Consider the following 72,089-nt stretch of genomic DNA (forward strand, 5'->3'; position numbering starts at 1 on the left):
AGATGAAGATCTTGTGTGGCACTGTGGGTGATTGCGCTATATTATGCTGTGGATTCCATGGAGAGATAGATAATCATTATCCAAAACATTCTTTGCTATCCTTCTTTAAAGAACATCCCATATTCTTTCTAAGGTTACTTCCAGTACTTCTATACAGGGGGCACCAAACATTTTTACAGATGGATCCAAAAATGGCTGTGGAGCTTATATGATTAACCATCAAGAGCCAATTTTGTGTCAATATCATCCCAGCTCTCCACAAATAATTGAACTCAAGATTGTGCAGGAAGTGTATAAAAATTGTTCCTTTGCCTTTAATTTGCTCTCTGATTCATCATATTTGTTAATGCAGTTAAGATTTTAGAAGTGGTTAGCCCTATTAAAATTAGCAGCACGGTATGCCAGCTGCTGAGGGAACTTCAGGAATTGATCTGAAAAGAGGTCAAGATTTTTGTCTAACAATGAAATGATCTTGTGGATAGATGGACCCAAATGGAGTTCATCTTCTTAAGCCATCATTGGATCAAGCTGGACAGTTTCATCAACAATTTCATGTGCCTACTAAGACCTTAGAACAGAAGTTTCATCTGTCTTGAGCAGATGCTCGACAGATAGTTTTAGGATGTCAACAGTGTATCACTTTTCACGATTCCCCAGGTGTAGGGGTTAATCCTAGAGGCCTTTTGCCCCTAAAGATTTGGCAAATGGATGTAACTCACATATATGGATTTGGGACTCTAAAATGCATTCATGTTTCTGTGGATACTTGTTCAGGTGTCATTCATGCTACCCCTATGAGTAGAGAAAAGCCACACAATGTTATTGGACACTTCCTATAAGCCTGGGCTGTTTGGAAAAAGCCTTAACACTTAAAAACTGATAATGACCCAGCTTAAACTGCTATATCTTTCAAATCCTTTTGTAAACAGATGGATATGCAGTTGACCCATGGCCTGCCTTATAATCTCCAATGTTAAGGTATTGTTGAGCAAGCATATCGTACCTTGAAGGAATGCGTGATTAATCAAATAGGGGGAATAGGCCATGGTAGAACCACCAGGGAACAGATATCCTTAGCCCCTTTTACTCTTAATTTTTTAATATTGGATTATGATGGCCTATCTGCCACTGACAGACATCAGTGTCGGGTGGGCATGTTGAAAGGTTACGTGAAATGGAAAGACGTGATCACTGGCTTATGACATTGGCCAGATCCCGTGTTGTCATGGGCAAGAGGGTCTCTTTGTGTGTTTCCTCAGGACCAGCAAGATCCGTTGTGGGTCGCTGAAAGATTGACCAGGAGGTACAACAAGAATGAAGATCCTGCTGCTGCTGACACTTCTTGGTGTGACCCAAATGGTGGTCCAAATGGAACCCCTGTGGGGGATACTATTGGTGTTCCGGAGACTCATGCCGATACGTCATGACTTTTAAATCCACTCATCTAATTTTTCTAAAAAGTTGTCAAGTTATCTTCTAGGAAATTGGACAGGAGAATTCGATTTCTTAATGGTTCAGCTATGTGCAGCCATCGTGACGGTGAACTCCACACGTGCATATGCTAGACTGGCTACGGGATTGTCATTTTGGATTGAGGCTGCTATGAATCATCTGAGGGAGTGGGAGGGTATGGGAACCCTAGTTGGATTCTTGCTGCTGGTCTGCCTAGTGTGCCTGTGTTGTCTCTGTAGAATGAGGTTTGTTCAGAGGCGGCACGCTGTTATGGTGGTACAGGTATTTGCAGCAATTGAAGCAGGACAGTCCCCTCAAGCCTGGCTTAAGGTTATTCAGAAGACCTTGTTGTACCTCAGGCATGAGTATGTGTGAGTGACCCTCCCCAGTTATGGGCAACCTCTCTTCTAGCTAAGGAACTTGGTGGGCAAAGAGGTGTCATAAGACTGGTTTAATGAAGGGATGATCCTAAGACAGTGGGGGTCACCACACTCACTGGTGCCTTTGCCTGCTTGGTTAATTAAACAAAAAGGTGGAACTATAGGCGGCTGTGACGTGACAGGCGTCAAAGATCGTGCTGGTTCCACTTTCCACCCTCCGAACAGTGTGCGCTCCTTGTAGTAAGCAAGTCCTTATTTGGCTATACCTGCCTGGCTTGCTAGCTTCCGCATAGTGATAGCCTGTCTGCATGACCCAGATAGCTTGCTGGGATTAGCCAGCACTAGCTATTTAAGTGTTCTCCGGGGGTTCCCCGGGGTCAGAAGATTGTTTCAAGGTTCCTGAGTAAAACTGCTTGAAGAAGATCTTCATTGGTCATATCTTTTTTGCTGGTCGAGGTTGGGCATGACAAGGGACTTGGTAAATATTCCTCAATGTGTACTCAAAAATTTTGTTTTCCAATTCCATTCTCTGCAATGATTTTGGTCACAAAGTGGGCCCAGGTATAGAGTGAGTATAAAAAGTGTAAAACTGTGTACCTACTTCAAGTGATAAATTCCCAAATTCTTATTTTATTGAAAAATTACCAGACATCAGGAAAGCAAAGGACAACATGGACTATTGATTTCGGTTTCTTGTACAATTTGATATCAGAACTACACTATTGAGCTTCCAGTATTCCAATGGCCAGACTTGAGGTTTTAGGATGTTTTAACGTGATTCTATCTTAAGGCCAAACATAAGATACTGGATGATGGGAAAGGAGAAGAATGGCTTGAGGACCAGTTAAACATCTACTTCATTAGGTTTATAAAAATAGGAAGGAGTATTTTTGAAATGGTCATTTGTGAGTTCTACATTCTTGACATAGTTGGGTAAAATCCATGTTATCATTCCACTTCACCACATAAGTGTAGGAGCCACCAAAAGTATATATGTATACATCAGCCAACAAAACTATATAAGATTGATGAAGGTAAGAAATGCATTTTGCCAGGAACCGGATATCAATATTACCTGAGATACTCAGATACAGCATGTCAAATACAGAAGTGAATGCTAGTAGTAAACCATTGAACTGAAAACGGACCTATTGTTCGTAAATTTTGAAAAAGGATAGAGGAGCTGAGGGTGTTTTCAAACCCATACAAACAACAATGCCAATGAACCAGAACTTTCTCATACTATACCAACATACCAAATAGTACAAGGACAGACCTATGGCTCCAAATGCATATGTGGCAGAGGATGGCCTTTTTTAGGCAACATTGGAAAGAGAGGCCTTGTCCTCCACAGTTTGTCTCTCAGTTCAAGGGAATGTCATGCAGCAGAAAGGCTGGTTAGAGAAGAAGGAAATGAAACTGGTAGGGATCTTATGGGCAGGAAACTGGGAAAGGAAATCATATTTTCAATGTATATATAGAAACATGTAGTTTGAAAAGAAAACAAATTGCTAAAAAATAAAAAAATATGATATAAAAGAGAAGAAAGCTGCCAAGTAATCTAACATATTGACTCAGAAATCTGAAGTGGTAGTCAGGTTAATATTAGTATAAAGACTGAGATGATGAAGTCTCAACTAGAAGCACTTCTCTCTCCTAGATATCAGTGTCAGCCACAAACTGCACTATAGGGATTCAAAGCCTTGAGGAGTTTAACTTGAGTTAGGGACACAATACTTGTTTTTCCCTTCTTCCTTAGGACCTTTTCTTCTTGACAAAAAGAGTAAAGGTCATGAGCTCTCAGGAAATCAACTGTGCCGTTCATAACACTTGGTATTGGAATAAAGAAATAAATGATATAAACCCTCTGACATCCAGGAACCAGAAGAACAGGGAAGTCCAGATGCTCCAGCTCTTGATTCCCATATGTGGAAGGCTCAGATCAAGTCTATTTCTTCATCAATACCACTCAACCCCTACCAAGGGCTCTCTGAGCTTTTCCAAATACCACTTATTTTTTTCTTTTTTTTAATACTAAGACAGAAGGCCAGCTTACTTCTGCCCATTTCTGATCTCTTCATCCTGTTTGTTCTCACTCCCACATGGCTGTTTACTCTGAATTAGTGGCCAATTAGTAAACCAGAGAGGTACTGAAGAAATATCGGAGAGGCAGTTCCTGTCAGGACAATACTTGTTACATCACAGAAGAAGCTAGGGATCTCCAGGATACAAAAGATTTTTCAGTGAGGCCTAATGATGATGTCACTGAGAACTGCCATGTCCTTAGCTGCTGAGCAGCGTTCCTTTCATTGACCAGATTCGAGGGTGTCCTTTCCAGGAGAGTCTCCTATTGCACAGTTGAAACCTTTACATACTCCATCTCTCTAAACCTAGAGACTTCTCTCTGCTTCACTAGTAGTTAAAAGCTCTGAATGGAGAAAGTTAGTCAGGGTCTTGGCATGGGTAGAAAACATTTAGGAACATGGAATATAGGAGATCTTCTAGATAATGCTTATATCCCCAGGTTCATACCTGTGACTCAGTTCAACATTCTAAGTATTCTGTTTCCCAAAGGCCAGTATTTTCCCTACAGACGTTTAATTGAATTAATATTGTATTTCAATTTCTTATTGAAAATTCGTTGATAGGGTACTTTGAAAATATTCCTCAATGTGTACTCAAAAATTCTGTTTTCCAATTCCATTTTCTGCAAAGGTTTTGGCAACAAAGGAGGCCCAACTATAGAGTAAGCATAACACTGTAAATACTGTATACCTAATTCAAATTATAAATTCCCAAATCCTTATTTTAACAAAAAATTACCAGATATCAGAAAAGCAAAGCCCAACATGGACTATTGAATTCGGTTCTCTAGTCCCATTTGATATCAGTTCTGCAATATCTACCTTCCTGAGTTTCATTCCCATACTTGAGGGTTTTGAGTATTTTACCATGATTAGTTATTAAGGCCAAACATAAGATATAGGAGGCTGGGCATCTAGAGGAATGACTTGAGGACCAGTGACGCCTCAATTTCAGAAGTTTCAAAAAACAGGATGGAGTCTATTTGGTGTTGCCATTTGTGGATTCTACAGTCTTGACCTAGATATGCAGAACCCATGTCAAAATTCCAGCTAAACTCAGAGCTGTAGGAGCCACCAAAAGTACATACATATACATCAGCCACCAAAACTAGACAAGATTGATGAAGGTAAGTGCATTCTTCCAGGAATCAGATATAGATATTTCCTGAGAGACACAACTAGATTATGCCAAATACAGAAGTGAATGCTAGTGGCAAACCAGTGAACTGAAAATGGACTTCTTGTTTGTAGATTTTCAGGAAAGATTACAAGAGCTGAAGGGGCTTTAACACCATAAGAACGACAATGCTAATGAACCAGAGCTTTCTGATACTAGACCTATGTTCAAGAATGTACATGGACAGAGTTATGGCTCCAACTGCATATGTGGAAGAGGATGGACTTGGTGAGTACTAATGGAAGGAGAAGTCCTTGGTCCTCCCTAGGTTTAACTCCAAGTTCCAGGGAATGTTAAGGGGTAGTAAGAAGGGTCATAGAAGACGGGCAGGGGGACCAGATAGGGATGTTATGGGCCAGAAAATGGGAAAGGACATAAGAATTTAAATGTAAATAAAGGAACATCCAGTTAAAAAAACCAATAAAATTTGCTAAAAATTGAGAGATATAAAAGAAAAAAAAACCTGCCAACAAATCATAAGTATTTACTTGGAAATCTAAAATGATAGACAGAGTAATACTAGTGGAAAGACTGAGATGATGAAGTCTGAAATAGAGCACTTCTCTCTCCAAGATAGAAGTCTCAGACAGAGAGAAACTGGACAATAGGTATCCAAAGCACTGTAGAGTTTACTCTGAGCTGAGGACACAATACTTGTCCATCCCATCTTCCTTAGTAACTTTCTCTTTTTGACAAAATGTATAAAGTCCATGATCTGTCAGGAATACAACTGTGTCCTTTACAACACATGACTTTTGGAATATAGAAATGAATGATATAAAGTCTCTGACTACCAGGAAGCAAAAGATCAGGGAAGTGCAGATGCATCTGAGAGTCTCCCAGTTCCTGTTTCCCTTATGTGGAAGGCACAGAAAAAGGCTATCTCTTCAGTGATCCCACTCAACCCCTAACAAGGACACACTAAGCTTTCCCAAGCACCTCATATTTCTTCCTTGTTTTTTATACCAAGACATAAGTCCAGCTTCCTTCTCCCCATATCATATCTCTTCATCCTCTTTGTTCTAACTCCCAAATTGTCTCTGAATTAGAGGCCAATTAGTAAACACTAGAGTTATTGAAGGAAAATCTGAGAGGCAGTTGCAGTCATGACAACAGAAGGAGGTAGGGCTCACCAGGTTATAAGAGAGTTTTCATGGAGGTCCTAATGATGCTGTCACTGAGAACTACCTTTGTCTACTTGCTGAACACTTTTCCTTACATTGACCAGATTCGAGAGTGCCCTTACCAGGTATGTCTCATGTGGCACAGGACACCTGTATGTACTACATCACTCTAAAGTAGAGACTTCTCTATGCTTCACCAGTGGTTACATGCTCATAATGCAGAAAGTTATTAAGGGGCATAGCATGGGTAAAAACGGTTTAGGAACATGGAGTGTAGGAGATTCTTGCAGATATTAGTTTTATTGACAGGTAATTCCTGTGACATACAGTTCAATTTTCTGGGTTTTCTCTCTTTCCCAAAGGCCATATTTTCTCTAAAACCTTTAATTGAATGAATATTGTGTTTCAATTTCTTACTGTAATTCCTTGATAGGGGATTTTGTAAATGTTCCTCAATGTGGAATCAAAAATTCCATTTGCCAATTACATTTTCTGAAATGATATTGGTCAGAGAGGGGGCCCAGCTATAGAGTGAGTATAAGAGTGTGAATACTGTGTACCTACTTCAAATGATGAATTCCCAAATCCTTATTTTATCAAAAAATTACCAGTCATCAGGAAAGCAAAGGACAATATGAAGTTTGAATTCAGTCCTCTAGTCCCATTTGATATCAGTACAACCCTTTGTACCTTCCAGTGTTCCCATGGCCAGACTTGATTGTTCAGGACTTTTTACCATAATTCTTTCTTAAGGACAAATGTAATCTACCAGATGATGGGCGGGGAGAAGAATGTCTTGAGGACCAATGAAACATCTTCTTCAATAGGTTCATAAAAACAGGAAGGAGTCTATTTGCATTGGCATTTGTGAATTCTACATTCTTGACACAGTTGGGCAGAATCCATGTTAACTTTCCATTGAACCATTTAGGTGTAGGAGCCACCAAATGTATATATGTATACATCAGCCAACAAAACTCGATAAAATTGATGAAGGTAAGAAATACATCCTGCCAGTAATTGGATATAGATATTTAGTGAGAGACACAGATACAGCATGTCGAATACAGAAGTGAATGCTGGTAGCAAACCATTGAACTGAAAACATACCTCTTTTTGGTAAATTTAGAAAAAGGATTAGAAGATCTGAGGGTGCTTTCAACCCCATAAGAACAACTAAGCCAGTGAACCAGAGCTTTTGCTTACAAGACCAATATACAAAGAAAGTACATGGACTGACCTATGGTTCCAAATGCATACGTTGCTGAGGACGGCCTTTTTGGGCAACAATGGACATGAAGCCCTTGGTCCTCCCTAGTTTGTCTCCCAGTTCAAGGGAATGTCAACAAACAGAAAGACTGGTTAGAGAAGTAGGAAAAGAGAACAAGTGGGATCTGAAGGGCAAGAAACTTGGAAAGAAAATTATATTTTAAATGTAAATATAGAAACATCCAGTTATTAAAAGCAATAAAATTTGCTAAAATGAGAAACATATCAAAGAGAAGAAAGTTGCCAAGTAATCGCACATATTGACTCAGAAATCTGAAGTGGTATTCAGAGTAATATTATTGGAGAGACTGAGATGATGAAGTCTCAACTACAAGTACTTCTCTCTCCGAGATATCAGTGTCAGACACAAACTGCAGTATAGATATGCAAAACATGGAGGAGTTTACTCGGAGCTCAGTACTCAATACTTGTTTTTCACTACTTCCTTAGGACCTTTTCGTCTGACAAAAAGAGTAAAGGTCATAACCTCTCAGGAAAACAAATATGCCCTTCACAACACTTGCCTTTTGGAATAAGAAATGAATGATATAATCCTACTGATTTCCAGAAACCATAAGAACAGGGAAGCACAGATATATCTGACAGGCTCCCAGCTTCTGATTCCCATATCTGAAAGGCTCAGATAAGGCTATCTCTTCAGTGATATCACTCAACACCTACCAAAGACTCACTGAGCTTTCCTAAAAACCACATATTTCTTCCTTGTTTTTTATACCAAGACAGAAGACCAGCTTCCTTCTCTCCATTTCCAATCTCTTCATCCTCTTTGTTTTCACTCCCCTATTTGCTCTAAATTAGAGGCCAATTAGTAAACCCTAGAAATACTGAAGTATTTCTGAGAGGCAGTTGCAGTCAGGACAACAGTTGTGACATCACAGAAGAAGTTATGGCTCTCCAGGTTACAAGAGAGTTTTCAGGGAGGGCCTAATGGTGATGTTAGTGAGAAATGCCATGGCCTACCTGCTAAACAATTTTCCTTACACTGACCAAATTCGAGGGTGCCCTTTCCAGGTCCATCTCCTGTAACACAGTGGGAACCTTTAGGTACTCCATCTCTCTGAAGCTCGAGACTTCTCTCTGCTTGACTATTGGTTACATGCTCTGAATGGAGAAAGTTAGTCAGGGTATTGGCATGGGTGGAAAATATTTATGAGCATGGAGTGTAGGGGATACTTCTAGATAATATTTTTATTGACAGGTCATTCCTGTGACATACAGTTCAATTTTTTAGGTTTTCTATGTTTCCCAAAGACCAGTATTTTCACTACACACATTTAATTGAATGAATACTGTATTTCAATTTCTTATTGTAAATTCCTTGATAGCGGATTTTGTAAATATTCCTCAATGTGTACTCAATAATTCAGTTTTCCAATTCCATTTTCTGCAATGATTTTGGTCACAAACCGTGCCCAGCTGCAGAGTGAGTATAACAGTGTAAATACTGTAATCCTACTTCAAATGATAAACTCCCAAATCCTTATTTAACAAAAAATTATGAGACATCAGGAAAGCAAAAAACAACACGGACTATTGAATTAAGTTCACTAGTCCCATTTGATAACAATACACTCTATCTAACATCCAGTGTTTGCATGCCCAGACTTGAGTATAGGATAATTTACCATGATTATTCTTAAGGCCAAACATAAAATTCCCGATGATCGGTAGGGCAAAAAAGGTCTTGAGGACCAGTTAAACATCTACTTCAATAGGTTCATAAAAACAGGAGAGTCTATTTGAAATAGTCATTTGTGAATTCTACATTATTGACATATTTAGGCAGAATCCATGATAACATTCCACTTAACCACTTAGGTGTAGGAGACACCAAATGTATATATGTATACATCTGTCAAAAAAACTAGATAAAATTGATGAAGGTAAGAGGTGCATTCTGCCAGGAACCAGATATAAATATTTACTGAGAGACACAGATATAGCATGTCTAATACAGAAGTGAGTGCTGGTAACAAACCAGTGAACTTAAAATGGACCTCTTGTTGGTAAATTTTGAAAAAAAGAATTAGAAGAGCTGTAGGTGCTAACAAACCCATAAGAACAACGTTGCCAATGAACCAGAGACTTTTTATACTAGACCAATATAAAACGAAAGTATATGGACTGACCTATGGCTCCAAATGCATATGTTGCTGAGGATAGCCTTTTTGGGCAACATTGGAAAGAGAAGCCCTTGTCTTCCCTAGTTTGTCTCCCAGTTCAAGGGAATGTCATGCAGCAGAAAGGCTGGTTAGAAAAGAAGGAAATGGAACTGGTAGGGAACTTATGGTCAGGAAACTGGGAAAGGAAATAATATTTTAAATGTATATATAAAACATCTAGTAAAATAGAAAAAAATTGCTAAAAAATAAAAAAAAACATGAATGATATAAAAGAGAAGATAGCTGCCAAATATTCTAACATATTGACTCAGAAGTGGAAGTCAGGTTAATACTAGTATAAAGACTGAGATGATGAGGTCTCAACTAGAAGCACTTCTCTCTCCCATATATCAGTGTCAGACACAAGGTGCACTATAAGTTTCCAAAGCATTGAGGAGTTTAACTTGAGTTAGGGACACAATACTTGTTTTTTCTTCTTCCGTAGGTCCTTTTCTTCTTGACAAAAATAGTAAAGGTCATGAGCTCTCAGGAAATCTACTGTGCACTTCATAAAACTTGGTTTTGGAATAAAAAAAATGAATGATATAATCCCTCTGTCATCCAGGAACCATAAAAACAGGGAAGTCCAGATGTTTCTGAGAGTCTCCCAGCTCTTGATTTCCTTATGTGGAAGGCTCAGATCAAGGCTATCTCTTCAGCGATACCACTCAACCACCACCCAGAACTCACTGAGCTTTCCAAACGACCACGTATTTCTTCCTTGTTTTTATACCAAGACAGAAGGCCAGTTTCCTTTCCCCTATTTCCAATCTCATCATCCACTTTGTTATCACTCTCCAATTTTCTCTGAATTAGGGGCCAATTATTAAATCCTAGAGTTACTGAAGGATATCTGAGAAGCAGTTGCAGTTATGAGAACAGTTGTGAAATCACAGAAGAAGGTATGACTCTCCAGGTTACAAGAGTGTTTTCGGGAAGGCCTAATGGTGATGTCACTGAGAACTGCCATGGCCTACATCCTGAACAGCTTTCCTTACATTGACAGGTTCGAGGGTGCCCTTTCCAGGTCCGTCTCCATTGATGCAGAGGAAACCTTTACGTACACCATCTCTCTAAAGCTAGAGATTTCTGTCTACTTCAATAAAGGTTACATGTTCTGTGTGGAGAAAGTTAGTCAGGGTCTTGGCATGGGTAGAAAAGATTTAGGAACATGGAGTTTAGGAGATTCTTCTAGATAATACTTATATTCCCAGGTTCATTCCTGTGACTCACTTCAATATTCTAGGTATTCTCTGTTTCCCAAAGGCCAGTATTTTCCCTACAGACATTTAATTGAATGAATATTGTATTTCAATTTCTTATTGAAAATTCATCGATAGGGGACTTTGTAAATATTCCTCAATATGTACTCAAAAATTCTGTTTTCCAATTCCATTTTCTGCAATGATTTTGGTCACAAAGGGGGCCCAACTAAAGGGTGAATATAAAAGTGTAAATACTGTGTACCTACTACAAATGGTAAACTCCCAAATTTTTATTTTCTTGAAAAATTACCAGACATCAGGAAAGCAAAGGACAATATGGACTATTGAGTTAAGTTTCTTGTCCCATTTGATATCAGTACTACACTCTCTAGCTTCCTGTGTTGTGAAGGCCAAAAGTAAGATACCGGATGATGGGCAGGGAGAAGAATGGTTTGAGTACCTTTTAAAGGTCTACTTCAATAGATTATAAAAACAGGAGGGATTCTTTTAAAAATTGTCATTTGTGAATTCTCCATTCTTGAAATAGTTGTGCAGAATCCATGTTAACATTCCTCTTAACTACATAGGTGTAGGATCCACCAAAAGTATATATGTTTACATCAGCCAACAAAACTAGATAAGATTGATGAAGGTAAGAAGTGCGTTCTTCCATGAACTGGATATAGATATTTCCTGAGAGACAGAGATACAGCAAGTCAAGTACAGAAGTGAATGCTAGTAGCAAACTAGTGAACTGAAAAGGGACCACTTTTTGGTAAATTTTGAAAAAAGATTAGAAGAGCTGAAGGTGCTTTCAACCCTATAGAAACAACAATGCCAATGAACCACCACTTTCTCATACTAGACCAATATACAAAGAACGTACATTGAACCTATGGCTCCAAATGCATATGTGGCAGAAAATGAGTTTTTGAGCCACATTGGAGAGAGAAGCCCTTGTCATCCCTAGTTTGTCTCCCAGTTTAAGGGAATGTCATGCAGCAGACAGGCTGGTTAGAGAAGAAAGAAATGGAACGGTTAGGGATCTTATGGGCCGGAAACTGGGAAAGGAAATAATATTTTAAATGTAAATATAGAGACATCCAATTAAAAAGTCAATAAATTTCGCTGAAAAATAAAAAAAAAATTAATGACATAAAGGAAAAGAAAGCTGCCAAGTAATCACACATATTGACTCAGAAATCTGAAGTGATAGAGTAATACTAGTGGAAAGTCTGAGATGATGAAGTTTCAACTAGAAGCACTTGTTTCTCCCAAATATCAGTGTCAGACACAAACTGCACTATAGATATCCAAAGCATGGAGGAGTTTACTCGGAGCTAGGGACACAATAGTTGTTTTTTACTTCTTCCTTAGGACTTTTTCTTCTTGACAAAAGAGTAAAGGTCATGACCTCTCAGGAAAACAACTGTGTCCTTCACAACACTTGGCTTTTGGAAGTAAGAAATGAATGATATGAATTCTCCAGGAACCGTAAGAACAGGGAAGTCCAGATGCTTCTGAGAGTCTCTCAACTTCTGATTCCCTTACGTGGTAGGTTCAGATCAAGGCTATCTCTTCATCGATAGCACTCAACCCCTACCTATAAATGTCTCACTGAGCTTTCCATAGGACCATATATTTATTCCTTGTTTTTTATACCAAGACAGAGGGCCAGCTTCTTTCTCCCTAATTCTGATCTCTTCATCCTCTTTGTTATCACTACCCAATTTGCTCTGAATTAGAGGCCAATTAGTAAACCCTAGAGTTACTAAAGGAATATCTAAGAGGCAGTTGCAGTCAGGACAACACTTGTGACATCATAGAAGAAGATAATGCTCTCCAGGTTACAAGAGAGTTTTCAGGGAGGCTTAATGTTGATGTCACTGAGAACTGCCATGGCCTACCTGCTGAAGACCTTTCCTTATACTGACCAGATTCGAGTTTGCACTTTCCAGGTATGTTTCCTCTGACACAGTGGAAACCTTTATGTACTTTATCTCTCTAAAGGTAGAGATTTCTCTCTGCTTCACTAGTGGTTACATGCTCTGAATGCAGAAAGTTATTAAGGGGCATGGCATGGGTAAAAAAATTTAGGAACATGGAGTGTAGGTGATTCTTCTAGATAATATTTTTATTCTATATGTCACAGGTTCATTCTTGTGACATACAGTTCAATTTTCTAGGCATAGATCTGATCTCAAAGATCAGTATTTTCCCTACAGACCTTGAATAGAATGAATATTGTATTTCAATTTCTTATTGTAAATTCCTTGATAAGGGATGTTGTAAATATTCCTCAATGTGTACTCATAAATTTTGTTCTCCAATTCCATTTTCTTCAATGATTTTGGTCACAAGTGAGTCTAGCTATAGAGTGAGTATTAACAGTGTAAATACTGTGTACCTACTTCAAATGATAAACTCCCAAATGCTTATTTTATCAAAAAATTACCAGACACCAGGAAAACAAAGGACATCATGGACTATTGAATTTGGTTTCTTGTCCCATTTGATATCAGTACTACACTATGATGCTTCCAGTGTTCCTATGGCCAGACTTGAGGGTTTAGGATGTTTTAACATGATTCTTTTTTCAGGCCAAATCTAAGATACTGGATGATGGGCAGGGAGAACAATGGCTTGAGGAGCAATTAAACATCTACTTCAATAGGTTCATAGAAAAAAAAAAGATGAAGTCTATTTGAAATTGTCATTTGTGAATTCTACATTCTTGACATAGTTGGGCAGAATCCATGTTAATATTGCACTTAACTACATAGGTGTAGGAGTCACTAAAATTATGTGTATACATCGGCGAACAAACCTAGATAAGATTTATGACGGTAAGAAGTGCATTCTGGCAGGAACCGGAAAAAGATATTTCCTGAGAGACACAGATACAGCATATAAAATACAGAAGTGAATGCTAGTAGCAAATCAGTGAACTGAAAACGGACCTGTTTTTGGTAAACTTTGAAAAAGGATTACAAGAGCTTAAGGTACTTTCAACCCCTTAAGAACAACAATGCCAATGAACCAGAGCTTTCTCGTACTATACCAATATACAAAGAAAGTACATGGACTGAGCTATGGATCCAAATGCATGTGTGGCAGAAGAGGGCCTTTGGGAAACATTGGAAAGAGAAACCCTTGTCCTCCCTTGTATATCTTTAGTGTCATCCTGGAGAAAGGCTGGTGAGAGAAGAAGGAAATGGGAATGGTAAGGATCTTATGGGCAGAAAACTGGGAAAGGAAATTATATTTAAAATGTAAATAAAGAAACATCCAGTTAAAAAAAAGCAATAAAATTTGCTAAAAAATGAAAAAAATGAAAGTTATAAAAAAAGAAAAAGCTGCCAAGTAATCACACATATTTACTCGTAAATCTGAAGTGGTAGTCAGAGTAATACTAGTGGAAAGACTGGGATGAAGAAGTCTCAACTAGAAGCTCTTCTCTCCCAGATATCAGTGTCAGACACAAACTGCACTTTAGGTATCCAAAGCATGGAGGCGTTTACACTGAGCTGAGGAGACAATACTTGTTTTCCTTTGTTTCTTTGGACATTTTTCTTCAGGGCAAAAAGAGTAAAAGCCATGAGCTCTGAGGAGAACAACTGTGCCCTTCCCAACAACTAGCTTTTGGAATGAAGAAATTGATTATATAAAAACTCTGATTTACAGGAACCATAAGAAAAGAGAAGTGCAGATGCTTCTGAGAGGATCTCAGCTCCTGATTCCCATGTGTGGAAGGCTCAGGTCAAGGATATCTCTTCAGCGAAATCACTCAACCCCTACACAGTAATCACTGAGCTTTCCATAGACAATTTATTTCATCCTTTTTTTTATACAAACACAGAAGGGAAGTTTCCTTCTCTTTATCTCCCTCCAAAATGGCTGTTTATCCGGAATAAGAGGTCAATGAGTTAACCCTAGAGGTCCTCAAAGAATATCAAAGAGGCAGTTGCTGTCACCATGACACTTGTGACATCACAGAAAAGCTAGGGCTCTCCAGGATACAAAAGAATTTTCAGGGAGGGCCTAAGAAGATTCCACTGAGAATTGCCATCGTCTAACTGTTGAACAACTTTCCTTACATTGAATAGATTTGAGGATGCCCTTTGCAAGAGTGTCTCATGTGACACACTGGAAACCTATACATACTATACATCTCTAAAGCTGGAGACTTGTCTTTGCTTCATTAGTACTTACATGTTCGGAATAGAGAATGTTGGTCAGGGGCTTGGCATGGATAAAAAAGATCTAGGAACATGGTGTGGAGGAGTTTCTTCTGGATAATAATTCTACTCCCAGGTCCATTCCTGTGACATACAGTTCAAGTTCCTAGGTTTTTTCTGTTTCCCAAAGTCCAATATTTTCCCTCCAGACGTTTAGTTGAATGAATATTGTATCACATTTTCTTGTTGTACATTCTTTGAAAGGGAACTTTATATATGTTCCTGAATGTGTACTCAAAAAATCTGTTTTCCAATTTTATTTTTTTCAATGATATTGGCAACAAATTGGGCCCAGATAAAGCGTGAATATAACAGTATAAATATTGTATACTTACTTCTAATGATAATCTCCCAAATCCTTATTTTATACAAAAATTACAAGCCATCAGTATAGCAAAGGACAACATGGACCCTAGAATGCTGTTCTGAATTTCTTTAGGCTTGAAAAATTTTGCCTACAAAGTTTTGTGGATGTACTTGTGTGTTTATCCCTCGGCTGGTGGTCCTTCCAGACTACAGGAGTTGGCGTCTTAATGTTCCATATCACCAGTGTAAGTCACAGCTTAGGTCACCCCATTGATTTGTGGGTACCTCCATTACGCAAGGTCTCCTTCTCTTCCTGGAGGTTTCTCCCACCTCCTCATCTCTAAAAGTTGAAGATTTCCTTTCTTTCTCATGACTATCGGGTCATATCTCCTGTCCCTTCACACACAGGATCCATTCTCCTCTTCCTTCCTTCCTTCTCCCATCTAGTTTGTTTCCTCAATCTGCCTCCTAGACTATTGTATTCCCCATTCTACATGAGAGTCCATCATATGCACTTGGGCCATTCTTCTTGTTTATCTTCTTTGTATCTATGAGCTTTGTGCAGAATGTCCTGTAGTTTATGGATAATATTACTTATAATTTAACAATTTCAACAACCCTGCTGATTCATATTTTTATAGCAGTATGTTAAAATGAAAATTATAGTTTAGTATGAGTGAATGTCAGGAGGACCAAATTTAAGTAAAAAGAAATTTAAAACATAGATCAAATCACAGATTTTAAAAATTGATCTAATAATAAAAATTCTCTACTATCATGAGGAATTATGATATCACAGGCAATTTTTTAAGTGCTACCAAAATTTGGCAGACAAAAGATGTTTTTACCAAATAATTATGGATAATATGACTAAGATCAAATAAGATAAATATATTGTTTTCATTCTGATAAAACTTGCTGGCATTTTCCTCAAACATGATGTATTAAACATTATGGTATTAGTTTTAAATTTTGATATTTATTTTAACCTAACCTATAAAGTAACAGGTTGCATTATGTTATTTTTGTAGACATTCAACCTCATCCTCGCTTCCTCAGTTCTTTTTTCCCACCTGCCCTATGTCCCTCACCACTTATACTAGTCTCTCTTCATTATTTTTACTTCTACATTCATATCTCACATGTTCAATATCTTCCATACCACACCGTTTTAAACCCTACATTCTAATCTCTGCGACCTATACCAGTTAAATGAACTCAAACCACCCACAGCTTCACATAAATACAAGTATATTAAAAGGAGATTCTTTGACCTTTATGAGAAAGAACACATGGTACTTGCCTTTCTGAGTCTTTGTTACCTTACTCGGTATATTTTCTAGTTTAATCTATTTTCCTGAAACCGTCATAGTTTACTTTTCCTAGGGGAGAATGAATTACCATTGTGTATATTGTAACATTCTTATGTATCTACGTATAAATGAACATTCTTACTATTCTCAATAAAACAGCAATAGATTTCTTTGTGAATAACTATGAGAAAGCTCATATAGAGAAGTCAAGATTAATTACTGACAGACTAAGAAAAAATTTTCAAAGATAAAAATAACTAACATATATGTGGTTATATTAACTAGAGCAGTGTATGTTAAAGTTAAAAAGGATGTGGTATTTGTAATATTTTTATACTACTTAAAATGTAGAATATTCAATACTTTAAAGAATTCTTATAAAATTGTCCATCACTAAGTGATATTTCCACTAAAAATGTAATCTTTTTATAAAATACTTTGGATATATATATATATATATATATATATATATATGTATATACATATATATATACATACATATACATATATAATTTATATATACACTTTGGTTATATATATTTTATATTATATATTTATATATATATATATATATATATATATATATATATATATATATATATATTTTAAATTTACCTTCAAAATAAAGGACATTAAGAAGTTACTGTCTCAAATTCAATAACAACACCAAAGACCTGGTATATGAATAAACAATAGACTAGAAGTTATTGAAAATCTCTCCAGTTAAATTAAGAGACTTAGAAAAGAGATAGCATTTTAATACAAATGCACATGTCAAACAAGATACAATAAAATCCTTAAACTACACTAAGATGGTTACTATTCAATCCTATGTGCTAAGGTTTCATCAACAAGCATGGTAGATGAAGAGAAGGTATATGTCAGAAAAACAAATTCATGTTTAACATAGTAACTTTCTTCATAAAACCCAAGCAGACACTTCACTTTTTTGTTGGTTAAAAAGTATGTACAAATCACGGCTTTTGATTATAACACTAATATTTCAAAATTATCATTAAATATGCAAAGTTCTTAACACAAAGCCCAGAGTTTTCAGAGCAACCATACAAACTTAAGAAGAAAAGAAAACATTTTTAAGTACATAGATATGCGTAATGAAGTCCTCACCTTACCAGTAAAAGACGGGTCAAATTTATTGTTCTATATATTTCATAGAATAGTCTCTCCCAGTTCTTTATTCCTTAGCATATGTTATTGCTTATCTCTCTGTTTCTTATCTTCTGAGAACAGGTGGTATTTCTCACAAAATTAGTTCAAATCATCTGATCTTCATTCCGAACAATATAGAAGTTGTTTACATTAGAGGAAAACCAATTAGAGTTTCTCATTCTTTATTGTGCACAATTTTATATTTGATTTTGTATGCTTAATATGCATCTACACCTTAGTTATGACCATTCAACACTAGCCTGAAATCCACCATTCTTAATTCACAATGTAAAAACCCTTTAGCTAATCACAGAAAATCCTTCAAAGTGTTTTTACAAAGGTTTATTTAGTACACATTCAGCTTATAGTTTAAGGGGAATAGTGATGGAAAACATCTTTTGATACATTTTTGGTGCCTTCACATTATTTTATACCTAAGACATTTCATTAGAATCAAGATAAAATTATTAACATCTTACTAAAATGAGAATTTTTTTCTTTGTATAATACACAACTTATTCTTGAACTTTTTGAGACAGTGTTTCTTTTATATACCTGGCAGTACCAGATCTCTCTCTCTCTCTCTCTCTCTCTCTCTCTCTCTCTCTCTTCTCTCTCTCTCTCTGTCTCTCTCTGTCTCTCTCTCTGTCTCTCTCTGTCTCTCTCTGTCTCTCTCTCTGTCTCTCTCTGTCTCTCTCTCTCTGTCTCTCTCTCTCTCTGTCTCTCTCTCTCTCTGTCTTTCTCTCTCTCTGTCTCTCTGTCTCTCTGTCTCTCTGTCTCTCTCTCTCTCTCTCTCTCTCTCTCTCTCTCTCTCTCTCCCTGTAGACAAAGCTGGCCTCGAACATAGAGTTCTGCCTACTTGTGCTCTCCAGTGCTAAGATTAAAGGCCTGTGCCACCACACCCCGTGCTTTTCTCCATCTTTAACAAGCTCTTGTCTGATTATATTCCAAATCTTATGAAGTTAGTTCCCTAGAGTACCTAGAAGAAACCCAATACCAAAAATATATTTTGCATATCTAAGTTCTTCTTCCCGAGGTCCTGATTCATCTAGTCACCTAGCAAGCTCTCTGAAGGAACTGAAAACAACAAATATTTGCTTTCATTCAGGAATAAAGAAAAGGCCTCTTCACTGCACAATCTCATGATATCATGGAACAATTCTTCCAACAATACGAAGTGAAATCTCATAAAGAGACTGGTACCAGAAGCCCCAGATTCTTACCTTATATTTGGTTGTGCAGAATGTGACCACCATTTCATTATAACCAGGTTTAACCCAAACATATTCTCTGCCCCAAAAATCCATTTCTACTATATTGACATATTCAGCCATGTTCAGTTAAATTTAAGCACCAACCACACCAAAGTGAGGATTTATAAAATATCCATCAGAAACATGGGAAGAAATGCTACAAAAATAAATTTATAAAAATAAATAAACAAAAGGTCTTTTACTTGTTGTAACACAACATCTATCCATTTTCATTGTATTGATTGTTTCTGGTATATTCACAAGCCAAGAAAATTGTATTTAAGCCAGGAAACAACTTGTGAGATTTAGTTCTCTCTATTATATAGACTATGAAGACTAAACTTAGATATCAATGCTTAATAGAAAGCCATTTTACATGTTGTGTCATTTCACTTTCTCAGATTTTTTTTGTGTAATTGAAAAATATAGCTAAATCTTGTTATTTAATTTTTTCCCACTCCATTTCAACTTCTACTTTAATCCTGAGTAATAAGTCACAATGGGATCTGATTACATATATTGGCTCCATACGTATTTTTCGAAAAATTACAAGGCAAAGTTTTATATGTTGGAAAGTACACTTTTGGGAGTACATTATACTGGAAATTTAGTTCATCCTTTTTCATTAGTTTTCTCTGAATGACTCTTATTTGCTAATTTGTTTTAAATTTTTAGGTAATGGTGTGTGTTTGTTTCTGTATGTGTGTGAGTGCCTGTGTGTGTACACATACATACATATGTATATTTGATAATTCAAATATAATACCAGAGAAAGTTACATTAGTGATATTGATAATTTATTGACGCAGTGAATTTTTGTATATGCTGTATATAAACTTGAAAATATTTTTTGTGTATTTTTTCAAAAGCAATTTTTAAATATGTATACTAGATCAAACATACTAATTACAGTTTTAGCTTTTTCCACACTAATTTTTTCTCATTAGATGTCTAGAAAGAAATACATGGATGGATGAATCTTATCTTAACTCCAATTTTAGGTAGAATCAATGATATATCTTTCTTTTGCTCACCTTTAGTTCACAAATTATATATTTAATTTGCTCTATTTATATTAGAAACGTGTGCCACATTATATGTATATGTATTCGTTGATAACTTCCTTCTGTCAACAAACATTAATAATGAATGATTTATATACATTATTACGAAATCTAAGAACATTCAGTTTCTTCCATAATCAACTACAATAATGGATGAATATTAGAACCATTTCCTGATTGACGCGATTAACAAAAATTATTTGATGTACCATTCCTATAAACATACTACACTGGGGAAACAAGTCTTCACAGGATTAAGGGCTTTTCCTTCCAATCTTGCTGGACAGTGCATTACTCTGCCACACATGTGGCTGGTATCGTGGGTTCCTCATTCTGTACTCACTAGTGGGTTGTTTAATCCCCTGAATTTCTGGTGGGATCTTGTTGGTTGAAATTGTTGTTCTTCCTGGGGTTTTGAAAATCCCTTCATCTCATTAAGTATTTTTTCTAAAACCTCCATTGAAACCCCCTTGTTTAATCCAACAGTTAGCTGCAACCATCCTCATTTATATCAGTAGGGATCTGTCAGAGCCTCTCAGGAGTCATCAATACCTGACTTCTATCAGCAAGGATTTGTTGGCATCACCAATAAAATCTGTATTGTGTGGCTGCATATTGGATGGATCCCCACTTGGGACAGTCTCTGGTTGACCCTTTCTTCGTCCTGCTTAACTCTTTATCATTGTATTTCCTCTCATGAATATTTTGTTCTCCCTTCTTAGAAAGAATGTAGCATCCACATTTTGGACTTCCTTCTGCTTGGGCTTCATATGACCTGTGGATTCTTTCTTATGCATTCCACACTTTTGGGTTGATACACACTTCCAATTAGTTTATAGTATTTGTGTTCTTGCCTCACACAGAATGATAATTTCTAGTTCCATCCCTAGAATTTTCTGCAAACATTGTTTTTGATAGCTTAGAAGTACAGGTGTGTAAATGCACCAAATCACCTTTATCCATTAATCTGTTGAGGGATATCTGGGTTCTTTTCATCTTCTGGCAAATATGTATAATACATATATATATATATATATATATATATATATATATATATATATACATATATATAATACACATATTGTTGCTACCAACAAACAGCATCATATGTCCTTGTTATTTGTTGGAGCATCTTTTGGGTATATACCCATGAATTGGTATTGCAGGACCCTCATGTACTACGAATTTTGTGAGAAAATTCCAGACTGATTTCCAGAGTGGTTATACCAGCTTGCAATCCCACCAACATTGGAGGAGTCTTCCTCTTTATCCACATCCTTTTAGGAATCATTTGTCAACTAATTTATTTTTATCTTAACCATTCTGGTTGGTGTACTGTGGAATCCCAGGATTTTTTATCTTGTTTGTTTGTTTTTTTGGTTTTTTTTTTTTTTTTTGTTTTTTTGTTTTTGATTTCCACTTTCCTCATGGCTAAGGATGTTGATATTCCTCAGTTAAAAATTCGTTGTTTAGGGGTTGGGGATTTAGGTCAGCGGTAGAGCGCTTGCCCAGGAAGCAATGGCCCTGGGTTCGATCAACAGGTCTGAAAAAAAGAAAAAAAAACGAATTCATTGTTTAGCTCTATACACCATTTTGAAAGGACTATTTGATTCCCTGTAACATAATTCCTTGAGTCTTTGTATAGATTGAATTTAGCCCTCTACCATATGTAGGATTGGAAAAGATCTTTTCTTAATTGGTTGGTTGCTCCTTTTTCCTAATGACAGTGCCCTTTGCCTTACAAAATTTTTACAATTCTCTGAATTTCCATTTGTCAAATCTTGATCTCAGAGCATAAGCCATTGGTATTATATTCAGGAAATTTCCCCAGTACCCAAGTGTTCAAACTCTTTCGCATTTTTATTCTATTAGTGTGAGGTTATATGGTTTTATGTGGAAATCCTTGAACCACTTTGACTTAAGCTTTGTACACAGTGATAAGAATTGATTGATTTCCCTTCTTCTACATGCTAATCTCCAGTCAAAACAGCACTGTTGGGGCTGGAGAGATGGCTCAGTGGTTAAGACACTGACTGCTCTTCCAGAGGTACTGAGTTCAAATCCCAGCAACTACATGGCAGCTTACAACCATCTGTAATGAGATCTGATGCCCTCTTCTGGTGTGTCTGAAGATAGCTAAGGTGTACTCATATAAATAAAATAAATTAAAAAAAAAAACAGCATTGTTTGTTGAAAATGCTATCTATTATCCATGGATGCTTTTGCTTCCTTTGACAAATATCAAGTTACTGGTGTTTGCCTTCATTTCTGGGTCTTCACTTGTATTCCATTGATCTGGGTATCTGTCTCTGTATCATAACCATTAAATTTTTATCATTATTTTTCTGTTATACAGTTTGTGGTAAGGGATAGTGATTCCCAAGGAAGTTCTTTTATTGTTGAGGATAGTTTTCTCTATCATGGTGTTTTTGTCATTCCAAATGAGTTTTCAAATTGCTCTTTCTAAATCTATAAAGAATTGAGTTGGAATTTTGATGGCGATTGCCTTGAACATGTTGATCGCTTTTGGCAAGTTGTCGATATTGGCAATATTAACTCTACCAATCCATGAGCATGGAAAAACTTCCCATCTGAGATTGTCTTCAATTTTTTTCTTCACAGACTTGAAGTCCTTGTCATACAGACCTTTTACTTGCTTGGTTAGAGTCACACTGAAGTATTTTTTTATTATTTTTAAATAATGTTGCCGTCGTCATATCCCAAATTTCTTCTAAACCTGTTTATCCTTAAAGTAGAGGAAGGGTACTGATTTGTTTCAGTTAATTTTATATCCAGCCACTTTCCTGAAGTTGTTTATTGGCAGAAGGAGTTCTCTGGTTGAATTTTTGGGGTCACTAAAATATACTATCGTATCATGTACGAATCGTGATATTTTGACTTCTTGAATTCCCTTTGTTCTCCTTTTGTTGTCTAATTTCTGTGAATAAGATTTCCAATACTATATTAAAGATGTAAGTTGAGATTGGGCAACTTTTTCTATTCCCTGATTTTTGTTGAATTGCTTCAAGGTTCTCTTGATTTAGGTTGATGTTGGTTACTCGTTTTTTTAATATTGCTTTTATTATTTTTATGTATGACCTTGAATTTATGATATGTACCAAATATTTTAACATGAAGACGTATTGATTGTTTTCATTTTTGTCAGCATCTAAGTGACCATAGGTGTTTGCATTCATTTCTGGATTTCAAGGCTAGGATATCCGGTAAAACTTTCAATTACCATGAATGGAGAAACCAAGATGTTCCATGACAAAGCCAGATTTACAAAATATCTTTTGACAAATCCAACCCTACATTGGATAATAGTTGGAAGCTTCCAACACAAGGAAGGAAACTACAACGTAGGAAAAAGTATGAATTAATCTTTCAACAAACCCAAAAGATGATAGCCACCCAAACGTAATTCCTTTTCTAACAATTAAAATAACTGGAAACAGCAATACATTTTATTTAATATCTCTTATCATCCATGGACTTATTTCTCCAATAAAAAGATATAAACTAAGGGATTGGATACATAAAGAGGACCGAACAATTTGCTTCATACAAGAAACACACCTTACTTATATAGACAGTCACTATCTCAAGGTAAAAGGCTGGAGAGAAATTCCAAGCCAATGGTTCCAAGAAACAAAGCGGAATAGCCTTTCTAACATAGAACAAAATTGATTTTCAACCAAAAGATATCAAAAATTATAAGGAAGGACAAAAGAATTGTCAAAGAAAAAATAATACTAAGATAAACTATCAATTCTAAACATCTATGTTTCAAATGGTAGGGCACCTAAATTCACAAAAGAAACATCACTAAAGCTCAAAGCATATATTGCCCCCCAAAAAATAATAGTGGGAGACTTCAATACTCCATGTTCATAAATGGATCATTTGTGGAATCTCAAACTAAACTGATACAGTAAAAATAACAGAAAGTATTATTCAATGGATTTAACAGATATTGAAAGAACATTTCATCCTAAAACAAGAGATTATACCTTTTTCTCTACACCTCAAAGTAACTTCTCCAAACTTAACCATATACTCAGTCACTAAACAGTTCTCAATAGATACCAGAATATTGAAATAATTCCATGGACCCTATCAGATTACCATGGACTAGGTCTGTTGTTCAATACTTTCTTATTTTTATATTTGTTTTTATTATAAATATTTTCTTTATGTGGTATTTTTTGAAACATCATCTTTCTTGATGGTTTGGAACTGTGCAATCCATTTTGGGTTTAACCTAATAGTAATCCTTCCATTTTTTCCTCTATAGTAGCAAGAGTGAGAGCTCCATTCCATTCTTGTTTTATATACTACATTTTGAGTGAACTCTTTGGGCACACAGTGCAATTAATGTTTTTCCTCTTTACTTAAATATATATTATTATTATCTCATCTTACTAATTTGTAGTTTGATAATGACATTTTTAATATCATGGTTCCGAATAGATCTTTTGATCTCATTTTGTTTATATTTTATCGCTATTTTAAATGGATTTTTCTTTGTGAATTCTTTCTGTCTTTAAGTATATTTGTGTCTTTATGTGATTTTATTATTTTTTATCAATGAAAAAATGCAAATTATTTACACCAGCAGCCATACAGGAAGGGGAACACAAGAGTTAGTTAGCTAATTGTACAGTATGAATTGCTTATTAAAAAATAAAAATCTCTGAAACAAAGGACAGTGATGAATTTCACACTATCCTCCCCCAATGATCCCAGCATACAATAATGCCCAGTAATGGCCTGAGGTTATGTGCTGTTGGGAAATAGTTTATGGAAGAATAAACCCACAAACCAGAAAATTTAAAGAAAGACTTTCTTCCTTACACAAAGATACATAATAGGATTACAGGGTGGTCAATACAATTAATTGAAGAAGATGTAAAGAAGTATGTTGTTATAAGAAAGTGAGGACAAGGGAAAAATTTCAAACCACTGTCAACTATACCATGGTGAACATCTGTACCCAAAAAGTTGTTTGTGTCAGAACAATAACACCTGGATTGAACCCACCTTTTATCTACACAGAGTGGGGAGCTATGGCCCTAATGGAAACAATGAAGACAGAAAACAAAAAGAATAGCAAAAGGGGGGATTAAAATAAGCAATCCTGTAATGCAAACTACCACAGACATCTTTATGTTCTAACCAGAAATTGCAGGAAAACTAAAGTCATATTTGAGCGCCCTATCTGATAACAAGAGTGAGCGAGCCATGGTCTTTCTCCCTTTCATATTTTTCAAGTTCTTTACAGAAACAATAATCTCAGACTGCTTTTTCCATGATTTATTAAAGGGTTTTATAGGCCTCATGTATTAAGGAATCATTTAAAAGTATTTTTAGCTACTTACATGGTTTTATTAACATTCTCAAATTTCTTGGACTAAGATTCCAAAGTGTAACTAGGTCCAACCCTGAGCTGTAAAACTATAACAAGGCAATAATAACAGATATTGTCAAGGACCAATCATTATAGCACTATACTATTGAGTACATTGATCCAAATTAATTCAAATAGCTCAAGACAGAAGTTAGAAAAAAAGGTTAGAAATGTGGTGAAGAATCAACTCCTTCCTTCTGTATGCAGCATCTATGGTTCTGCATTAAGTCCTAAGAGGCAGTATCCAAGTAGCAATGAGAGGAAAGAACTCAGGCAAGACAGGGAGATAAACTAGCATGGCGGGTGTATGTAAGAGAAAAACTTAGACATGAAAATGTCCTGTAATTTTAAAAAGAGTTTTTTTTTTTCATTATTTTCTCATTCCAATCGAAACAGAGATCCATGAATATTTTTCCCGTAAGGCTTCCATAAAAGAGGTAAAACAAAAACCAACATAAACATTAAAAGTTTGAAAATAAAACCAACAAAAAAAAAAAGAACTTGTGTATGTTTCATAGCAGGAACACTGGTAAATGAGCTAAATCTGTTCAAGATGAAACCTAGAGTGCCAAGCAGGAACTAGAATTAAGAGCTGCAGGAGATAGTCAGGTGAGCAGTGATAGGAACATGGCCAGGACCGAGAGATAAGGCTGGTCCTTTACAGGGGCACAGAATGAGGTAAGAAAACATTTCAAATAAAGCAGCACCTTTCCTTTATGCTCACCTCAGTAATCCCATCCTCCAATAACCCCCATTTAGGGACTAAAATAGAAGAGTTATGGTATGTATGTCCCTCACTTCCCGTTTACTTTTAACCCTGCCCCCAAAGTCAGGAAGCTCCAAATTTTCTAACTTCCAAAAACAAAAATACAGCCCCAGGTATAAGGAGGTCCTGAGGACCAAGTGACAAACTGCAATATGTGAGAGTAGAGAATATGGAGACGTCTCATTCAACATAGCAGAAGTGTGACGGCCCAAGCTAAGAAGGGAAAAGGCAACCATATCAGGTAAACCAGGTCTGCTTCTCATAACATTTAACACATTTATATTATTCTTTACTTTATAAAAGAAATAATTTATTTGGGCTTACATTCAAGAATATCAGAGTCAGTGATGGATGATATCAAAGCAAAGATACACAGGCAGAGGTTGCTGAAAGATTACATCTCAGAACACAAGCGGAAGGTGGAGAAAACTGGATTGAAATAGCTTCAGTCCTTTAAACCTCAAAGCCTACCCCTAACTACATACCTCCTGCAACAAGGACATACCACCTTGTGAGATTGCAATTTTTGGGCATTTACTTTATTCTAAACTATACTTAGTTCAAATCAGTTTCCAGGTCAATCTTCATTTTGAATGAAGCTGATTTATCCTGCAATGTGGCTGTACCATCTTCACTTCCTAATATTGGCTTTCATCATGTGGATAATAGATGGTTCTGGATGCATAGGGGATGTTTTTATTCCTATATATTACTCCCTTTATGTACTATATGAGTAGTGACATTTCAATGAGTTTCATTTGGAGAAGGTATAAATGGTTGAGCTTACATATACGGTTTAAACCTCTATTGACATTTTTTAGAAAATATCAGGTATCCATTCTTTGTTAATAATTTCTTCTTTATATGATAAACAAACAATAAAATTTTAGTCAAATCAAAATAATTCTCTATATTTTAATATCCAAAGATACAGAAGAACATTAAGATAATGTGTAATATTAAATCAGCTGAACTGCATGTTCATTTAATTAAGAATAACCAGAATCATTGATACGTTTATGGAACATATTATACGATCAAATACCAAAGCATTGAATATATAGTGGCAGAAGAAGAGGGTCATTTTATAGAATGTACCTTACCTTCAGATCCAGTATTTTCTTTCATGTAGCAAGAATTCAATTTAAATACTCTTCCTCAGTATTTTTCATCCTCTCATTGATTCTACTTTCAAAGCTCTATCCTATAACTCGCACGATTGTTAAATTTAAAACCAAGAACAGTACATGTGTCAATCATTTTCTGCCTTTCCTGATTTGTGTTTTATTCGGTTCAAAATGGTCATGATGTGTTGAAGTCATGAAGAATTTCTGGCTCATTTGATGAAAATTTTCTGAAAGCATATGTTATTCATAGTTTTAAAATACTGTTGATATGCTAAATAGTACTGGATATTATAGTTAAAAATCATCTGGATAAGGAATTTTTGCATGTATATCATAACACACTAAAATACTAAAGATAAAAAGTATAAGAGAATTTATTACTATTTTTACTCTTCTAGTGTTTGTAAATTTACAAAATCTGAGCAAATGACTTCTTTCGGTGAAATTCACATTCATGAGCTAATACATTCTAATCAAGCTGCTGTGTCATCTCCCATAAACTTGGATTAAATTCTAATTGCAATCCAAAATGTTTGTAGTAAGTAAATGGGCAAATACTTTGTCTGAATACACTAAATAAGCATGTAGTATAATCATAGGTTTCCTCTTAATTAAATATGAGGATATAACTTGAAAAAATACAGATATTAAAATAAGTTTTTGTTATATAACAGCTAGTTATGGTCTGAGTAATGACTTAAATCACCAAACCATGAACAGGAAATAGGAATGTCTAGTGAGTTAGAGGTTCTTTCAAGCATCTTCAAGTAAATCGATCTAAAATAAATTCCTTTAAAATTCTCCTAAACCCACTTATCATGATATATTTCACATCTTAGTAAATAACACCAACATCTTTTCATTTGCTCAAAAAAAAAGACATTGGCTTTCTTTTCTTCCTGCCCACCCCAGCCTCATTCTACTACAAAACACATCAATTTCCAACATAGCTCTCTGATATGACTCTTTTTCATTATCATTGACACTACTTCCATATAGACTTCAAAAACTTCTTTCAAATCATTCTCTGTAACATTTCATAATACATAAGTAACCAGAGTCCCTTCCTATATACATACAGAGTTAAACAAACTTATTTAAACCTACTCAATGATTTCTAATACATTTTCTGTAAATGAAAATTATATTTATAATATTGTTTCTATATTCCCATATGTGACATTGCCTAAGCATCAGCTTTATTTGGACTGCTCTTCTATCTCTTAATCAATACAAACTTCTCTCATATGTACTTTTGGATAGGTCAAGGTCTTCATCCTTTTATCGACCTTATATTTACTGTGATTTTGCCCAAAATATAGTTCAATTCTGTTTCATTTAATTTAACTTAAATGTCACTTCCCTAAGAAAATCTCCATGACCTTATTTCTAAAATAGATTCTTCAATTACTTGCATGCTATTAACTCCAACACACTGATTTATGCATTCATTTCTTTCTTTTTCCTTGTATATAAAGCAGTATTTATAAAAGAAAGTTCATAATACTTTTTATTCATTCCTAATCTATACCACTATTATGGAGCCTGGTACATTAATGGAGATTTATTTAATTATTTATTGATTGATTGATTGATTGATTGCACGATTTAGTAAGTTGTAAAAAATAAACTTTATACTATTCTTCGTTTTAATGAATATGCATTCCATGCATTGGTTAAACCATCATGAAGTAATTATGTGAGTTCATAAATATATTACAATTCAATGACCTAAATGACATTGCCTAAACATTTTTTTTTGTCAGCGATAGTCTATTTCATATTCAACAGCAATGCATTGTTGACTGAGCAATTATCTCAGCTAGGAATACATTTGACATGAAATTATAAGATACCTAATTTTAATTCATAGCACCCATTTAAAAATGCCAGGTGCAATTTATTTGTGGTCCCATCTCTGAAGATACAAAGAAATGATCATTCCTAGGGGCTGACTGGTCATGGAGTCAAATTTTATTTGTGAGCTGTTTCAGTGATAGATTAAAAACCAAGAGGACATACAGCTGTGTTTCCAGAGCTGAACCTGTACCTCATCTCTCTGTGGCCAGACACCACCAGAAAATGGCTGGACTTCCAGGGGTGATGACACACTAAAGAGCACAAGAGAGATTAACACTCTTCAGAGGGAACTTCCTGGAGCCCTCAGAACCCAGGAACAGAGGTGCAGTCTGTTACAATATACTTTTGGTTTATATCTATTCCTTGTAGCTGATCCTGATCCACAGCTCTTGGTAGACAAGATCCTTCCAGAGAGATTTAGTGTCCCTCGAGTGCTGACCCACAGGCTTACAGGAGGTTCAATCCATTGTCAGAGACAGTAAAAACAGCTAACCCCAGAGATAATGAGATGGCGAGAGGGAAGTATAAAAGCCTAAACAACATAAACCAAGGCTACATGACATCATCAGAACCCAGTTTTCACACCAACGCAAGGTTAGGATATCCTCAACACAACAGAAAAGAAAAAGAAATGTTTGTACTTCAAATCACTTAACATGATGAGGTTAAAGGATTTTAAGAAGGACATAAGTAACTCCTTCAAAGAAAAACAGGACAACAGATGTAAAGAGATAGAAGCCCTTATAGAGGAAATGCAGAACTCCCTTAAAGAATTACAGGAGACAATAACCAAACTGGTGGAGGAAGTGAACAATCCATCAGGAAAAAAAAAATATTTAAACAGAAAGAGCAATAACAACAACAACAACAACAACAATATTAACAACAACAACAACAAACACACAAAGAGAGACACTCTGGATATGGAAAACCTGGGAAAGAGATTAGGAGTCAAGAATGCAAGCATCAAACAACAGAATATAAAAGATAGAAAAGATTATCACGGTCAGAAGGTACCAAAGAAAACATTGACACAACTGTCAAAAATGCAAAACACAAAAAACTCCTAACCCAAAACATCCCAGAAATCCCAGAGAAAATGAGAAGACAAAACCTAAGGATTATAGGTATAGAAAAGAATGAAGACTCCCACCTTGAAGGGCCAGAAAATATCTTCAACAAAATTATACTAGAAATCTTCCCTAACCTAAAGATAGAGACAACCTTAACCATATGAAAAGAATAAAGTACTCCAAAAAAATTGGACAAGAAAAGAAATTTCTACCATCACATAATAGTCAAAATATAAAGTGCACAAATCAAAGAAAAAATATTAAAAGCAGTAAGGGAAAAAGTTCAAGTAACATAAAAAGGCAAACCTATCAGAATTCCACCAGTCTTCATAAAAGACACTATGAAAGTTAGCAGATCCTGGGCATACATCACACAAATCCTAAAAGAACAAAAATGGCACCCCAGGCTACTATAAAATCTCTCAACTACATAGATGGAGATACCAAGATATGCCATGTAAATAGCAAATTTACAAAATATATTTCCATTAATCCAGTCCTTCAAAAGATAGTAGATGCAAATTCCAGCACAAGTTGGGAAACTACACCCCACACAAAGCACGAAAATAATCTACTTTTAAAAAACACAAAAGAAGTTAAATAAGATAGCCACAGAAACATAATTTGACATCTAACAAAAAAAAATAGAAAAAAGCAACAATTGTTCCCAAATACACTAAACATCAAAGGACTCAATTCTACATAAAAAGACAAACACTAACTGAATATATATATATATATATATATGTATATATATATGTATGTATATATATGTATATATGTATGTATATATATATATATATATATATATATATATATATCATTTTGATGCATGAACTGAACACAATTCAATGACAAAGACAAATGCTTCCTCAGAGTGAAAGGCAGTAAAACAATTTTTCAGCAAATGTTCCCAAGAAAGAACCTGACGTAACCATTCTAGTATCAAATGAAAAAGACTTTCAAGCAAAAGTTATTAAAAAAGGTAATAAAGGACATTTCATACTCACCAAACGAAAAATATACCAAGAAAAACTCAATACTGAATAACTATGCTACAAATTGAAGGGCATACACACTTGTCAAAGAAACTTTACTAAAGCTCAAAACATATATTATATCATATACAATAATAGTTGGACATTTCAATACACCACTCTCATAAATAGACAGATCATGGAAAGAGAAACTAAGCAAAGACACAAAGAAACTAACAAGGTATGAACCAAATGTATTTAACAAATATCAATACAACATTTCATCTTAAAAAATAATATACCTCCTCATGGGCCAGCCCTAAGATTGATCTTCTTTCTCCTGTTGGTTCTTCTTGAGGCAGCTGAGGAGGAAGAGTGTTAGCGGATGGTGAGACTTTGTCTTACGATATATGTGGTAAGTTTTTGTCTTACAAGATATTTCTGGTTGCTGTATAATAATAAGTTTACTTATCTAAGTCTAAGTTACTATGTTACTGTACCTGATTTACTTATCTATGTCTCAGTCACTATGCTGTGCTAGTGTAACTGGTCTGCTGTCTGAGACCAGAAACTGCAGTCTCTGGCACTTACCACCTCATTCTAAAACAGCAGGAGATAAAGTAGAGGATTACTTGCTGGAGCCTTTTCCCTTTTGTCCTTATGCTTCTTGCTTGTCAGGCTAGGGAGAAGCTTGGAGCCATCAACATCTATTAAACCATGAGAAGTGCATGGCAATTACAGAATTAAAAACTTTTACATAGACAAATATGCATAAACATATAATTTCACACCTGGATTCAATAAACGTGCATTGATACATTTCCTCTCAAATTCAGCTGGGCCCAACTTACATGCAATCTCACAATTACATTCTTACACACAAAAACTCATAATTACATACTTACACAGACATCCATACTTACATATGCATATTGAGCAAAAGACCAAGGACCAGTGCAGAAAGATGGACTCCAATCTATATTTCAGAGAGAAAGAAATTGCTTCTACCCTTTTAATGCTAAGTTTATTCATCCCAAGTTTGTAAGAGAAAAGACTTCTTCCTTTTAACAAGACTAAGCCTGCATTAGTACTAAGAAATGACCTTTTCTGTCCCATGGTAAGGACAAACCTGCCTGCACCTTCTTTTCTTTCCAGCTTCTTCTTTTTTCCTCTTTTCCTCTGCATTCTGCTGATTGCTCTCTTATGTTACATAAGTTATTCCTCTCTACATTTCTTCTCAGCCCAGATCTTTTTGTATCAGCTCTACTTAGCTCAGTTCTCCTTATCTCAAACCGGACTTTTCAGCTCAGCCACTATCGAGCCCAGTCCATCTGTCTCTGTCCTTCCAGTTCAGACCTTATGTCTCAGTCCTTCTGTGTGTCTTCTCTTTGTCCTCAGCACCTAAACATCTTTCAGAATACATGATCACGTGTTACAATGATTATCACTATTTCATATGAAAGATCAAAGCATAAATTGATATACAATTTTACAACCGAGAATGTTTACGTGAATATCCATCAGGAGTAATTATCTGGCTAAACCTTCATCACCAGTGTCAGCTCTACAGGTTCTCTGAATATCCAAAACCATAGTTGATAGAGAAGTTATTTACAGATAAACACAGTCAATATCTTATCCTCTGTCCTTGCACCTGTAACAAATCATTTGTTCTCTTTTTATGTCTCTTGATAACTGTTTTGCAACCTCTTGGAATGTGTCCTAAGTAGGGGAAAGACTGTTTACTATCTCAGAACAATTAACTGGTGATACCTGGGAGACTGGCAGAGTTGTCACTGCAATTTTGACTATTAGAAAGAGACTTATAGAAGTCCCATTATAAAAAGCTAAATGACCATTGATATAATATTAGGAATTATTGTAGGATCATTATTAAGACTAAAGATTCATCTACTTGTCTGTATAGCATCACTGCGGGACAGTACAACTTTGTGGCCTGCAGAGATCTGCTCCAAATGTGTGTGATCTTACTCAAGGATTGTTATATATATATATCTAATATTAACAACAGGAATAGCACTTCAATAGCAGGAAACTTTCCCAAAATGAATCCCTTACAGCCTTGCTTAATAAGGGCAAACCAGTTGTGGATTATAAAATAATCCGAGGCTGTCCATCTGAGGATGATCACCTGCTAGTTTTTAGCTTGTCCTGTTATGGCTCCTGACACTTTATTCTCAGTCCTACATGGTACCTTCTCCAAAACTGAAATTATGATCCATCACAAAACCGGCATAAGCAGATACAAGAAGATTGAATTAATCCCATTCATCCTATGAGATCACTACAGACTAAGAATGGTCTTCAATAACAACAAGAACAACCAAAGACCCACATATACATGGTACCTGAAGAATGATTTACTCGATGAGAACTAGTTCAAGGAAGAAATAAAGAAAAAAAAGTAAAGACTTTTTAGAATTTAATGACAATGAAGGCATAACTTGGGAACACACACACACAAAAAAAAAAACAATGCTAAGAGGAAAACTCATAGCTATGAGAGATTCCACAAAGAAACAGGAGCTCTGGTACACTAGCAGTTTGACAGAACACCTGAAATCTCAGAACCAATAAAAACCCAAATGCAACAAAAGGGCTAGAGAGCAGGAAATAATCAAACTCCGTACTGAAATCAACCAAGTAGAAACAAAAGGAATTATGGCATTTTTTTTTTGCACTTGGGTTCTTGAGCCTCTTCAGCTCTTTCAAGCCATTCTCTGATTCCTTCAGCTGGGATCCCTTTCTCAGTTCAGTGGTTTGATGCTGGCATTTGCCTAAGTATTTGCCATACTCTGGCTTTGTCTCTCAGTAGACAAAGTTTCTGTTTCTGTTGGCCTGCACTTCTTTGCTGCTTCATCCATTTTATCTAGATTGGTGGCTGTATATGTATGGGCCACATGTGGGGCACGCTCTGAATGGGTATTCCTTCAGCCTCTGTAAACTTTGCCTCCCTATTCTCTGACAAGGGTATTCTTGTTACCGTTTTAAAGAAGGTGTGAAGGATTCACATTTTGGTCATCCTTCTTGAGATTCATTAGTTCTGTGCATCTAGGGTAATTCAAGCATTTGCGCTAATAGCCTCTTATCAATGAGGGTATGCAATGTGTGTTTTACTGTGATCGGTTTACCTCACTCAGGATGATATTTTCTGGTTCCATCCATTTGCCTATGAATTTCAGAAAGGCATTGCTTTTGATAGCCGAGTAATATTCCATTTTGAAGATGTACTACATTTTCTGTATCCATTCCTCTATTGAAGGAATCTGGGTTCTTTCCAGCTTCTGGCTATTATAAATAATGCTGCTATGAACATAGTGAATCATGTGTCTTTTTTATATGTTGGAGCATCTTTTCGGTATATGCCCAAGAAAGATATACCTGGTTCTTCAGTTAGTTCAATGTCCAATTTTCTGAGGAACCTCCAGATTGATTTCCAGAATGGTTGTACCAGTTTGCAATCCCACCAACAATGGAGGAGTGTTCCTCTTTCTCCACATCCTCGCCAGCATCTGCTGTCACCTGAGTTTTCATCTTATCCATCCTGACTGGTATGAGGTAGAATCTCAGGGTTGTTTTGTTTTGCATTTCCCTTATGACTAAAGATGTTGAACATTTATTTAGGTGTTTCTCTGCCATTCTAAATTCTTCAGCTGTTAATTCTTTGTTTTGCTCTGAACTCCATTTTTCAATAGGGTTATTTGTTTCCCTTTAGTCTGACTTCATGAGTTCTTTGTATATTTTGGATATTAGCCCTCTATCTGCTGTAGGATTGTAAAGATCTTTTTCCAATCTGTTGGTTGCTATTTTGTCCTAACAACAGTGTCCTCTGCCATACAGAAGCTTTGTAGTTTTATGAGATCACATTTGTCAATTCTTGATCTTAGAGCATGAGCCATTGGTGTTTTGTTAAGGAAATTTTCTTCAGTGCCCATGTGTTCCAGATGATTCCCCAATGTTCTTCTATTAGTTTGAGTGTATCTGGTTTGATGTGGAGGTACTTGATGCACTTGGAGTTATGCTTTCTACAGGGCAGTAAGAATGGATTAATTTGCATTTTTCTACATGCTGACCTCCTGTTGAACCAGCACCATTTTCTGAAAATGCTATCTTTTTTCCCATTGGATGGTTTTGGCACCTTTCTTAAAAATTAAGTGATCATGGGTGTGTGGTTTCATTTCTGGGTCTTCAGTTCTATTCCACTGGTCTATTTGGCTGCCTCTGTCTCAATGCCATACAGTCTTTATCACTGTTACTCTGTAATACTGCTTGAGTTCATGGATAATGATTCCCAAGGAAGTCCATTATTGTTGAAGACAGTTTTAGCTATTCTGTGTGTTTTGTTATTCCAGATGAATTTATGAACTTTTCTGTCCAACTCTATGAAGAATTGGATTGGAATTTTGATGGGGATTGGAATGAATCTTTAGGTTGCTTTTGGTACAATGGCCATTTTTATTCTATTAATCCTGTCAGGACATGTACATGGGAGATCTTTCCATCTTCTGAAATCTCCTTCACTTTCTTCAGAGACTTGAGGTTCTGCTCATGTGCTCATATCTTTTATTTGCTCGGATAAAGTCACCCCAAGATATTTTATATTATTTGAGGCAATTGTGAAGAGTGTCTTATCCCTAGTTTCTTTCTCTGCTTGTTTAGCTTTTGTGCAGAGTTATTTTTATACCCAGCCACTTTGCTGAAATAGTTTATCAGGCTTAGTAATTCTCTTGTGGAACTTTTGGGGTCACTAAGTATACTATCATATCAACTACATACAGTGCTATTTTGACTTCTTCCTTTCCAATCTATATCCCTTTGACCTCCTTCAGTGTGTGCATGCTCTGGCTAAGATGACTAGAACTATATTGAATAAATTGTGAGAGAGTGGGTAGCCTTGTCTAGTCCCTGATTTCAGTGTGATTGTTTTAAGTTTCTCTCCACTTAGTTTAATGTTAACTACACATTTGCTATATATGTTTAGGTGTGGGCCTTAAATTCCTTTATTTTCAAGGACTTTTATCATGAAGTGATGTTGAAGTTTGTCAAAATCTTTCTCAGCATCTAATGAAGGATCATGTGGTTTTTACCTTTAAGTTTGTTATATAGTGGTTACGTTGTTTGTTTTCTGTATATTAAAGCATCCCAGCAAGCCTGGGATGAATCCTACTTAATCATAGTGGATGATTGTTTAATGTGTTGTAAGATTAGGTTTGTAAGAATTTCATTGAGTATTTTTGTGTCGATATTGATAAGAAAATTCGTCTGACGATCTCTTTCTTTTTTGGGTCTTTCTGTGTTTTAGTGATTAGAGTATTTGTGGCTTCATGAAAGCAATTTGGTAGTACTCCATCTGTTTCAATTTTATTAAAGAGTTTGAACAGTATTGTTATGTTATTTTCAATGAATTTTGGATGGATATCTGCACTAAATCAATCTGATCATGGACTCTTTGGTTGGGAGAGTTTTGGCAATTGCTTGTATTCCTTTGGGAGTTATGGGTTATTTAAATGGTTTACTTTTCCTGATTTAGCTTTGGCCCCTTGTATTTGTCTAGAAATTAGTCCTTTTTCTCCAGATTTTCAAGTTTCATTGAACATAGCCTTTTGTAGTACAATGATTTTTTTTTAATTTCCTCTGATTCTGCTGTAATGTCTCCCTTTTTAATATTTGATTTTGTTAATTTGGACACACTCTCTGTTTCCTCCTGTTAGTCTGGTTTCCGGTTAATGTATCCTGTTGATTTTTCTTAGAGAATCAGGTATTGGTTCTGTTGATTCCTTGTATTGTCACTTTTCTTTTTTCTACTTGGTTGATTTCAGCACTGAGTTTGATTATTTCCTGCCTTCTACCACTCCTGCATGTATTTGCTTCTTTTTGTTCTAGAGGTTTTAGGTGTGCTGTCAATCTGCTGATGGATAGTCTCTCCTGTTTCTTTCTCCAGGCACTCAGAGCTATGAGTTTTCCTCTTACCACAGCTTTCATTGTGTTCCAAGAGTTTGGTATATTGTACCTTCTCTTTCATTGAATTATAAGAAGTCTTTAATTTCTTATTTTAATTTTTCCTTGACCAAGTTATAATTGAGTAGAGCATTATTCAACTTCCATGTATATGTGGGTGTTCTTTCCCGATTGTTATTGAAGGACAGCCTAAGCCCATGGTAGTCTGGTAGAGTGCATGGAATTATTTCTATATTTCCATATCCTTTGAGGCCTGCTTTTTGACTGATTATATGGTCAATGTTGGAGAAAGTGCCATGAAAGGCTGAGAAGGAGTTAAATCCTTTTGTTTTGGATAGAATGTTCTCTAATATCTCTTAAGTCCATTTGGTTTAATCCTTCTGTTAGTCTGTCTATGTCTCTGTTTAATTTCTCTTTCCGTGATCTGTCTAGTGGTGAGAATGGGGTGTTGAAATCTCGTACTCTTATTATTCGTGCTGCTATATGTTCTTTTAACTTTAGTAAGATTTCTTTCATGTATGCAGGTGCCCTTTTATTTTGAGCATAGATATTTATGATTTCAAGTTCATCTTGGTGGATTTTTCCTTTGATGAATATAAAGTGTCCTTCCTTATGCTTTTTGATGACTTTTGGTTGAAAGTCAATTTTATATGATATTAAAATGGCTACTCCAGCTTGCTTCTTCAGATCATTTGCTTGGAAAGATATTTTCCAGCCTTTTACTCTGAGGTAGTGTCTGTCTTTGTCTCTGAAGTGTGTTTCCTGTAGTGCAAAATGCTTTGTCCTCATTACATATCCAGTGTGTCAATCTGTGTATTTTTAGTGGGGAATTGAGTCCATTGATGTTGAGAGATATTAAGGAATAGCGATGATCACTTTCTCTTATTTTCATAATTGGAGGATAGTTAATGTTTGTGTGCTTCCCTTCTCTTTATTTTGTTGTGAAAAGATTAATTCTTGCTTTATGATTTTACTTGCCTCCTTGTTTTGGGATTTGCCAGTTAGTGTCCTTTGTATTACTGGATATTTAGAAAGATATTGTGTAAATTTGGGTTTGTCATGGAATATCTTGGTTTCTCCATCTATGTTAATAGAGAATTTTGCTGGATAAAGTAGCCTAGGATGGCGTTTCTGTTCTCTTAGGGTCTGTATGATATCTGTCCAGGATCTTCCGGGTTTCATAGTCTCTAGTGAAAATTCTGGTGTAATTCTGATAGGTTTGCCTTTATATGTTATTTATACATATACTTACTGCTTTTAATATTTTTATTTTTTTGTGTATTTGGTGTTTTTACTATTATGTGATGGGAGGGTTTCCTTTTCTGGTCCAACCTATTTGTAGTTCTGTAGGCTTTGTGTATGTTTATGGGCATCTCTTTCTTCGGATTAGGGAAGTTTTATTCTATAATTTTGTGGAAGATATTACTGTCCCTTAATGTTAGCAGTCTTCACCCTCTTCTATACCTGTTATCCTTAGGTTTGATCTTCTTGTTGTGTCCTTGATTTCCTGTGTTTTGGGCTAGGAGTTTTTTTTTTTTTTTTTTTTTTTTTTTTTTACATTATCTTTGACAGTTGTGTCAAGGAATCTTCTGCTCCTTAGATTATGTCTTCCATATCTTTTATCCTGTTGGTGACGCTCACATCTATGACTCCTGGTCTCTTTTCTAGGTTTTCCATCTCCAGGGTTGTCTTCCTTTGTGCTTTCTTTATAGTATCTGTTTCCATTTTTAACTCCTGGATTTTTTTGTTCATTTTCTTCTCCTGTTTTTTTTTTTTTCATTAGTTCTTTAAGGTACTTTTGTGTTCCCTCTTTCTGGGATTCTATTTGTTTACTTCTGTATTTTCTGTTGTCCTGTATTTTCTTAAGGGAGTTATTTATGACCTCCTTAACATCCTCCATGATCATGATAAAATGTGAACTTAAATCTAGATCTTGCTTTTCTGGTGTGTTTGGATATCCAGTGTTTGCATTGTTGGGAGATTTGGGCTCTGATGAGCCCAAGTAGTCTTGATTTCTGTTGTTTGAATTCCTGTTATTGCCTCTATCCATCAGGTTTCTCTGGAGTTAGCGTGTCTTGCTCTTTCTGAGAGTGGCTTGACCGTCCTGTAGGCTCATGTGTCAGGACTGCTGTAGACATGTTTTCCTATTTTGTTTTTACCCAGTTATGGGAACAGAGAATTCTTACCTCATGCATGCAGTTTTTCCTGTCCACTGGCTTTCAGCTGTCCCTGTGGGCTGGAACCAGAAGGAACTTCACATATTTCTCTTATATCCTTCTGTGGGGGGGAGGGAGCACAGAAGGCACAAGGTGTTTTCCTATTGAGCCAGTAATCTGGGCAGAGAGTAGTCTCCTCTGGTTTCCCAGGAATGTCTGCTCCTCTGAAGTTCTAGTTCTTCCACTTTCAGGATTTGTGTGCAGGGAGCTGTTTAATCAGTTCTGTTCAGATCCAGGCACAGTCTGGAACATGGTGCTCCTGCAGTTTTAATCCTCCTATATTCCTGGGTCCAGAGGCACTATGCTGTTTTGCCTTGGGCCAGAGATATGGGTAATGGAGGGCAGAAGTTGCGGTCTCTGTGCCTTGTATGCTCAGTATTGCCCAGACTCCTGGGTGATCAGCTCTCTCTCCCACATCGTCTAGGAGCAGGGAGCTCTGGGCCAGGATCAGCAAGGTTCAGGAGCCAGCTAGAAACTGGAAGTGCCTGGTCCCAGAGGAGTTCTGCTTTTGCATGTCCTGAATCCACTAGTCAGGTCACTTAGTGCAGAATAGTTGTATTCACCTCTGGTCTCAGACCTGAAGTTGCTTCTTGGGCAGCCATTCAGCTCTCAATGAGAGTTGCAACCAGAAATGTCTACTAGGTCACTATGAACAGGAGGCCCAGATGGAGCTAGGTGTTTTTTGTTTTTGTTTTTGTTTTTTTTGTCAGGAATGTGAGCAGAGTTCTCAGGAGTTTCTGCCCTTCTGATGATCTAAGTGTTCCCCATCCACAGAAGATTTGTGTGTAGGATATTGTTTGGACCAGTTCCGATCCATATGCCATTTGTACTGCAGGACTCCTACAGCTTGACTGCTCCTATATTCATGTGTCCAGCGGCACTATGCTGTTTCCTCTTGGGCTAGGGATGTGGGCACAGGTGGGCAGAAGTGGCAGTCTCTCCATCCCTGAAGTCTAAGTACTGCCCAGAATTCTGGGTGATCAGCTCTCTGTCCGACAGAGTTTCCAAAGGAGTTTCAAATGTTCATTCCCTATTCTACAGGTCTCCAGTCTTTCCAATTCTCCTCCAAATGTTTTGGAGAAGACATCTCTTGTAAGGCGAGGTACAACAGGCCCTATCAGACAAAGAGGGCTGCAAAATTTCTATTTTTAAAGGTAATCTCAATGATTTCTCATATTACACAAATAGATTAAGTCCTACCCCCTCTCCACAAGTGACTTTAATACCTTCGCCAGCTGCAAACCATGGGAGAAAGCTATGTCCACTCACAAAGACAGTCAAAGATGTCCCCCATCTCCACCAAAGTGCCTTATGCAAACTGCTTCACCCACCAAAACTAGATAACAATCATGAAGCATAGAATTGCATGATTAGAAGAAAGGGATATAAGTCTTTCCTGAGAGAAACAGCTAGAGCATGTCAAATACAGAAGTGAATGGTAGTGGCAAACCAGTGAACTGAAAACAGATCTCTTGTTGGTAGATTTTGAGAAAGAATGTCAAGAGCTGAAGGAGCTTTCAATCCGATAAGAAAAACAATGCCAACGAACCAGAGTTCCCTGGTACTAAACGAATATTCAAAGATTGTTCTTGGATAGACCTATGGCTACAATTGCATATGTAGCAGAGAATGGCCTTATTGGCCACGAATGGAAGGAGATTCCCTTGGTCTAAACTAGGTTCCATTACCAAATCAAGGGAATGTCAAAGGGCAGTAAGGGGGATTATACAAGAAAGGTAGGGGGACTGGTTAGGGATCTTATAGGCAGGAAACTGGGAAAGGCATAAATATTTGAAATGTAAATATGGAAAAATCAAATTAATAAAGCAAAAAAATTGCTAAAAAGCAAAAAAAAATAAATAAGGTAAAGATAAGACTGCCATCTATTCACACACATTGACTGAGAAATATTAAGGGTCACTATCAGACAAAGGGAGTCAGAGTACTACTAGTGGAAAGACTGATATGATGAACTAGAAACATGTCTCTCTCCTAAACACCGGTATCAGACACAAACTGCACAATAGGTATCCAAATAATCAAGGAGTTTATTCTGAGCTGTGGACACAATAGTTGTCATTAACTTCTTCCTTAGGACCTATTTCTTCTGGGCAAAAAAAAAAAAAATAAAAGCCATGAGCTCTAAGGAAAGAACAGTGCCCTTCCAAACACCTGCCCTTTGGGATAAAGATATTAATGATATAAACTCTCTGACTTACAGGATCCACTAGAAGCAGGGAAGTCCAGATGCTTCTGACAGGCTCTGAGCTCCTGATTCCAGGTGTGGAAGGTTCAGATCAATTCTATCTCTTCTTCTTACCTACTCAACAACTACCAAGGACTCAGTGAGATTCCCCAGGGTCGCCATATTTCTTCCTTTTTTTTTATACCAAGACAGAAGGCCATCTTCGTTCTCAACATCTCTGAGCTTTACATTCTCTTTGTTCTCAATCCCAAATTGATGTTTCCTCTGAACTAGAGGCCAATTAGTAAACCCTATATTATACTGAATGAATATACAAGAGGCATTTGCAGACACGACAACACTTGTGACAACACAGGAGAAAATAGGGCTCTCCAGGATACAAGAGATTTTTCATGGAAGGCCTAATGATGATATCACTGAGAACCGCCATGGCCTACCTACAAACAGCTTTCCTTACACTGACCAGATGTGAGAGTGCCTTTTCCAGGTATGTCTCCTGTGACACAGGAAAAACCTTTATGTACTCCATCTCTCGCTTCAATAGTGTTTACATGCTCTGAATGGAGAAAGTTATTCAGGGTCCTGGCATGGGTAGAAATGATCTAGGAACGTGGAGCAGAGAAGATTCTTCTGGATAATATTTTTATTCCCAGGTCCAAACCTGTGACATACCGTTCAATTTTCAATGTTTTCTCTCTCTTGTAAAGGCCAGTATTTTCCCTTCAGACCTTTAGATGAAGGAATATTGTATTTCACTGATTTATTGTACATTCTTTGATAGGTGACTTTATAAATATTCCTGAATATGTATTCAAAATTATGTTTCAAATTCCATTTTATGCTACGTTTTTGGCAACAAATGGGCCCCAGCTATAGAGTGAGTATAACAGTGTAAATACTGTGTACCTACTTCAAATGACAAACTCCCAAATCCTTATTTTATCCAAAGATTACCAGACATCAATAAAGCAAAGGACCACATGACTATACATTTCAGTTCTCTACTCATATTTGATATCTGTTCGACACTATCTACCTTCCTGTATTCTCATGACCTGACTTAAAGATTTAGATGTGTTTCTGTGATTGTTTCTTAAGGCCAAATATAAGAAACAGGAGGATGGGCAGGGAGAAGAAATACTTGAGGAACAGTGAATCCTCAACTTCAATACCTTCATAAGTACAGGGGGAATCTATTTGACATTGTCATTTGTAAATTCTACATTCCTGACCTATTTGTGCAGAATGCATGTTAACATTCAACCTAACCACCTATGCAAATAGTTGTAGGAGCTACCAAAATACATTAAATATATATATATATATATATATGTTCATATATATATGTTCATATATATATGTTCATACACACGCACACACACACACACACACACACACACACACACACATCAGCCTCCAAAACTAGATAAGTGTGATGAAGCTAAGAAGTGCATTCTGCCAGGAATCAGATATAGGTATATCCTGAGAGACACACCTAGATCATGTCAAATAAAGGAGTGTATGTTAGTGGCAATCCAGTGAACTGTAAAGGACCTCTTGTTTGTAGATTCTGAGAAAGGATAACAAGAGCAGAAGGGGCTTTTAACCCCATAAGAACAACAGTCAATGAACCAGAGCTTTCTGGTGCTAAACCAATATTCAAAGACTGTACTTTGACAGACCTATGCATCCAACTGCATATATAGCAGAGGAAGGCCTTGTTGGTCATTAATGGAAGTAGAAGCCCTTGGTTTGACTCCCAGTTAACGAAAAGATGAAGGGAGAGAAGAAATGGAGAGGGATCAGTTCGGGATCTTATGGGAGGAAACTCTTAAAGGAAATAATATTTTAATATGAATATAGAAATTAGTTTGTTTAATAAAACAAATAAAATTTGTAATATATATATGTATATGTATGTATATATATATATATATATATATATGAAGTAAATTAAAAAAAATGCCAGCTAAAAACAGCTGTTTACTCAGTAATGTAATGTGTCACTGTCAGAAAATGGTAGTCAGAGATATAATAGTGGAAACAGTGAGATGGTGATGTCTCAACTAGAAGCACTTCTCTCTTGCAGATATCACTGTCAGACACAAACTGCACAGTAGATATCTAAAGCATGGAGGAGTTTACTCTGAGCTACGGATATAATACTTGTCCTTCCTTTCTTCCTTAGGGCCTTTTTCTTCTTGTCAAAAAGAATAAAGGCCATGTGCTCTCAGGAAAACAACTGTGCCCTTCCCATTACTTGGCATTTGAAATAATGAAATGAATGGTATAAACTCTCTGACTTCCAGAAACCATAAGAACAGAGAAGTCCAGAAGCTTCTGAGAGGACCCCAGCTCCTGATTCCCATATGTGGAAGGCTCAGATCAATGCTGTCTGTTCAGCAGTACCACTCAGCCCCTACCAAGGAGTCACTGAACTTTCACAAGCACAAATATTTCTTCCTTTTTTTAGACAAGGACAGAAGGGCCTCTTCCTTATCCACACTTCTGATCTCATCATCCTCTTTGTTCTCACTCCCAAATAGCTGTTTTCTCTGAATTAGATGCCAATTACTAAACACTAGAGGTACTAAAAGAATACCTGAGAGGAAATGCAGTCATGACAACACTTGTGACATCAAAGAAGAAGATAAAGCTCTCCCGGTTACAAGAGATCCTTCAGGCAGGACCTCATGATGACATTACTGAGAAATGTCATGGCCTCCCTGCTAAACAGCTTTCCTTACATGGACCAGATTTGAGCTTGCCCTTTCCACGTATGTATCCTGTGATTCATTGGAAACCTTTATGTACTCCATCTCTCTACATCTAGAGACTTCTCTTTGCTTTATTAGTGGTTACATGCTCTGAATGGAAAAAAAGTTAGTCAAGGGCTGAGAATGGGTAGAAAAGTTCTTGTAACATGGAGTGGAAGACATTCTTCTGGATATTAATTTTATTCCCAGGTACATATCGTGAAATACAGTTCAATTTTGTAGGTTTTCTCTGTTTCCCAAAGGTCAGTATTTACCCTACAGATCTTCATTCGAATGAAAATTGTATTTCACTTTCTTATTGTGCATTCCTCAATATGGGACTTTGCAAATATTGCTGAATGTGTACTCAAAAATTCTGTTTTCCAATTCCATTTTCTGCAATGATTTTGGCAACAAATGTGCCCAGCTATAGAATGAGTATAACAGTGTAAATATGGTGTACCTACTTGAAATGATAAACACCCAGATCCTTACTTCATCCCAAAATTACCAGACATCAGCAATGCAAAGGACAACATGGACTATGGAATTCACTGGTTCTCTAATCCCATTTGATATCAGTTTGGATTATCTACCTTATTGTGTTCCAGTAAAGAGACTTGAGGGTTTTGGATGTTTTACCATGATTCTTTCTTCAGGCCAAACATAAGATTCAGGAGGATGTGGAGGATGAGGAATAGCTTGAGGTCCAGTGAAACCTCAGCTTCATTAGGTTCATAAGAACTGGAGAGAGTCTATTTGGCACTGTCATTTGTGGATTCTACTTTCTTGACCTTGTTTCCCAGAACCCATGTTAAAATTCCATCTAAGCTCATAGCTATAGAATATATATATATATATATATATATAAATATAGATAGATAAATAGATAGATATAGATATACAGATATACATATACATATACATATACATACACATACAAATACACATACACATACACATACACATACACATATACATATACATATACATATACATATACATCATATACATATACATATACATATACATAGATATATTAGCCACCAAAACTAGATAAGATTGAGGAATCTTAGAAGTGCATGATTAGAAGAAACATATATAGGTGTTTCCTGAGAGACACAGCCAGAGCATGTCAAACACGGGCGTGAATGATCGTGGCAAAGCAGTGAACTGAAAACAGATCTCTTGTTGGTAGATTTTGGGGAAGGATAACAAGAGCTGAAGGGTCTTTTAATCTGATAAGAAAAACAATGCCAAAAAACCAGTTTTCTGGTACTAAATGAATATTGAAAGATTGTACATGGATCGCCTATGGCTCCAACTGCATCTGTAGCAGAGAATGGCCTTGTTGGGCACCAATGGAACGAGATGTCCTTGGTCTGTACTAGGTTTTAGTACCAATTCAAGGGAATGTCAAAGGGCAGTAACGGGGATTATACAGAAGAGTAGGGGAACCGGTTAGGGATCTTATGGACAGGAAACTGGGAAAGGCAAAAATATTTGTAATGTAAATATGCAAAAATCAAATAAAAATTGCTAAAAAATAAAACAAATAAGTTATAGATAAGAAAAGTGCCATATAATCAAACCTATTGACTGAGAAATCTAAAGGGTCACAATCAGGCAATGGGATTCAGCAATACTATCGGAAAGACTGATATGATGAACTAGAAACACGTCTCTCTCCTAAATAACAGTATCAGACACAAACTGCACTATAGGTATCCAAATAATCAAGGAGTTTACCCTGAGATGAGTACAGAATACTTATCTTTCACTTCTTCCTTAGGACCTTTTTCTTCTGAGCAAAAAAAATAAAAGTCATGAGTTCTAAGGAAAAGAACAGTGCCCTTCCCAACACCTGGCTTTTGGAATTAAGATATTAATGATATAAACTCTCTGACTTACAGGAACCACTAGAAGCAGTGGGGTCCACATGCTTCTGACAGTCTCTGAGCTCCTTATTCCATGTGTGGAAGGCTCAGATTAATTTTATTTCTTCTAAGTACCTACTCAACTCCTACCAAGGACTCAGTGAGATTTCTTAGTGTTCACATATTTTTTTCCTTTTTTTTAATACCAAGACATGGCTGAGTTTTACATCCCCTTCATTCTCACTCCCAAATGGCTGTTTGCTGTGAACTAGAGGCCAATTAGTAAACCCTGTAGGTACTGAAGGAATATCTGAGAGTTATTTGCAGATAGGACAACACTTGTGACATCACAGGAGAGGCTAGGGCCCTCCAGGATACAAGAGATTTTTCATGGAAGGCCTAATGATGATGTCTGTGAGAACTGCAATGGCCTACCTGCAAACAGCTTTCCTTATATTGACCAGTATCTAGAGTGCTTTTTCCAGGTATGTCTCCTGTGACACAGGGGAAACCTTTATGTACTCCTTCTCTTTAAAGCTAGAGACTTCTCTTTACTTCACTTGTGGTTACATGCTCTGAATGGAGAAATTTCGTCAGGTTCCTGGCATGGGTAGAAATGATCTAGGAACTTGAAGTGGAGGAGATTCTTCTGTATAATATTTTTTATTCCCATGTTCATTCCCATGACATACATTTCAATTTTTTAGGTTTTCTCTGTTTGTAAAGGCCCGAATTTTCCGACCTGTCCTTTTTGTAAATGAATATGGTATTCCACTTTCTTATTGTATATTCCTTGATAGAAGACTTTGTAAATATTCCTGAATGTGTACTCAAAAATTCTGTTTTCCAATTCCACTTCCTGCTATGATTTTGGCATCAAAGGGGCCCACCAATAGAATGAGTATAAAAGTGTAAATACTGTGTACCTATTTCAAATGATAAACTCCATAATCCTTATTTTATCCAAAGATTACCAGACCTCATTAAAGCAAAGGACCACATGGACCATACATTTCTGTTCTCTAGTCACATTTGATATCTCTACTACACTATCTACCTGTCTGTGTTCCCATGGCCAGACTTGAAGACTTTAGATGTGTGACCATGATTCTTTCTTAAGACAAATATAAGAAGCAGGAAGTTGGGCAGAGAGATAAAAGGCTTGAAGAGTGAATCCTCAACTTCAATACCTTCATAAATACAGGAGGGAGTCTATTTGACATTGTTATTTGTAAATTTTACATTTCTGACCTAGATGCATAGAATCCATGTTAACATTCCACCTAACCAAACCAAATAGCTCTAGGAGGCACCAAAAGTATATATATGCACATACTTATGTGTGTATGTACACACAAACACACACACACACACAAACACACAAACACACACACACATATATATATATCAGCCACCAAAACTAGATAAGAGTGATGAAGCTAAGAAGTGCAGAATTTCTGTTTCCCAAAGGCCAATATTTTCCCTACAGACCTTTAATTGATTGAATATTGTACTTCATTTTTGTATTGTACTTTTCTTTATAGGAGACATTATATTTATATATTCCTGAATATGTACTAAAAAATTCTGTTTTGCAATTCCATTTTTTGCAATGAATTAGCAATAAAGCCTGCCCAGCTATAGAAGGAATATAACAGTGTAAATATTGTGTACATAATTCAAATGATAATTCCCAAATCCTTATTTTATCCAGATATTATGAGACATCAGTAAACAAAGGACATCATGGACTATATAATGCAGATACCTAGTCCCATTAGATATCAGTTTTATAATATCTACCTTCCTGTGTTCTCAGCACCAGACTTAAGGGTTTTGGAGTTTTTACCAGGATTCTTTCTTCATGCCAAACACAAGAATCAGGAGGATTGGCAGGAAGAGGAATAGCTTGATGGCCAGAGAATCCTCAACTTCAATAGGTTCATAATAACAGGAGGGAGTCTGTCTGGAATTGACATTTCCTGATTCCACTTTTTTTTTTACCTAGTTTCACAGAATCCATCCTAAAATTCAACCTAACCACATAGCTGTAGGAACCACCAAATACATACAAATTATATATATATATATATATATATATATATATATATATATAGAGAGAGAGAGAGAGAGAGAGAGAGAGAGAGAGAGAGATAAATAGACAGATTGATAGATTAAGATAGAAAGATGGGGATAGAGATACATAGATAGATAGATAGATAGATAGATAGATAGATAGATAGATAGATAGATAGATAGGTAGATAGATAGAAAGAACAATCTGCCACAAAACTACATAACACTGATGACGCTAAGAAGTGCATGCTACCAGGAAATGGATCTAGATCTTTTTTGAGAGACCCAGGTAGAGCATGCCAATTACAGAAGTGAAGGTTATTGGCAAACCAGTGGAATGCAAACCAACCTCTTGTTAGCAAATTTGGAGAAAGGATTACCAGGACTGAATGGGCTTCAAGCACATAAGAACAACAATGCCAATGACCTATAATTTTCGGTTGCTAAACCAATAATCAAAGAATGTATATGGACACAACTATTGGGCCAACTGCAAATGTAGCAGGGAATGGCCTGGTTATACGTCAATGGGAGGAGAAGCTCTGAGGCCTACCAAAGCTGGAACCCCAGGGGAGGGGAATGTCAGGGGGTGATGGAAAAGAGATGGTTATGAGGGGGAACACCTTTATAGAAGAACTGGTGGGGAAAGGAATAGGTTTCTTATGACTGGAAAACTGGGAAAGTGAATAATATTTGAAATGTAAACAAACATATCTAATTTTTATAAAAGGAAAAATAAAAGTTTTACAAGCTGAACAGCAAAAGTGAGGAATGTCAATCCCACTTTAGAGGGAGAAGAAATGAACCTCAGGAGGGAAGAGTGAGGGACCTGGGTGAGAAAGGAGACAGTAATGGAAAGAGGGGAACATGGTCAGTTATTGGTGGAGAGTAGGACTGAAACCCTGAGTGTCAGCAGGATGAATGGAAACAGGCAACCTCAGGAGCTCAGGTGTTGGAGGTAGGTGGTGGCTCTAGAATATTCTAGAGACCTGAGAGGTAAGAGACTATCAGGACTCAGTGAAATGTCCGGGAGTGGGTAGAGGGAACTTGAAGAGTCTACCTCCATGAGGAAATGAGGTCATCAAGTGAGGGATAAGGTGGCCATCCACAAATCAATTCTCTGACACATATTTGTTCCTGTCCGAAAGAGCTTCAGGGACAAAACCAGAGAAGAGCCTGAGTAAAAGGAATCCCAGTGACCAGCCATATCTGGGAACCAAATTAAGTAGAGTCCCCCAAGGCCTGACACTATTACTCATGCTTTGCCATGTTCACAAAATGGAACTGACATGACTACCTTCTGAAATACCTAACAAGCAGCTGAAAGAGTCAGATGCAGACAATTACACTCAGTCAATGAACACAAGCTGCCAAGCCCTGTGGTCAAACTAGGGAAAAGCTCGAGGAAGCTGAGGAGGGAGCAACCCTGTAGGAAGACCAGCAGTGTTAACTAACCTGGACCACAGTGTTTTTTTTTTTTCAGACACTGTGCCATCAATGAGGCATCATGCACCAGCTAATATGAGGCCTCTAAGAAAGGAGTTCTGTTTCTGGACACAACAAGAGAAGATGCACATAACAGTCAAGAGACTTGAGTTCCCAGGGAGTGTAGAGGGCTGGTAGACTAGGGGTGGAGTGGGAAACATCTTCATTCAGATGGGCTTGTGGGTAGTAGGTATGGGATGTAGAACAGTCAGAATATGGGCTGGGAGAGGGATGAGATCTGGATTGTAAAATTCTATTAAATAAATTTTAAAAAAGAAAAGGTAAACTAAAATAAACACTTTCTTTCCCAACTTTTTTTCTCCTTTTGGTCATGGTATTTTATAACAGCAATAGAAACTCTGGCTAAGACATGGTATTTTGGACAAAAGTGTGCAAATGCTAACTAGAGAAGGATGACATCTCTGTGGAGTCAAGTTGCATGATCTGATTAAAACATCCTTATTCAGAGGTAGCAACTAACAGGGAATTTCTAAGACTAAGTTTTCTATCATGACAGTGAATCCTTTTTAAGCCAACCATTATGGGATCCGTGATATCTGGAAACAAATCAAAAGACTGGGAATATAAAAGGAAAGTATCTTGTTGAAACATTCATGGAAGATTCCCACAAACTGGTTGATACTTATAAGTTCTTGTTATATGAGATAATAAAATTATCTTTTTTTTTCCGGAGCTGTGGACCAAACCCAGGGCCTTGCGCTTGCTAGGCAACCACTCTACCAATGAGCTAAATTCCCAAACCCAAAATTATCTATTTTTGCCCTAATAAATTGTGTGCCAACAGTTTGTTCCAATGAAACTTTAGACAAGAAAAACAAAGTTGTTACAAAGTGCTAGTTCTATTCAGACCTAAAACTGAAAGCTGTCTATGTGACAGGAAGCATAGGAGGAACACTTGTGGAAAAGAAGAAGAGTTTGTAGAAGACCTCATGCAGGGAAGTGCTTCATGCATTTGTAAAAAAAAAAGTGTAAAAGTCCTGAACTTTCATATTGAGTGAAAGTTGTTGAAGAATATTTACAAGTGACTCTGAGTGGATTACATAAGCAGGTTTATTTAAAAATCCATGGTAAATACTAGAAAAAATGGCACCAAAGTGTAATAGAGAAGAAAAGAAAATAAAGTTGAATTTTGGTACAGGTTACAATATGGATATTTTTAACTTGAACATTCTGAAGGTTATTGGATGATTTAATGTGATGAATAACTCAGATAAACTAACAATATTGCATGACTCTCTAATGAAATTGCTCTATTCTGAGAACAAAACAATTATCTGTGACAAAAATCTATTCAATTATGGTTATATTTTTTAATATTTCTTTTTGAAAACATTCATTTAATTAAATAAAATTCAATAAGGAAGCAAAGATAACCCTTTTCATCTCTGACATTTCCAATCTCTAAACAGGGGTATAGTGCATGAAACTTCATACAGCATTTGCCCACTCCAGGTATCATTAATTTAAAATAATAAGCATAGCAGTGTATCATATTTGTAGTCATTTGTTACTAAGAACTATAATCTCCTCAGAAAGACCTCCAATAAAACAATCTAAAATAACTTGCCCATGTAAATATTAAAAATCTTAAATATGAAGCTTGCTTATCTTTTTCACAACATATACACCATTTGTTATTATTTCATTTTTACATATGACTTTTAGTCACTCTACCCTTCTGATTTTGATATATGCCAAGCTTCACAAGGAGGAGACTGAACGCTTCTCAGCAGTCCTCATTTTTCCTCCCATTTTCCACTGCATCTGGGCCATATTACAATCAATGAAATTAATATTTTAAATAAATGATAATGGGATGCAAATATAGATTTTGATATTTCATACAATAAAACAGATAAAAAGAGGCAATAAACAACCAGGTACAGATTTTCCTTTTATATGAAATCAATAAGTTAATAATATCTTATAATATCAACCCTAATTCATATTGAGTCAGTGCTGAAATATATGGAACAATTTTTGCGAAAAGATTAAGTAACTTTTCTGTATCTTTCTAAAAACAATTGGACATATTCAACAAAGAAGTGTCAGGCTCAGTTATTTTGTAGAAATAATTAAAAAAAAACACTCCTCAAAATATTCTAATAGGTAGATCTAGAACACAAGTTTAATTATCAGGCTCCAGATAACCAGCTCACATAGTGCTGAGCACTTGCCTTCCCTGTGCATATACAATTTTAATTTCCATAGGAAATATTTTTTTTAAATCTCAAAAGCTATATTTACTTTACAGTAAGATTTTAGGAGAGGAAGATTACTTTTTCCATTTTTATTAAATTGGGTATTTATTTGCATTTCAATTGTTTTTATCTTTCCTGTCCACACGCCTAACCTCTTCCCCTCACCTTTTATAGTGGTTGTCCCCTCCATATTGATATCCCCTTCCTTACTGTCCCAGACAACCAAATATCAAAACTTTTATAATTGGTTAGAGAACCAAACCAAGAATTCTCAACTGAGGTATCTCAATAGCTGAGAAAGACATCAAGAAATGTTCAGCATCCATAGTTATCAGAAAAAGGCAAATCAAAATGAGCCAGAGATTCTATATTACACCAATCAGAATGACTAAGATAAAAAAAACTGATGCAGTTGCAGAGTAGGCTAGGATGTAGACAAAGTGGAACACTACTCCACTTTGGATATAAATGTGGAGGTTCAGAGAAAATTGTAAATAGCTTTATCTGAAGACCCAGCTTTACCACTCACTTCAACAAATATACACAAACTTGATCCACATACAACAAGGACATGTGGTTGAACAGGTTCACAGCAGCCTTACTTAAAATAGTCGAATGCTGGAAACAAGCGTGATTTACCTCAACTCCACTGAGGAATAAATAGAGAAAAAAATTGTGCTTTATTTAAACAAAGGAACACTACTCAGGTATTAAAAATGAGGACACCAAGAACTTTGTAGGCAAAGGGATGTAGCTGGAAATTAGTGAAGTAACAGAGATCAAAAAGGACATAACATGGGATGAACTTAGTGACAAGTCGATTTTACCTCATATCTCAGAATGCCCACTATACAGAGCATTTATCACGTGAAGGGTAACATGTTAAAAGGTCAAATTGTGGATGCTTGCAACCAATTGAGAAGGGAGAACAAAATAATCATGAAAGGCAGAGGGATGGCGGGACTTATTTATAGGTAGAGAATGATGGACAAAGTGAGGTTAGTTGCAACAATGAAAAGAGAAACGAGAGGATTCCAGAGGAAAAGTGGAATAAATGACAATAAGTATATCAGTGGTGGGTGGTGAACTTGGGTTACCCCAGGAAAGTCCCAGGTGCCAGAAATGCAAGAGGTTCCCATAAACCTAATGGGATAATGGTAGTTGAAATACCAAGCAGCAAAGAGGTAGAACCACTGGAGACTGCCACCTATAGCTAGACATGCACACCTGTGAAGGAATGGTGCTGCACACACAGTTCAAAATCTTTATCCTATAAATATCCAAGGCCTACAAAAATGCAAATACAAAAACAGTGCAAAGACTGAAGGGAAGAGCCTTAGGAGACCTCCCCACCATAAGAACCATTTAAACCACAGACTCTAAATCCTGGCCTTATTACTGATTTCAAGATGTGCTTGCAGATAATACCCTAATATGTCTGTCCTCTGAGGGGCTCCACCATCACCTGACCGTGACAGATGTAGATACAGCTAACATTTGGAAAGAACCTGATAGCCAGAAATGAATAGTTAGGGGAATTCCTGAAGGATCTGAAGGGGATTGAGCCTAAAATGAATAACAACAGGATCATTAAGTTTACACTTTCGGGGCTCAGGAAATTTATTACCAAATAGAATATACTTGGGTCAGTCAAAGGGTTCTGCTACATAGGTCGTAGAGCATATGGAGAAGACAACTGCCTCATTTGCCGTATCTGGGAAGGGAGTCAATTGGTCCTGTGGAGACATCATATCCCAGAGAAGGGGGATGTTGGAGGGCTAAAGTGAAGTGGCAAGGAGACGGGGGAGCACCATATTAGAAACGCAAAGGATCAGAATGGGGAATCAAGAAAAAGACCAGTTTGAGCAATGACATTCAAAATATAAAAAAAAAACGAAGAGATTATATTACACACATACTGTTATAATATAAGATATTTATGTTTACAATAGAGATGTTCACATCTGTTCTCCTTAAGGATTATATATTCATTATCTGTACTGTTTCAGGTTTACTGAAAGTTGAAATCCATAATTTTCATAAATTACTTAGTATTGAAATTTCACAAAGATAAACAAAATTAAAGTTTTATCTTTTGTCCTTATAGCTATAAATCTTTAGTTACCTCGATGTTAAATTAAAAAAAAACATATTTTGTATTTCTATCCCATTAGGTTTCCATTCCATGCCTCAAATGTCTCTCAGTCTTTGCTGTACTTCTCTATATTCCCTCCATTGTCGCCCTCTGTTTCTTCACATTTGACATTCCTGTTCCTGAATGTGTCCCTCAGCAATCCATAAGTACATTTGTACTTCCCAAAATGGAGACAGTCTGGACCATGTCCCTTGACACTTACACTAAACTAGTCATACAGATACACAGTTTGGAGAATTAACATTCAGATTATAGCGAATTTGTATCCCATTTTTCCTTTTTGATCTGGATTACCTCATTTATGATGACTTTCACAAGATCCATTCCTATCCTGAAAATTCCATGCTTTCCTTTTTCCGATCTGTAAAAGCATCCATTTTCTTTATGTCTTCAATTGTTAAGGAAGAACTTGAATATTTCCACATTATGAAGGGTCTCTATATAGGATGAATCAACATTTGGATTTATACCCTCGAGTTATATCACTAGGCGTATCCATTTCCATATTCCTGAAGAAACATCATATTGATTTCAAAAGTTGTTATAGAATTTTGCCTTTGGGGGTTATGGGTTATTTAAATGGTTTACTTTTCCTGATTTAGCTTTGGCCCCTTGTATTTGTCTAGAAATTAGTCCTTTTTCTCCAGATTTTCAAGTTTCATTGAACATAGACTTTTGTAGTACAATGATTTTTTTTTAATTTCCTCTGATTCTGCTGTAATGTCTCCCTTTTTAATATTTGATTTTGTTAATTTGGACACACTCTCTGTTTCCTCCTGTTAGTCTGGTTACGGGTTAATGTATCCTGTTGATTTTCTCAGAGAATCAGGTATTGGTTCTGTTGATTCCTTGTATTGTCACTTTTCTTTTTTCTACTTGGTTGATTTCAGCACTGAGTTTGATTATTTCCTGCCTTCTCCTACTCCTGCATGTATTAGCTTCTTTTTGTTCTAGAGGTTTTAGGTGTGCTGTCAAGCTACTGATGGATAGTCTCTCCTGTTTCTTTCTCCAGGCACTCGGAGCTATGAGTATTCCTCTTACCACAGCTTTCATTGTGTTCCAAGAGTTTGGTATATTGTACCTTCTTTTTCATTGAATTATAAGAAGTCTTTAATTTCTTACTTTAATTTTTCCTTGACCAAGTTATAATTGAGTAGAGCATTATTCAACTTCCATGTATATGTGGGTGTTCTTTCCCGATTGTTATTGAAGGACAGCCTAAGCCCATGGTAGTCTGGTAGAGTGCATGGAATTATTTCTATATTTCTGTATCCTTTGAGGCCTGCTTTTTGACTGATTATATGATCAATGTTGGAGAAAGTGCCATGAAAGGCTGAGAAGAAGTTAAATCCTTTTGTTTTGGATGGAATGTTCTCTAAATATCTCTTAAGTCCGTTTGGTTTATTCATTCTGTTAGTCTGTCTATGTCTCTGTTTAATTTCTCTTTCCGTGATCTGTCTGGTGGTGAGAATAGGGTGTTGAAATCTCGTACTCTTATTATTCGTGCTGCTATATGTTCTTTTAACTTTAGTAAGATTTCTTTCATGTATGCAGGTGCCCTTTTATTTTGAGCATAGATATTTATGATTTCAAGTTCATCTTGGTGGATTTTTCCTTTGATGAATATAAAGTGTCCTTCCTTATGCTTTTTGATGACTTTTGGTTGAAAGTCAATTTTATATGATATTAAAATGGCTACTCCAGCTTGCTTCTTCAGATCATTTGCTTGGAAAGATATTTTCCAGCCTTTTACTCTGAGGTAGTGTCTGTCTTTGTCTCTAATGTGTGTCCTGTAGTGCAAAATGCTTTGTCCTCATTACATATCCAGTGTGTCAATCTGTGTATTTTTAGTGGGGAATTGAGTCCATTGATGTTGAGAGATATTAAGGAATAGCGATGATCACTTTCTCTTATTTTCATAATTGGAGGATAGTTAATGTTTGTGTGCTTCCCTTCTCTTTATTTTGTTGTGAAAAGATTAATTCTTGCTTTATGATTTTACTTGCCTCCTTTTTGGGGATTTTCCAATTAGTGTCCTTGGAATTACTGGATATTTAGAAAGATATTGTGTAAATTTGGGTTTGTCATGGAATATCTTGGTTTCTCCATCTATGTTAATTGTGAATTTTGCTGGATAAAGTAGCCAAGGAAGGCGTTTCTGTTCTCTTAGGGTCTGAATGATATCTGTCCAGGATCTTCCAGCTTTCATAGTCTCTAGTGAAAATTCTGGCTTAATTCTGATAGGTTTGCCTTTATATGTTATTTATACATATACTTACTGCTTTTAATATTTTATTTGTTTTGTGTATTTACTGTTTTTACTATTATGTGATGGGAGGGTTTCCTTTTCTGGTCCAGTCTATTTGTAGTTCTGTAGGCTTTGTGTATGTTTATGGGCATCTCTTTCTTCGGATTAGGGAAGTTTTATTCTATAATTTTGTTGAAGATATTACTGTCCCTTGATGTTAGCAGTCTTCACCCTCTTCTATACCTGTTATCCTTAGGTTTGATCTTCTTGCTGTATCCTTGATTTCCTGTATGTTTTGGGCTAGGAGTTTTTTTTTTTTTTTTTTTTTTTACATTATCTTTGACAGTTGTGTCAATGTTTTCTAAGGAATCTTCTGCAACTTAGATTATGTCTTCCATCTCTTTTATCCTATTGGTGACGCTCACATCTATGACTCCTGGTCTCTTTTTTAGGTTTTCCATCTCCAGGGTTGTCTTCCTTTGTGCTTACCTTATAGTTTCTTTTCCATTTTTAACTCCTGGATTTTTTGTTCATTTTCTTCTCCTGTTTTTTTTTTTTCATTAGTTCTTTAAGGTAATTTTGTGTTCCCTCTTTCTGGGATTCTACTTGTTTACTTCTGAATTTTCTGTTGTCCTGTATTTTCTTAAGGGAGTTAATTATGACCTCCTTAACATCCTCCATGATCATGATAAAATGTGAACTTAAATCTAGATCTTGCTTTTCTGGTGTGTTTGGATATCCAGTGTTTGCATTGTTGGGAGATTTGGACTCTGATGAGCCCAAGTAGTCTTGATTTCTGTTGTTTGAATTCCTGTTATTGCCTCTAGCCATCAGGTTGTCTCCGGAGTTAGCGTGTCTTACTCTTTCTGACAGTGGCTTGACCGTCCTGTAGGCTCATGTGTCAGGACTGCTGTAGACATGTTTTCCTATTTTGTTTTTACCCAGTTATGGGAACAGAGTATTCTTACCTCATGCATGCAGATTTTCCTGTCCACTGGCTTTCAGCTGTCCCTGTGGGCTGGAACCAGAAGGAACTTCACATATTTCTCTTATATCCTTCTGTGGGGGGGAGGGAGCACAGAAGGCACAAGGTGTTTTCCTATTGAGTCAGGAATCTGGGCAGAGAGTAGTCTCATCTGGTTTCCCAGGAATGCCCGCTCCTCTGAAGTTCTAGTTCTTCCACCTTCAGGATTTGTGTGCAGGGAGCTGTTTAATCAGTTCTGTTCAGATCCAGGCACAGTCTGGAACATGGTGCTCCTGCAGTTTTACTCCTCCTATATTCCTGGGTCCAGAGGCACTATGCTGTTTTGCCTTGGGCCAGAGATATGGGTAATGGTGGGCAGAAGTTGCGGTCTCTGTGCCTTGTATGCTCAGTATTGCCCAGACTCCTGGGTGATCAGCTCTCTCTCCCACATCGTCTAGGAGCAGGGAGCTCTGGGCCAGGATCAGCAAGGTTCAGGAGCCAGCTAGAAACTGGAAGTGCCTGGTCCCAGAGGAGTTCTGCTTTTGCATGTCCTGAATCCACTAGTCAGGTCACTTAGTGCAGAATAGTTGTATTCACCTCTGGTCTCAGGCCTGAAGTTGCTTCTTGGGCAGCCATTCAGCTCTCAATGAGAGTTGCAACCAGAAATGTCTACTAGGTCACTATGAACAGGATGCCCAGATGTAGCTAGGTGTATTTTTTTTGTTTTTTTTTTTTTGTCAGGAATGTGAGCAGAGTTCTCAGGAGTTTCTGCCTTTCTGATGGTCTAAGTGTACCCCTCCCCACAGAAGATTTGTGTGTAGGATATTGTTTGGACCAGTTCCGATCCATATGCCATTTGTACTGCAGGACTCCTACAGCTTGACTGCTCCTATATTCATGTGTCCAGCGGCACTATGCTGTTTCCTCTTGGGCTAGGGATGTGGACACAGGTGGGCAGAAGTGGCAGTCTCTCCATACCTGAAGTCTAAGTACAGCCCAGTCTTCTGGGTGATCAGCTATCTGTCCGACAGAGTTTCCAAAGGAGTTTCAAATGATCATTCCCTATCCTATAGGTTTCCAGTCTTTTCAATTCTCCTCCAAATGTTTTGGAGAAGACATCTATTGCCAAGGCGAGGTACAACAGGCCCCATCAGACAAAGAGGGCTGCAAAATTTCTACTTTTAAAGGTAATCTCAATGATTTCTCATATTCCACAAATAGATTAAGTCCTGCCCCCTCTCCACATGTGACTTTAATTCCTTCGCCAGCTGCAAAACATGGGAGAAAGCTATGTCCACACACAAAGACAGACAAAGATGTCCCCCATCTCCACCAAAGTGCCTTATGCAAACTGCTTCACCAACAAAACTAGATAAAAATGATGAAGCATAGAATTGCATGATTAGAAGAAAGGGATATAAGTCTTTCCTGAGAGACACAGCTAGAGCATGTCAAATACAGAAGTGAATAGTAGTGGCAAACCAGTGAACTGAAAAACAGATCTCTTGTTGGTAGATTTTGAGAAAGAATGACAAGAGCTGAAGGAGCTTTCAATCTGATAAGAAAAACAATGCCAACAAACCAGAGTTCCCTGGTACTATACGAATATTCAAAGATTGTTCTTGGATAGACCTATGGCTACAACTGCATATGTAGCAGAGAATGGCCTTATTGGCCACCAATGGAAGGAGATTCCCTTGGTCTAAACTAGGTTTCATTACCAAATCAAGGGAATGTCAAAGGGCAGTAAGGGGGATTATACAAGAAAGGTAGGGGGACTGTTTAGGGATCTTATAGGCAGGAAACTGGGAAAGGCAAAAATATTTGAAATGTAAATATGGAAAAATCAAATTAATAAAGCAAAAAATTGCTAAAAAGAAAAAAAAATAAGGTAAAGATAAGACTGCCATCTATTCACACACATTGACTGAGAAATATTAAGGGTCACTATCAGGCAAAGGGAGTCAGAGTACTACTAGTGGAAAGACTGATATGATGAAATAAAAACATGTCTCTCTCCTAAACACTGGTATCAGACACAAACTGTACGATAGGTAGCCAAATAATCAAGGAGTTTATTCTGAGCTGTGGACACAATACTTGTCATTAACTTCTTCCTTAGGACCTATTTCTTCTGGCCAAAAAAAAAAATAAAAGCCATGAGCTCTAAGGAAAGAACAGTGCCCTTCCAAACACCTGCCCTTTGGGATAAAGATATTAATGATATAAACTCTCTGACTTACAGGATCCACTAGAAGCAGGGAAGTCCAGATTCTTCTGACAGACTCTGAGCTCCTGATTCCAGGTGTGGAAGGTTCAGATCAATTCTATCTCTTCAACTTACCTACTCGACACCTACCAAGGACTCAATGACATTCCCCAGGGTTGCCATATTTCTTCCTTTTTTTTTATACCAAGACAGAAGGCCATCTTCGTTCTCAACATCTTTGAGCTTTACATTCTCTTTGGTCTCAATCCCAAATTGATGTTTCCTCTGAACTAGAGGCCAATTAGTAAACCCTATATGTACTGAATGAATATACAAGAGGCATTTGCAGACACGACAACATTTGTGACAACACAGGAGAAAATAGGGCTCTCCAGGATACAAGAGATTTTTCATGGAAGGCCTAATGATGATATCACTGAGAACCGCCATGGCCTACCTACAAACAGCTTTCCTTACACTGACCAGATGTGAGAGTGCCTTTTCCAGGTATGTCTCCTGTGACACAGGAAAAACCTTTATGTACTCTATCTCTCGAAAGCTAGAGACTTCTCTTCGCTTCAACAGTGTTTACATGCTCTGAATGGAGAAAGTTATTCAGGGTCCTGGCATGGGTAGAAATGATCTAGGAACGTGGAGCAGAGAAGATTCTTCTGGATAATATTTTTATTCCCAGGTCCAAACCTGTGACATACCGTTCAATTTTCTAGGTTTTCTCTCTCTTGTAAAGGCCAGTATTTTCCTTTCAGACCTTTAGATGAAGGAATATTGTATTTCTCTGTTTTATTGTACATTCTTTGATAGGTGACTTTATAAATATTCCTGAATATGTACTCAAAAATTATGTTTCGAATTCTATTTTCTGCTGTTTTTGGCAACAAATGGGCCCCAGCTATAGAGAGAGTATAACAGTGTAAATACTGTGTACCTACTTCAAATGATAAACTCCCAAATCCTTATTTTATCCAAAGATTACCAGACATCAATAAAGCAAAGGACACATGACTATACATTTCAGTAATCTAGTCTTATTTGATATCTGTACGACACTATCTACCTTCCTGAATTCTCATGACCTGACTTAAAGATTTAGATGTGTTTCTGTGATTGTTTCTTAAGGCCAAATATAAGAAACAGGAGGATGGGCAGGGAGAGGAAAGACTTGAGGAATGGTGAATCCTCAACTTCAATACCTTCATAAGTACAGGGGGGAATCTATTTGACATTGTCATTTCTAAATTCTACATTCTTGACCTATTTGTGCAGAATCCATGTTAACATTCAACCTAACCACCTAAGCAAATAGTTGTAGGAGCTACCAAAATACATTACATATATATATATATGTATATATATGTTCATATATATATGTTCATACACACACACACACACACACACACACACACACACACACACACACACACACAAACATCAGCCGCCAAAACTAGATAAGTGTGATGAAGCTAAGAAGTGCATTCTGCCAGGAATCAGATATAGGTATATCCTGAGAGACACACCTAGATCATGTCAAATAAAGAAGTGTATGTTAGTGGCAATCCAGTGAACTGTAAAGGACCTCTTGTTTGTAGATTCTGAGAAAGGATAACAAGAGCAGAAGGGGCTTTTAACCCCATAAGTACAACAGTCAATGAACCAGAGCTTTCTGGTACTAAACCAATATTCAAAGACTGTACTTTGACAGACCTATGCATCCAACTGCATATATAGCAGAGGAAGGCCTTGTTGGTCATTACTGGAAGTAGAAGCCCTTGGTTTGACTCCCAGTTAACGAAAATGTGAAGGGAGAGAAGAAATGGAGAGGAATCAGTTCGGGATCTTATGGGAGGAAACTCTTAAAGGAAATAATATTTTAATATAAATATAGAAATTAGTTTGTTTAATAAAACAAATAAAATTTGTAATATATATATATGTATATGTATATGTATATAAATATGTATATATATGAAGTAAATTTAAAAAAATGCCAGCTAAAAACAGCTGTTTACTCAGTAATGTAATGTGTCACTGTCAGAAAATGGTAGTCAGAGATATAATAGTGGAAACAGTGAGATGGTGATGTCTCAACTAGAAGCACTTCTCACTTGCAGATATCACTGTCAGACACAAACTGCACAATAGATATCTAAAGCATGGAGGAGTTTACTCTGAGCTACGGATATAATACTTGTCCTTCCTTTCTTCCTTAGGGCCTTTTTCTTCTTGTCAAAAAGAATTAAGGCTATGTGCTCTCAGGAAAACAACTGTGCCCTTCCCATTACTTGGCATTTGGAATAATGAAATGAATGGTGTAAACTCTCTGACTTCCAGAAACCATAAGAACAGAGAAGTCCAGAAGCTTCTGAGAGGACCCCAGCTCCTGATTCCCATATGTGGATGGCTCAGATCAATGCTGTCTGTTCAGCAGTACCACTCAGCCCCTACCAAGGAGTCACTGAACTTTCACAAGCACAAATATTTCTTCCTTTTTTTAGACAAGGACAGAAGGGCCTCTTCCTTATCCACACTTCTGATCTCATCATCCTCTTTGTTCTCACTCCCAAATAGCTGTTTTCTCTGAATTAGATGCCAATTACTAAACACTAGAGGTACTAAAAGAATACCTGAGAGGAAATGCAGTCATGACAACACTTGTGACATCAAAGAAGAAGATAAAGCTCTCCCGGTTACAAGAGATTTTTCAGGCAGGACCTCATGATGACATTACTGAGAACTGTCATGGCCTCCCTGCTAAACAGCTTTCCTTACATGGACCAGATTTGAGCTTGCCCTTTCCACGTATGTATCCTGTGATTCATTGGAAACCTTTATGTACTCCATCTCTCTAAATCTAGAGACTTCTCTTTGCTTTATTAGTGGTTACATGCTCTGAATGGAAAAAAAGTTAGTCAAGGGCTGAGAATGGGTAGAAAAGTTCTTGTAACATGGAGTGGAAGACATTCTTCTGGATATTAATTTTATTCCCAGGTACATATCGTGAAATACAGTTCAATTTTGTAGGTTTTCTCTGTTTCCCAAAGGTCAGTATTTACCCTACAGATCTTCATTCGAATGAAAATTGTATTTCACTTTCTTATTGTGCATTCCTAAATATGGGACTTTGCAAATATTGCTGAATGTGTACTCAAAAATTCTGTTTTCCAATTCCATTTTCTGCAATGATTTTGGCAACAAATGTGCCCAGCTATAGAATGAGTATAACAGTGTAAATATGGTGTACCTACTTGAAATGATAAACACCCAGATCCTTACTTCATCCCAAAATTACCAGACATCAGCAATGCAAAGGACAACATGGACTATGGAATTCACTGGTTCTCTAATCCCATTTGATATCAGTTTGGATTATCTACCTTATTGTGTTCCAGTAAAGAGACTTGAGGGTTTTGGATGTTTTACCATGATTCTTTCTTCAGGCCAAACATAAGATTCAGGAGGATGTGGAGGATGAGGAATAGCTTGAGGTCCAGTGAAACCTCAGCTTCATTAGGTTCATAAGAACTGGAGAGAGTCTATTTGGCACTGTCATTTGTGGATTCTACTTTCTTGACCTTGTTTCCCAGAACCCATGTTAAAATTCCATCTAAGCTCATAGCTATAGAATATATATATATATATATATATATATATATATATATATATATATAAATATAGATAGATAAATAGATAGATATAGATATACATATACATATACATACACATACAAATACACATACACATACACATACACATACACATACACATATACATATACATATACATATACATCATATACATATACATATACATCATATACATATACATATACATAGATATATTAGCCACCAAAACTAGATAAGATTGAGGAATCTTAGAAGTGCATGATTAGAAGAAACATATATAAGTGTTTCCTGAGAGACACAGCCAGAGCATGTCAAACACGGGAGTGAATGATCGTGGCAAAGCAGTGAACTGAAAACAGATCTCTTGTTGGTAGATTTTGGGGAAGGATAACAAGAGCTGAAGGGGCTTTTAATCTGATAAGAAAAACAATGCCAAAAAACCAGTTTTCTGGTACTAAATGAATATTGAAAGATTGTACATGGATCGCCTATGGCTCCAACTGCATCTGTAGCAGAGAATGGCCTTGTTGGGCACCAATGGAACGAGATGTCCTTGGTCTGTAATAGGTTTTAGTACCAATTCAAGGGAATGTCAAAGGGCAGTAACGGGGATTATACAGAAGAGTAGGGGAACCGGTTAGGGATCTTATGGACAGGAAACTGGGAAAGGCAAAAATATTTGTAATGTAAATATGCAAAAATCAAATAAAAATTGCTAAAAAATAAAACAAATAAGTTATAGATAAGAAAAGTGCCATATAATCAAACCTATTGACTGAGAAATCTAAAGGGTCACAATCAGGCAATGGGATTCAGCAATACTATCGGAAAGACTGATATGATGAACTAGAAACACGTCTCTCTCCTAAATACCAGTATCAGACACAAACTGCACTATAGGTATCCAAATAGTCAAGGAGTTTACCCTGAGATGAGTACAGAATACTTATCTTTCACTTCTTCCTTAGGACCTTTTTCTTCTGAGCAAAAAAAAAATAAAAGTCATGAGTTCTAAGGAAAAGAACAGTGCCCTTCCCAACACCTGGCTTTTGGAATTAAGATATTAATGATATAAACTCTCTGACTTACAGGAACCACTAGAAGCAGTGGGGTCCAGATGCTTCTGACAGTCTCTGAGCTCCTTATTCCATGTGTGGAAGGCTCAGATTAATTTTATTTCTTCTAAGTACCTACTCAACTCCTACCGAGGACTCAGTGAGATTTCTTAGTGTTCACATATTTTTTTCCTTTTTTTTTATACCAAGACATGGCTGAGTTTTACATCCCCTTCATTCTCACTCCCAAATGGCTGTTTACTGTGAACTAGAGGCCAATTAGTAAACCCTGTAGGTACTGAAGGAATATCTGAGAGTTATTTGCAGATAGGACAACACTTGTGACATCACAGGAGAGGCTAGGGCCCTCCAGGATACAAGAGATTTTTCATGGAAGGCCTAATGATGATGTCTGTGAGAACTGCAATGGCCTACCTGCAAACAGCTTTCCTTACACTGACCAGTATCTAGAGTGCTTTTTCCAGGTATGTCCCCTGTGACACAGGGGAAATCTTTATGTACTCCTTCTCTTTAAAGCTAGAGACTTCTCTTTACTTCACTTGTGGTTACATGCTCTGAATGGAGAAAGTTCGTCAGGTTCCTGGCATGGGTAGAAATGATCTAGGAACTTGAAGTGGAGGAGATTCTTCTGTATAATATTTTTATTCCCAGGTTCATTCCCATGACATACATTTCAATTTTCTAGGTTTTCTCTGATTTGTAAAGGCCAGAATTTTCCGACCTGTCCTTTTTGTAAATGAATATGGTATTCCACTTTCTTATTGTACATTACTTGATAGAAGACTTTGTAAATATTCCTGAATGTGTACTCAAAAATTCTGTTTTCCAATTCCACTTCCTGCTATGATTTTGGCATCAAAGGGGGCCAACCAATAGAATGAGTATAAAAGTGTAAATACTGTGTACCTATTTCAAATGATAAACTCCGTAAATCTTATTTTATCCAAAGATTACCAGACCTCATTAAAGCAAAGGACCACATGGACTATACATTTCTGTTCTCTAGTCACATTTGATATCTCTACTACACTATCTACCTTTCTGTGTTACCATGGCCAGACTTGAAGACTTTAGATGTGTGACCATGATACTCTCCTAAGACAAATATAAGAAGCAGGAAGTTGGGCAGAGAGATAAAAGGCTTGAAGAGTGAATCCTCAACTTCAATACCTTCATAAGTACAGGAGGGAGTCTATTTGACATTGTTATTTGTAAATTGTACATTTCTGACCTAGATGCGTAGAATCCATGTTAACATTCCACCTAACCAAACCAAATAGCTCTAGGAGGCACCAAAAGTATATATATATGCACATACTTATGTGTGTATGTACACACAAACACACACACACACAAACACACACACACACATATATATACATATGTATATATATATATATATATATATATATATATATATATATCAGCCACGAAAACTAGATAAGAGTGATGAAGCTAAGAAGTGCAGAATTTCTCTGTTTCCCAAAGGCCAATATTTTCCCTACAGACCTTTAATTGATTGAATATTGTACTTCATTTTTGTATTGTACTTTTCTTTATAGGAGACATATTTATATATTCCTGAATATGTACTCAAAAATTCTGTTTTGCAATTCCATTTTTTGCAATGAATTAGCAATAAAGCCTGCCCAGCTATAGAGGGAATATAGCAGTATCAATATTGTGTACAAAATTCAAATGATAATTCCCAAATCCTTATTTTATCCAGATATTATGAGACATCAGTAAACAAAGGACATCATGGACTATATAATGCAGATACCTAGTCCCATTAGATATCAGTTTTATAATATCTACCTTCCTGTGTTCTCAGCACCAGACTTAAGGGTTTTGGAGTTTTTACCAGGATTCTTTCTTCATGCCAAACACAAGAATCAGGAGGATGGGCAGGAAGAGTAATGGCTTGATGGCCAGAGAATCCTCAACTTCAATATGTTCATAATAACAGGAGGGAGTCTGGCTGGAATTGACAGTTCCTGATTCCACTTTTTTTTTACCTAGTTTCACAGAATCCATCCTAAAATTCAACCTAACCACATAGCTGTAGGAACCACCAAATACATACAAATTATATATATATATATATATATATATATATATATATATATATATATATATAGAGAGAGAGAGAGAGAGAGAGAGAGAGAGAAATAGACAAATTTATAGATTAAGATAGAAAGATGGGGATAGAGATACATAGATAGATAGATAGATAGATAGATAGATAGATAGATAGATAGATAAATAGATAGATAGGTAGATAGATAGAAAGAACAATCTGCCACAAAACTACATAACACTGATGACGCTAAGAAGTGCATGCTACCAGGAAATGGATCTAGATCTTTTTTGAGAGACCCAGGGAGAGCATGCCAATTACAGAAGTGAAGGTTATTGGCAAACCAGTGGAATGCAAACGAACCTCTTGTTAGTAAATTTGGAGAAAGGATTACCAGGACTGAATGGGCTTCAAGCACATAAGAACAACAATGCCAATGACCTATAATTTTCGGTTGCTAAACCAATAATCAAAGAATGTACATGGACACAACTATTGGGCCAACTGCATATGTAGCAGAGAATGGCCTGGTTATACGTCAATGGGAGGAGAAGCTCTGAGGCCTACCAAAGCTGGAACCCCAGGGGAGGGGAATGTCAGGGGGTGATGGAAAAGAGATGGTTATGAGGGGGAACACCTTTATAGAAGAACTGGTGGGGAAAGGAATAGGTTTCTTATGACTGGAAAACTGGGAAAGTGAATAATATTTGAAATGTAAACAAACATATCTAATTTTTATAAAAGGAAAAATAAAAGTTTTACAAGCTGAACAGCAAAAGTGAGGAATGTCAATCCCACTTGAGAGGGAGAAGAAATGAACCTCAGGAGGGAAGAGTGAGGGACCTGGTTGAGAAAGGAGACAGTAATGGAAAGAGGGGAACATGGTCAGTTATTGGTGGAGAGTAGGACTGAAACCCTGAGTGTCAGCAGAATGAATGGAAACAGGCAACCTCAGGAGCTCAGGTGTTGGCGGTAGGTGGTGGCTCTAGAATATTCTAGAGACCTGAGAGGTGAGAGACTATCAGGACTCAGTGAAATGTCCGGGAGTGGGTAGAGGGAACTTGAAGAGTCTACCTCCATGAGGAAAAGAGATCATCAAGTGAGGGATAAGGTGGCCATCCACAAATCAATTCTCTGACACATATTTGTTCCTGTCCGAAAGAGCTTCAGGGACAAAACCAGAGAAGAGCCTGAGTAAAAGGAATCCCAGTGACCAGCCATATCTGGGAACCAAATTCAGTAGAGTCCCCTAAGGCCTGACACTATTACTCATGCTTTGCCATGTTCACAAAATGGAACTGACATGACTGCCTTCTGAAATACCTAACAAGCAGCTGAAAGAGTCAGATGCAGACAATTACACTCAGTCAATGAACACAAGCTGCCAAGCCCTGTGGTCAAACTAGGGAATAGCTCGAGGAAGCTGAGGAGGGGAGCAACCCTGTAGGAAGACCAGCAGTGTTAACTAACCTGGACCACAGTGTTTTTTTTTTCAGACACTGTGTCATCAATGAGGCATCATGCACCAGCTAATATGAGGCCTCTAAGAAAGGAGTTCTGTTTCTGGACACAACAAGAGAAGATGCACATAACAGTCAAGAGACTTGAGTTCCCAGGGAGTGTCGAGGGCTGGTAGACTAGGGGTGGAGTGGGAGACATCTTCATTCAGATGGGCTTGTGGGTAGTAGGTATGGGATGTAGAACAGTCAGAATATGTGCTGGGAGAGGGATGAGATCTGGATTGTAAAATTCTATTAAATAAATTTTAAAAAAGAAAAGGTAAACTAAAATACTTTCTTTCCCAACTTTTTTTTTCCTTTTGGTCATGGTATTTTATAACAGCAATAGAAACTCTGGCTAAGACATGGTATTTTGGACAAAAGTGTGCAAATGCTAACTAGAGAAGGATGACATCTCTGTGGAGTCAAGTTGCATGATCTGATTCAAATGTCCTTATTCAGAGGTAGCAACTAACAGGGAATTTCTAAGACTAAGTTTTCTATCATGACAGTGAATCCTTTTTAAGCCAACCATTATGGGATCCGTGATATCTGGAAACAAATCAAAAGACTGGGAATATAAAAGGAAAGTATCTTGGTGAAACATTCATGGAAGATTCCCACAAACTGGTTGATACTTATAAGTTCTTGTTATATGAGATAATAAAATGATCTTTATTTTTTCGGAACTGTGGACCAAACCCAGGGCCTTGCGCTTGCTAGGCAACCACTCTACCAATGAGCTAAATTCCCAAACCCAAAATTATCTATTTTTGCCCTAATAAATTGTGTGCCAACAGTTTGTTCCAATGAAACTTTAGACAAGAAAAACAAAGTTGTTACAAAGTGCTAGTTCTACTCAGATCTAAAATTGAAAGCTGTCTATGTGACAGAAAGCATAGGAGGAAAACTTGTGAAAAAGAAAGGAGAGTTTGTAGAAGACCTCATGCAGGGAAGTGTTTCATGCAATTGTAAAAAAAATGTGTAAAAGACCTGAACTTTCATATTGAGTGAAAGTTGTTGAAGAATATTTGCAAGTGACTCTGAGTGGATTACATAAGCAGGTTTATTTAAAAATCCATGGTAAATACTAGAAAAAATGGCACCAAAGTGTAATAGAGCAGAAAAGAAAATAAAGTTGAAATTTGGTACAGGTTACAATATGGATGTTTTTAACTTGAACATGCTGAAGGTTATTTGATGATTTAATGTGATGAATGACTCAGATAAAGTAACAATATTGCATGACTCTTTAATGAAATTGCTCTATACTGAGAACACAACAATTATCTGTGACAAAAATCTGTTCAATTATGGTTATATTCTTTAATATTTCTTTTTGAAAACATTCATTTAATTAAATAAAATTCATTAAGGAAGCAAAGATAACCCTTTTCATCTCTGACATATCCAATCTCTAAACAGGGTTATAGTGGATGAAACTTCATACAGCATTTGCCTACTCCAGGTATCATTAATTTAAAATAATAAGCATAGCAGTGTATCATATTTGTAGTCATTTGTTACTAAGATCTAATAATCTCCTCAGAAAGACCTCCAATAAAAGCAATCTAAAATAACTTGCCCATTTAAATATTAAAAATATTAAATATGAATCTTGCTTATCTTTTTCACAACATATACACCATTTGTTATTATTTCATTTTTAAATATGACTTTTAGTCACTCTACCCTTCTGATTTTGATATATGCCAAGCTTCACAAGGAGGAGACTGAACGCTTCTCAGCAGTCCTCATTTTTCCTCCCATTTTCCACTGCATCTGGGCCATATTACAGTCAATGAAATTAATATTTTAAATAAATGATAATGGGATGCAAATATAGATTTTGATATTTCATACAATAAAACAGATAAAAAGAGGCAATAAACAACCAGGTACAGATTTTGCTTTTATATGAAATCAATAAGTTAATAATATCTTATAATATCAACCCTAATTCATATTGAGTCAGTGCTGAAATATATGGGACAATTTTTGCGAAAAGATTAAGTAACTTTTCTGTATCTTTCTAAAAACAATTGGACATATTCAACAAAGAAGTGTCAGGCTCAGTTATTTTGTAGAAATAATTAAAAAAAAACACTCCTCAAAATATTCTAATAGGTAGATCTAGAACACAAGTTTAATTATCAGGCTCCAGATAACCAGCTCACATAGTGCTGAGCACTTGCCTTCCCTGTGCATATACAAGTTTAATTTCCATAGGAAATATTTTTTTTTTAAATCTCAAAAGCTATATTTACTTAACAGTAAGATTTTAGGAGAGGAAGATTACTTTTTCCATTTTTATTAAATTGGGTATTTATTTGCATTTCCATTGTTTTTATCTTTCCTGTCCACACGCCTAACCTCTTCCCCTCACCTTTTATTGTGGTTTTCCCCCCCATATTGATATCCCCTTCCTTACTGTCCCAGACAACCAAATATCCAAACTTTTATAATTGGGTAGAGAGCCAAACCAAGAATTCTCAACTGAGGTATCTCAATAGCTGAGAAAGACATCAAGAAATGTTCAGCATCCATAGTTCTCATAAAAAGGCAAATCAAAATTAGCCAGAGATTCTATATTACACCAATCAGAATGACTAAGATAAAAAAACTTATGAAGTAGCAGAGTAGGCTACAATGTAGACAAAGTGGAACACTACTCCACTTGGATAGAAATGTGGAGGTTCAGAGAAAATTGCAAATAGCTTTACCTATTTGAAACCTATAGAAAACCCAGTTTACCACTCACTTCACCACATACACACAAACTTGATCCACATACAACAAGACATGTGGTTGAACAGGTTCACAGCAGCCTTACTTAAAATAGTCGAATGCTGGAAACAAGCGTGATTTACCTCAACTCCACTGAGGAATAAATAGAGAAAACAAATGTGCTTTTTTTAAACAAAGGAACACTACTCAGGTATTAAAAATGAGGACACCAAGTACTTTGTAGGCAAAGGGATGTAGCTGGAAATTAGTGAAGTAACAGAGATCGAAAAGGAAATAACATGGGATGAACTTAGTGACAAATCGATTTTAACCCCATATCTCAGAAGGCCCACTATACAGAGCATTTATCATATGAAGGGTAACATGTTAGAAGGTCAAATTGTGGATGCTTGCAACCAACTTAGAAGGGAGAACAAAATAATCATGAAATGCAGAGGGATGGCGGGTAGAGAATGATGAACAAAGTTAGGTTAGTTGCAACAATGAAAAGAGAAACGAGAGGATTCCAGAGGAAAAGTGGAATAAATGACAATAAGTATATCAGTGGTGGGTGGTGAACTTGGGTATCCCCAGGAAAGTCCCAGGTGCCAGAGATGCAAGAGGTTCCCATAAACCTAATGGGATAATGGTAGTTGAAATACCAAGCAGCAAAGAGGTAGAATCACTAGAGACTGCCTCCTATAGCTAGACATGCCCACCTGTGAAGGAATGGTGCTGCACACACAGTTCAATATCTTTATCCTATAAATATCCAAGGCCTACAAAAATGCAAATACAAAAACAGAGCAAAGACAGAAGAGAAGAGCCTTAGGAGACCTCCCCACCATAAGAACCATTTAATCCACAGCCTCTAAATCCTGGCCTTATTACTGATTTCAAGATGTGCTTGCAGATAATACCCTAATATGTATGTCCTCTGAGGGGCTCCACCATCACCTGACCGTGACAGATGTAGTTACAGCTAACCTTTTGAAAGAACCTGACAGCCAGAAATGAATAGTTAGGGGAATGCCTGAAGGATCTGAAGGGGATTGAGCCTAAAATGAATAACAACAGGATCATTAAGTTTACACTTTCGAGGCTCAGGAAATTTATTACCAAATAGAATATACTTGGGTCAGTCAAAGGGTTCTGCTACATAGGTCGTAGAGCATATGGAGAAGACAACTGCCTCATCAGCCATATCTGGGAAGGGAGACAATTGGTCCTGTGGAGACATCA

The 72,089-nt window shown here is 36.6% G+C and overlaps 2 long non-coding RNA genes across 2 annotated transcripts in view; both read left to right on the plus strand.

Annotated features, from left to right (window-relative positions):
- The first annotated feature begins 12,655 nt into the window (after positions 1-12,655).
- On the plus strand, positions 12,656-50,301 carry LOC134484808 (uncharacterized). Its single transcript, XR_010062618.1, has 3 exons — positions 12,656-12,832; positions 31,794-31,846; positions 50,025-50,301. It is a non-coding gene; the product is annotated as an uncharacterized LOC134484808 (long non-coding RNA).
- An 11,762-nt stretch (positions 50,302-62,063) lies between these two features.
- LOC120099683 (uncharacterized) overlaps positions 62,064-72,089 on the plus strand; it is a 16,937-nt gene continuing 6,911 nt past the window's right edge. Inside the window, exon 1 of the long non-coding RNA XR_010062643.1 lies at positions 62,064-62,641. This is a non-coding gene — a long non-coding RNA (uncharacterized LOC120099683). The remainder of the gene's footprint in view (positions 62,642-72,089) is intronic.

The sequence above is a fragment of the Rattus norvegicus genome (assembly GCF_036323735.1).
Source record: "Rattus norvegicus strain BN/NHsdMcwi chromosome Y unlocalized genomic scaffold, GRCr8 chrY_unlocalized_9, whole genome shotgun sequence".
Taxonomy (NCBI): Eukaryota; Metazoa; Chordata; class Mammalia; order Rodentia; family Muridae; genus Rattus; species Rattus norvegicus.